This window comes from Mesocricetus auratus, unplaced genomic scaffold, assembly GCF_017639785.1.
Source record: "Mesocricetus auratus isolate SY011 unplaced genomic scaffold, BCM_Maur_2.0 Super-Scaffold_100001, whole genome shotgun sequence".
NCBI classification, from domain to species: domain Eukaryota; kingdom Metazoa; phylum Chordata; class Mammalia; order Rodentia; family Cricetidae; genus Mesocricetus; species Mesocricetus auratus.
The window spans coordinates 9186047-9258135 of record NW_024429187.1 but is presented as its reverse complement, the minus strand read 5'-3'; the positions used below and the strand labels follow the sequence as shown (position 1 = coordinate 9258135).

Sequence of the window (72089 nt, the reverse complement as noted above, 5' to 3'; positions counted from 1 at the left end):
CCTAAGAGGTGAGGGCTTGAGGAGCGGGGGGGGATAAAACTTCTCACTAGAGTGACGTGACTGTTCTCCTCCGTTGTGAGCAGACAAGCCTGAGAGACAAAGGCTTTGCTCTGCCTCGTGATTTGAGGGCTGTGGTCCGTCTCGGTGGGGAAGGCTCGGCAGCAGAAGCCTCGTGGCAGCTGCTCACACGCCTCCCACAGTCAGGAAGTAAAGAGCAGACACTGAGGGAAGGAGGGCTAGGATGTCACACACCCACTTCCTCTAGCAAGGCTCCGCCTCAAGCAAAAAGTCTCTTCAGGTTGTCGATGATGGGGACATGTGTAGCCTAATCGACCAGCCTATAACAAAGAAGCCCATGTTAGCGAACACAGGGCACGGAGGAAACCAACAAAATCAGAACCTTGAGGAAGCGTCCTCCCCAAAATTCCATCACGAGATTTTGTGTCTTCAGAACCCACTTGATGAAGCTGGATGACTAGAGCAGAAAGTGTCTCCAGTCTGAGAAAAGTGGCCCAAAGACTCGGGTTCTCCTGGAAACTTAATTTGCAAGTTGTAATATGAAGACTGGAGACAGCCGTGATGTTCTTGCAGCGTTAGGGACGGGTGCAAGCCCCTAGCAGTGGTGGTGCCTGGCAAAGCCAAGCCCAGAAACTAGCTTACACTGCACCTAAAGTTTAAAACATTTCCGTGGTATTAAAATATGCCAGATGTGAGACATGAAATACGGAAATGCTGTAAAAAAAAATGCTTTCAGGTCTGGGAATGCAGCTCTTGTGGTAGAGGCCTTGGTCTAGCATGCATTAAGCCTTGGGTTGGATCTCCATAACAACATAAACCCAGTGTAGGGGTGTGCTTCTGCTATCTCAGCACCCTGGGTATGGACGCAGGAAGATCAAGGGTTCAATGCCATCCTCGGCTACACAGGGAGTTTGAAGCAAGCCTGGCTACGTGAGACCCTGCCTCAAAAACAAAAATGCTGCTTTCACAAAGTTTAGTCACTTAAATGAACCTAAAAATGCGAATCAAGGAGCTGTATGCCTTCGGGGTCTCATTATCAGTTAATGAAGCAGAGACCTAAATGATAACCTGTGCCCAGTGTGCTTTATTACGAGCCAGACTGAAATCATGACGGGATCTGGGTTCTTTCTTTCGTAAAGCAAGCTTCCACCCCATCTGCGCAATGTACCATCCGGCCCCGTGTGAGCCACTAATGACTCCCACTGCTTTGCTTGCTGGCTGCATTTATTATTTGTGAGAGAGTGTGCCTGTGAGAGAGAGGGACAGGGACATGCCACCGTGCATGTATAAAGGTCAAAGAGCAACGTTCAGGAGGCAGGTCTCTCCTTCCACTGTTTTTAATCCAGGGTCTCTCTCGTCTCTGCCACTCCTGATGGCAGGCTAGCAGACTTCTGGGCGCCTGCCTCTGTCTCCCATATCATTTGATAGGAATGCTAAGGTTGCAGATGCACACCGATGCATCCAGAGTTTCTGTGTGGGCTCCACGGGTCACACTGAGGTCATCCGGCCTATGCAGCAAGCACTGTCACCCACAGAGTAGCAGCCCTCATTTCTTCTAGGTGGAAAACCCTAGCTGTCTCCCATCGTATCCAGCACTATCACTCAAATCACTGCAAAAACAACATGAGGAGGGTAAACGGAACCGCCAACCAACGTGGTCCTAGAAGGAGAGAATTCAGGAGCAGTGGGTAAAATCCCTCAATGGGAAAACGGCAAAGGAGAAGTTTTCACTCAGAAACATAGTGCAGCCTGAAAGAGCAGCAAGTGTTCTTTACCGCTGAAGCACTTCTCCAGCCGAAACTTTTTTCTTTAATTTTAAAATCGTGTGTGTGTGTGTGTGTGTGTGTGTGTGTGTGTGTGTGTGTGTGTGTGTGCTCTAGCTCGTGTGTGATAGTCACAGGTCACAGGGCAATTTTACAGGAATCAGCTGTCTTCCCTCCCCCGTGTGTGTCCAGGGATCAAACTGAGGTCCTCAGGCTTGGTGGTTTATGCTCTGAGCCATCTCCCCAGCCCCGGGCTGTGTTTCCGTCAGTTACTGAAATCTGCAGGCTAAGCAATCCCAGGAGTTCCATCTCTAGTCTATCCCCTCCAGGTTCTCCTTACCCCCTCCTCCACTCCAGCCCCTCTTCAATGCTTACTGGTCACAGCTCCCTCTTCAATAGGTGGCTGTCGAGGTCATCTCAACGTGGTTTCTATGGTATCAATATAGTGACCCCCGCCTAAAATCCCAGCACTCAGGAGACTCAGACCAAAGGAGTAGGGCGAGTTCAAGGCCAGCCTGGACTATGTGGTGAGGCCCTGAGTCCAACAGCAGCAACAAAAAATAACGCAGAGTTGAGACTGAGTTAATAATGGAAAGTCCTGAAATGACAAATTTTCAAATTATGCTTAATTGCAAAACCTGTCATCTGGTCCCATGTGAGCTACTAACAACTTTCACCATCTTATTTATTCTGGGTTTCTTTGTTTGTTGCTCAAGAAATAAAAGACCCTGAGACTGATATTGGGATTCAGGCTTCAAGCTGAAGATCAGAGAAGCAAAGCAGCTGCCACTAGCTCTCATCTCTAGCTTAGGCTAAAAGGGCTGATCACTAGCTCTCCTCAGTGTGGCTGGAGAATTCTGAGACTTCAATGTCCTCCTAATCCTCAGTGTGGCTGGAGAATGAATGCCTGATACTGAGACCCTGCTCCGTGTTATATACCTCCCCAGTGCTGGGATTAAAGGCGTGTGATCCCAGGGGCTGAGGTCATCTTCGTGTAAGCTGTTTCTCTTTAGGACTGGATCACTCTTGTGTAGATCTGGGTGGCTTTGAACTCACGGAGATCCATCTATCTCTTAATCCCGAGTCCTAGGATTAAAGGTGTGCACCACCACCTCCCAGCTTCTGGCTGCTGGGATTAAAGGTGTGTGCCCGGCTTCTACGGCTTGTGGCTAACTTTGCTTTCTGAATCCTCAGGTAAGCTTTAATAAGTCATAAATGACATCTCGCCACACTGTTCTGTTTATTATTTGTGTGAGAGAGAGAGGGAAAAGAAAGAAACAGGCAGAGAGCGGACACTAGTGCCGCGGTGCATGCATAAAGGCTAGGAACAGCTTCCAGGAGGCAGGTCTCCTTATCTTGTTTCTTAATCTCTAGACTAACTCATTTTAATGTTTGAGTTTTAATGAGAGAAAGTGTGTATGTGTGTGTGTGTACCACACATGTGTTAATGCTGTGTACTTGCAGGTCAGAAGATGGCCCAGGATCCCCTGAAGCTATAGTTACAGGCATGTGTGGTAGGAATCAAACTCAGGTCCTCTGGAAGAGCAGGAAATGTAGTGGGAATTCCTTTCCGCCAATAGTGTAGGAGCCTTAGGGCTTGGCTTCATAAGGAAGAGGAGAGGTCGTGTGCTCTCTCGGGATGATGGGCTGAGACCTTACCATCAGCCTCCATCACAGCATCCCCCGCCTCCAAGGGCAGAAGACCACATTGGCGCTTTACCTTCAGCCCGTGAGTGTTCCCAAAAAAAAAAAAAGCTATTCTTTCACTCAGGCATTCCTTAATCTGCCCTTGAAGGAAGTGCTCCTAATGCTAAGCCACCTCTCTAGCCCTAGACTAAGTCACTCAATTTTCACAATGCTGCATGTCAAGGTAGAGTTGTCATGGTTCTATAGATGCTGGAAGTAAGTCACTGGAGGGTCAAGAAGGAAGACTTTGTTTTGTGTTTATTGCATTCACTATCCACTCAGGGGAGGCACGCGTGAGCCATGGTGTTCTTACGGATATCCGAGGGCAAGGCGGAGTAACCCATTCTTCCTTCCACCACCAGGAAGGAGGGCCCCAGAGATCAAACTCAGTCACCAGGCTCAGGAGCAAGTGCCTTTACCTGCTGAGGCATCTTGTAGGTTTATTTATTTATTTATTTATTTATTTTTAGGGTTTATTTTGTGTGTTTGCCTGCATGTATGTGTTCAATGTGCGTGGCTGGTACCCACAGAAGTCAGAAGACAGAATCCGTTCCCCTGGAACTGGAGTTATAGGTGTGACTGTGAGCCGCCATTGGGGTGCTGGGAACCAAGCCAGGGTCCCCTGAGAAAGCAACAAATGCCTGTCTGCCGAGCCATCTCTGCAGCCCCTCTGGGTTTATTTTTTGAGATAAAGTCACATGTAGCTCAAGATGACTTTGAACCCCTGACCCTCCTGCCCCCACCTCCCAACCGCTTGGACTTGAGGTATGTGCCATCACACCCAGTTTTCTGTGGTGCTACAGAATGAATCCAGGGCTAGGCAGGCATGCTACCAACTGAGTCACATCTCCAGCCCCAACTGAGATTTGAGACTAAGCCGTCTTATTCCAGACCTGTACTCTTTTTTTTTTTTTTTTTTTTTTTTGGTTTTTTCAAGACAGGGTTTCTCTGTGGCTTTGGAGGCTGTCCTGGAACTCGCTTGGTAGTCCAGGCTGGTCTCGAACTCACAGAGATCCACCTGCCTCTGCCTCTGGAGTGCTGGGATTAAAGGCGTGCGCCACCAACGCCCGGCTCAGACCTGTACTCTTTAAACCTCTGTCCTAGACTGTGTTCCCCAAACAAGAAAACAAAACTTGAAAGATGCTAAGTGGTTTCTCTCCCTCCCTTTCTCCTTCCCTCCCTCCCTCTCTCTCCCCCTCTCTCTGTCTCTGTGTGTCTTTGTCTCTCTCTATCTCTGTGTGTTTTCGTTTCTATCTTTCTCTCTCTCTCACACACACATACACACACACACAGGAACACCACACACACACACACACACACACACACACACAGGAACACCACACACACACACACACACACACAGGAACACCACACACACACACACACACACACACACACACACACACAATTTGTTTTTTGAAACACGGTCTCTCTATGTCACCCAGGCTGTCCTTGAACTCCTGATCCTTGGTCTTCATTTGCTGGGATTTCAGCCTGGGCTACACCCAACACTGAGTGCTCGATTCATACCCCGTTCCTACTTGTCCCAGTTATTTGGGGCTGTTTCCAATCCTTCCAGTTTTGTTTCCCACTTGCTGGAGAAGAGGTAAGATAGGAGATGGGCAGAAACAAACCTTTCCCATGGAAACAGATGAGAAGGGTCTGTCCCACGAATGTAGGGTGTGGCCCCGGGACTCTGCTCTTCTGGCTCAGCCATCTGCCCACGTTCCTCACTTGAAGCCAGAGGCTCGCTTCCCTTTGCTGTCTTTGCCCCCCCCACAGGTTGTCTGCAGGCTTCTATCTATCTTTAGCCCCTGGTGGGAAGTACCTGGAGGTTAAGTCAGCATTCACCTTGTTCCTGAGCCCCCTCACTGGTCCATCCGGTCTTGGAGTCTGAGTTGCCCACACTTGGGGAAAAATGCTTTGACTTTTTCTGACTTTTGGTGAAGTATTTAGGCAAACCAAAAGATGTCAGCCTCAGAAACGAGAGTGGCTGCATCAGCGAGAGCCCTGTGAACTCCGCGCCATCTGCTGCTTCCATCTCAAATCCCCCACTACCCTGAACTTGGCACACAGAGACGGGAGACATCCAACAGGAGTCAAGAGCAGTACACATCACTACGTGCCTTTAGACTTCATAGAAATGATGTCACGTTGTGCAATTCTATGCTTGCAGCTACTGACACAGGCTGACAAAAGGAGAGTGGCTGTTACCATGGCATCCAGGAGCCCTGATCTGCATCCCAGACCCCTTACCCCCAGAGGTAATGATGTCCCCTGACTAGCCTGGACACTTGCCTCCCTCCTCCATTGTTTCAGAGTTGCTGGGTCTCCCCAAATATGGGCTCTCATCTTTACACACTCTTTTGTATAACAATGTGTGTATGTACAAGGTCACTTCTCCCGTGTAGAGTCTTGAAAAATCTTCCTACAATGGTAAATGCAGCAGCATTTGCTGAGTTTGCTGGGTAATGTATGGTAACACCACACAGTGTCAACTTTTCCATTGGAACTATTGAATTTCATTGTTTATACCCACATTCTCTGTTTCTCCTTTTTTTTTCTGAGATAGAATCTTGCCATGTAGCCCAGGCTGGCCTTTTTCTCTCATTACCAGTGAGGCTACTGTCAATGCCTGTGGCCTTTGGGCCTATGGTCTCTATGCACAACAACTAGTGCTTAATCTTTCTTTTGCTGTGCAATTCTGTTACTGAGGGAATAGCCGTTGTATGTTCTTAATTTAAATTTCCACCCAACCCCTCCAGGATTTGCTTTCTGCTCCTTCTGCTCCAGGATGAGCAATGAAAGGAGGCAGTTTTACGCAGAATCGGGAGCTTAGTGAGGAAGGGTTTCAGGTTCCCTGTACGCCACCTGGGTGTCCATTCCATCTCAGCTTTGGGGGTTTCTTTTAGTTTGGGTTTTGGGTGTTCTCCTTGGCAGCAGTGGCTTACATCTTACAGCTCCCTCTTAGCCTTTTCTGACCTCCATCAAGAGAGAAGGAAACCTTCCAGGCACCTGCACACCATTCTTGCTGATGAACCAGTAAAAATACAGCCTCAGTCTGGCTCTTCTGGACAAAGGGACTTGTCTATCTGTCTGTTGGGATGGGGGTCTCAGAAGGTAGCCCACGCTGCACTTAAATTCAGTGTCCTCCCACAGCAGGGGTCAGGCATGCACTATCACCGCCAACCCAAAGGGGACTCTTCCGTCCCCTCCAATTTCACGGACAAGAGAGGCAGAGATTATTCCTGGTTACACAGACCACAGGGGAAATAAACAACACACATAAAGCCTGCTATTTCGGTGAAATTAAGTCTATTTGATGGTCTGAATTACACAAATTCCTGCAATTAGTTAGTAGGAAATCCCATGATTGAACGTGCAAGGTAACCCTGGGGAAATCCTGGCCAATATATCAGCCACTAGACACGTGGAGATTTGTGTTTAAAATATAACCAGTTAAAATAAGCCATTCAGGCAGGTGGGTCTCAGTGTGTTCAAGGCCAGGCAGGACAGACAAACCCTGTATCAGAAAAGAGGAGGAGGAAGAGGAAGAAGAGAAGAAAGATGATATGAAGTTAAAGGTTCTGTGCAGCAGGGACCTTCACACCTTACACTCTGGTCAGAACAGGCAAGGCAAAGGCAGAGAGACCGCAGCAGTCCCTACCCCCTGGTTTGGCAGTGAAGAAGCTGAAATGAACCAGACCTCTGCATTTGACTATTAAAACCAAGAAAAGAAAAGGGAAGAGGGGAGGGGAGGGGAAAAACGATGTTCTTGGGTCAATGAGCCGGCTCAGCAGGTAAACACATGATGACCATGTGACAGCCTGATGACTTTCATTCAGTCCCCAAGACCCATGTGGAGAACCAATGCCGAGAAGTTGCCCTCTGACTTCTAAGCACTATGGCAACCTCATGCCTGCTTATATGTATGTATGTATGTATGTATGTATGTATGTATGTATGTATATATGTGTGTGTGTGTGTGTATGTATGTGTGTTTGTACACTAAGTAAGTAAAATGTTTTAAGGTTTCTTTTGGGGGAAGGAGTAAGACAAGATCTTACTGTGTACTCCTGGATGTCCTGACATTTGCTATATGACCAGGCTGGCCTTGAATTCACACAGATCTGCCTGCCTCTGCCTTCCCAGTGCTAAAATTAAAAGCGTGGGCCACAAAGCCCAGTCCCCCTACAAAAAAAATGTCTAACGAACTGTTCCTGCCTATAATCCCAGGCCTTGGGGATGGAGGCAGGAGGACAAGCACAAAGTTATCAGTGACTACACAGTATGTTTAAGATCAGTCTGCGATACGGAGAGCCCTTGTCTCCAACGCAAAATTGAAAAGTAAAATAGCTAAGAGCTTTATGCTACTCTTGGTTGTTTGGTCTGCATTTGCACGACTCCCTGAGTTGGTGGATTGGGGACCAGATTGGGGGGGGGGGTAATGAAAGGAGATGAAGACATAAAGATGGAACCTAGTGGACCAACCCTCCCAGGCCACCTTCACCAGCATCTCCAGCCACACGTATCTAGTGACAGCACTAGCTCACACCGCCCAGGCTGGCCACCACTTCATCTCCTTAGAGTGACCCTGACCTCAGGCTAGAGTGATGCCCGGCAGTCACAGCCAGTATGGGGCTTGGCTCACGATCTCCTGTGACTCCCCACAAGCAGTTCCAATACCTGCATGAAACTTGGTGTCTGAGCTCTCAGCTGGTGGTGAACCAGCTCCGTGTATGTGTGCTTGCTGGGGTGGCCAGGCAGATGTGTCTTCCTAGGCTCCTGTAAAGTGTGCCCTGCAAGTTCCCAAGACTAAAACCCTTCCTCTAAACTACACGTACACACAGTGGCCTATGCTGCATTCAGCTGAGATTATTTTTAAAATGCTATCTCTGAGAAGAAATGCTCAAACAGCTACCAATGCAGCCCACCATGCTAAACAGTGGTCCCCTGGGGTATGAAACGATTCTGGTCCCATCCTATATTGTGCCTTGACCCAGGTGTGAATGGATTTGCCCAAAAGGATATTTTTTGTCTGACTGGTCTCTGCAGAATGGTTACATTTGGAAATTTATTCATTGAAAAAGAAATCTGAGGCCGGGCGTTGGTGGCGCACGCCTTTAATCCCAGCACTCGGGAGGCAGAGGCAGGCGCATCTCTGTGAGTTCGAGGCCAGCCTGGTCTACAGAGTGAGTTCCAGGACAGCCTCCAAAACAATACAGAGAAACCCTGTCTCGAAAAACCAAAAAAAAAAAAAGAAAGAAAGAAAGAAAGAAAGAAAAAGAAATCTGTTTGTGGGGTTGAAGATACGGCTCAGCAGTTAAACAACACTTACTGCTCTTGAGGACTCGGGTTGGATTCCCAACATTCACATTGTGACTCATAGCCATCCATAACTCCAGTTCCATGGGATCCAACAGGCACACACAATGACCACACAGGTACACAGGAAAAGCATTCATAACACATAGTCTAATATAAATCTAAAACAAAGTTTTAGTGACTAATTTTTTAAATATCTCTTTCTACAGTGCACAAAAAACCTTTAATGCCAGGAGTGATCCATGCCTTCTACTTCTCTCTCTGTCTGTCTGTCTCTCTCTCTCTGTCTCTCTCTCTCTCTCTCTCTGTCTCTCTCTCTCTCTCCCTCTCTCTCTCTCTCTTTCTCTCTCTCTCTCACACACACACACACACACACACACACTACTATGAATCTGAAATCATTTAGTTGTGCACAATTCTGCGGCATTCATTTCCTAGGCACAATATTGTATCACTTAATGTCAGGGTTAAGCTATGAGAAATGCAATTAGACAGCCACATCACTGTTTTGAATATAATAGCCAACATTCACAGAAACTATGATGGGTTCATGTCATCATACAATATGATCTTTATGTCTGCAGTGCTGGGGATGGAATCAGAGCCTTAGACTGGCTGGGCAAACTTGACCACTGGATCATGTAAATGCCTGGCCAGCAGCCCTGGAGAGGAGGCCTTTTCCATCAGAGGGTCCCTGGGGCCCTCCAGTCTAATCCTCTTTACACTGTAGATACAATGCCCGTAGCTTCTGACACACACACTTCGTGCTCAAATGTGCTGACAGAATGAAGACGGGGAGCAGTTGAGATTTACCGAGCACTTTCCCAAGTACTGTGACATTTCATAGTCACAGGAGCACTGTGAAATGACCCAGGTTATTTCTCCAGCGACAGTTTAGACTTTGACCAAGTGTGTTGGTGTTGTGCATGTTTAATCGCACTCCTCAGGAAGCTGAGACAGGCAGGTTATTATAGTTTGAAGCCTGGACCTACACAGAGAGATCTCACATCAGAAAACCCGGAAGAAAGAAATAAAGAAGAGTGTAGGGCGGACAGGAACAGTGGGAGGAAGGGACAAGAGAAGAGTGTAGAATTTGACACAGGACCAAACCCTACTCAGCAATCTAAGGCTCCAACTTGGCCTCTTCTTATGCCACTACATTCCTGGAAGACTTTTAATGGCTTAGGAAAACGTCACCCTTTTTAGGGAGATAACTGTCAAAAGTCCTTTGCTCTGAGGAAACAATTAGATGAAGTCCTTCCTGCTAGTTATCTCAGGTGATGGAGACACTCACGCCACCAGAACTTTCCATGGCCCATGTGGAAACGGAGGTTCGTGTTCCTGTTCATCCCGCTTTGCTGAGCTTCCTTTACCAACTCTAAGACATATTTGCTATAAAATGCCTCTCATGGTTTTTTGTTTTTTATAGTATATGTGAACTCCAAGGCATTGTATCTAAGTTTCCGATGGCGGGTATTTTTAGCTACAAGGCAATGAACCCACTATTTCATAAAAGTTATTTTCTGGCTCTTCCATTGCCATCAGCTTCCAATGCTTATATTTCAAATGGAGACAGATGTGTTTTAATACATGTGCAGCCTCCTTCCCATAAATCCTCTGTCTTCCCTAGCAGGTAGATTCCCCAGCTAGGGAAATGTGGCTTTGCCTCTTGTTTGATTTGGCTCTTAAGTGGCTCATCTGTCTCTGCCTAACAGAGTGAACCGTGAGTCCACACACTGTGTGCGCCTCCAGTCAGGTTTACACACTTTTTAAATAAAGAAATAAGTGTGTGTGTGTATGTATGTGTGCGTGTGTGTGTGCGTGTGCGTGTGTGTGTGTGTGTGTGTGCGCGTGTGAGCATGCAGGTGCCATGATCATAGAGGATGACTTGCAGAAGTCGGTTCTCTCTTTACACCATGTGGGTCCCTGTCATCAAACACGGGACCTCAGGCTTGGCTACAAGCGCCTTAACTCACTGAACCACTCACCAGCCAGGACAGGGTTCTGCACCAACATTTCACACCAGGTCTGCTCTTATCTTGAAATAATTGTGCAGATGTAAGAAACAACCATCCCAAGCTCATGAAAATGGTAGTGACTTTCTTGTTCACACACACACACACTCACACACACACGCACACACACACACAGACACACACACGCGCACACACACACTCACACACACATACTCACACAGACATACACACACTCACACACACACAGACACACACAGACACACACACACTCACACACACACATGCACACACACGCGCAAACACGCGCGCACACACGCACACACATGCACACGCGCGCGCACACACACACACATACACACACACGCACACACACACACACTCACACACACAGAATATATGAATGAGCCACACTTTTTCTAAGTTTCTGCGCTCTTTGCCCCAACATCAAAAGGAAGCGTAACCCCCAGCCCCGTTTTAGATTTACCTCCTCCTTCGAGAGGTCTGCGACACATCTTTTAGTGGGTGGTTACAGACACTGCTGGGATTTATAACAAATCATTTCCTTTGCGTTGGTGAGAAAAAAAAACCCTCTTGCTTGCCAACTCATTAGGAGCAAAAGTTACGATTCTAATTTTGCTCTTCTCTTTTCTCATTCCAGTCTTTACCTTATGAGCCTTTCATCCCACTCTCCCCATCCCGAGGCTCAAGATCAATCTCCCCCCCCCCCCAGCTCCCCCAGGTCACCCTTTAAACCCGCACAAAATGGGAATGCAGCAACTTCAAACAGGCACAGTCAGCCCTCTCTCTGCTCTGCCTTCTGTCAGTCACTGAAACCGGGCAGGCGGGCGGGCGGGCGGGCCAATGCTTCCCCGGCTCCACTCTAGGCCGATCCTACAGATTTATGCAATCCTCGTCCACTCAGAGGATACAACACTTCACAATCGAGCCGATCAACTGTAGAATTAAAAAAAAAATCGCCCTTCCGATCACCAGAAAGATGAAAGAGTGGGAGAGAACTTGGAGGCCCCTGCAGCAACTGCAGAAAACACGATCCAAAGGGCGGTTGGGGAGAGGAGACGACGGACCGCACTTGGTCACCCTGAGCAGGGGCTCAGAGGTCGACAGCACTTACAGCCCCTGCAGAGGACGGGGTCCCTGCTTCTCGCACTCGGAGCCCCCGAGCAATGAACTGACAAGACTCGGTGACTAGAACTGAGGTCAAACAAGTTGGAGAAAATAACTCAATGTTGGGCTTTGATGGCTGGAAAATGCCCTTTACAGAGATAAGAAGATGGGGTGGAGAGATTGAGGTGGCTCTACAGCTTAAGATCTCTAAGCCTTGGTTTCTGTATTTTGTCAGCTGAAGAAGAGGCCATCAGAGACGTCTTCCGCACATGGCTCCCACGTGCCCGCACTCTGGATGCAGAATGAACAGTGCAGGCCATGAGTCAGGGTGCTTTAGACAGAGCATCCCGCTTAGGGAAGCTGTTCAAACATGCCTTCATGGGTACAGCCACTTAGAGATACATTCAATCTAGTCAATTCATTTTAGCCCTTAACTTTTTGCTCTTTATTGATTGATTTTGGGGAGGATTTGGGAGGTGGTTTTTGTTTTGTTTTGATTTTGGGGAGGATTTGGGAGGTGGTTTTTGTTTTGTTTTGATTTTGGGGAGGATTTGGGAGGTGGTTTTTGTTTTGTTTTGCTTTGTCTTGAGCAGCACAAGGATACCTGCTAGACTATGCTGGACCTTTGAGACCAGCCCCTAGGAAACTGCATTTCTAAAGAGAAAATGGGGGCGGGAGGGGGGCTGACCACACACTATTCTGCCACACCTAACACCTCCATTTCTGTGCACGTGCGAATACATAGAGTCACAACTCACTTGGCCACTGAGGTGCTTGCTGGGAAAGGCATTGTTAGGCCCTTCATCACTGTGACACCGTAAAGACATACTTACGGAACACAGAGCACATAGCTCTCTGTGTATGTGCATTGCTGTGGATAGGGCCACGGTATCAAGAAAAGTTTAGCCACAACTAGTATACTTTCCAGATTTTCTTGTAAACCAAAGCTGTGCAAGACAGATGAAATATTTTTCATTTCCAGTTCTAGCCAATTAAGCCACTGAGAAATAACATTCTCTCGAAGCACAGACAGAGCCTGCCAGGTGCTGGCCATGCCTAGCCTAACCCCCTTCCACGAGTTCACAGAGCATGCCCAGGCACGGAGCCAATCTCCCTTGTCCCCAGAGTGAAAAGGGAAATGAGACACTGCATCAATGTCACGCTCGGTGCCAGATCGGCTTTGAAGACAGGCCAAGATCCGGGCATGTTATTGGCCCTACGCAGTCCTGGCCAGCGTGGGAAGAAGCCAGGCCTCACGTACAGGCAAGAGAACGCTGGCTGTTTCCAGTCCTGAGCTCTGGGCTCCATTCCAGCAGCTTCCAAGCTTCTTGTCTTTCCATAAGATACGTATGGATAGGACTCTGGCACTAGAAACACGGTTTTTATTACTAGAAAATTTCCCTTCTCCGTGGGGATAAAAAAATCAATGCTCACACCCACATGTGTTTGTACTCTGTGCAGCCTCTGTGAGAAGAGAGTACAGCTCCCATCTTTGACAAATTCCTGTGACTCCTTCTGGAATCTTGACAGGTGGAGACACGTTCCAGACATCCAAGAGTTGGAAGTCAGAACACACTTTCCCACAGAAACGATCAGTAGCTTCCCAGTGGAGTTTATAAAATTCCATTTAACCCATGGCACTCTTGGAATACACCAGAAAAGTCCATGTAAGTCAGCTAGTATGTTCTCCCTTCTCCCCGTTGACTTTTTTTAATGCAGTAGAGCTCACTTTAATGCGTAAGAGCTCACTTTTCCACACTCTTCCCCTCTCTTCACTCACACCTACAAATTCTCACACGTGCAATCCACCGGACATGGAAAGCACGAGGCTCAACCGAGATGCTGGCTCCACATGGTCCTGCGGCTCGGTGTGGGTGTGGCCCAGAGTTCCTTCTCTTCCTTCAGCACTCAGGATCTTCATCTTTCATGGGAAGCTGCAGGGAGACTGGGGGCTCTCACCCTACCTGATGAGCCACCACAGATGGCTTCACCTGCATTTGGAAATGCCAGTGTTGAGAATGCTACTCCCCTCAGGGTAAAGCGAGATCTGAATCCGAAGACTCTCTCACAGAGGAGCTGATAGGCGTTGAAATACACGGGTTGGAAATGTTGCCAGAGCTTGGCATCTTAGTGTGTGGGCCGGTCAGACCTCACAGTGCTTGCTAGGGTCCTGAAGGGTGAGGAGAGGTCTCAAGCCTCGGCGTCTCCTTCCCTTCCTTCCACAGACTCATCAGCTTCCGGGAAACTCACTCTGGTCCCAGTGTTGACCTCAAGGCCTGCCCCTCCCTCCCCAAGAGGAGGACTGAGCACCCCCTTACTCTGAGCTTCTGAAGTAAGAGTTCTAACCGCCCTACCCCAGACACCCACCTTTAGTCTCCCCAAGGCAGCAGATGGAAGGACACTGTCATTTCTTCCCAAGGTATAACTTCTGCACTGATTCCTACAGCCTCCATCTCCTAGTGTGTGTGTGTGTGTGCATACTGGTTGGAAGAAGGGCAAAATATCATGCTTTCTCATATGCAGAATCTATAATCGGATTTTATGTGTGTGGGTGTTTTACCTGCATGTATGCCTGTGCACCATGTGCGTGCCTTGCCTGCGGAAACCAGAAGAGGATATCAGATCCTCTAAATCTGAAATTACAGACTACAGACTATAGTGAGACAGCCACCCCGCCCACACTTGTAGCACTGACCATGCCCATTTGGGTGCGGACATGACAGAGGGTAGGACTAGACCTGGGGTCCCGGACCCAGCACCCTCTCTTGCTTCCAGTCAGGCCACAGAGAACAGCCTGGGTGGATCCTGAGAGCTGAAACCTGTGGTGGTCACCCACCTCTTGTGTAAGTGACTACTCCCCAAAATAAATTATATTTAATATTTGAACCTAGTCCCGTGAATCATTATTAGTGACTCCACAACAGACAACTGTGAGCTGCCAAGTGGGCGATGGGAATTGAGTTTAGGTCTCCTACAAGAACAAATGCTCTTAGCCGCTGAGCCATCTCTCCAGCCCCTAGAACCTAGATTAAAGTACATACATATGTAAATAAATATACACACCAGATGGCTATGATGGCTGTGCAAACATGAGAACTTCGGTTCAAATCCCCAGTACCCATGTAAAGAAAAAATAAGTGTGGCAGCACATGCCTGTGACCCCAACACTGGAAGAGGCAGAAACAGGGGTCACCAGTGCAGTCAACACAGCCAATCAGTGAGCTCAAGATTTAGCAAAGGTCCCAACTTTCAAGGGATGGACACTTGAAATCCCAACACTGCAGATGCTGAGAAAGGAGACTCCCTACAAACTGCACACCAATCTGCTTTACACAGTGAGCCCCAGGTTAGCCTGAGCTAAGGGGCGAAACTTTGTCATAAACAAATTCATTGTTAAGTAGTTAAAAACAACACAAAGCTCTCTGTCGTGGGATGTCTGCACACTGAGAAGATTCACTGCCGTGATTGGTACAATAAAAAGCCGGATGGAACTAAGCAGCAGTGGGGAGGCCGCCTTAAAAGCCCTTCCCCGATAATGAGAATGATGACTACCCTATATGCCATCCTAGAGCCTTCATCCAGTGACTGACGGAAGCAGAGGCCGACACCCACAGCTAAACAGTGAACTGAGCTCCTGGAACCCAGTTGCAGAGAGGGAGGAGTGATGAGCAAAGGGGTCAAGACCAGGCTGGTGACACCCACAGAAACAGCTGACCTGAACAAGGGGAGCTCTTGGACCCCAGACTGATGGCTGAGAGGTTAGCATGGGACTGATCCAGACCCCCTGAACGTGGGTGTCAGTGAGGAGTCCTCGGCAATCTATGGGGCCTAGGGTAGTAGATCAGTATATATCCCTGGCATAAAAATGAACTTTGGGAGTCCATTCCACATGGAAGGATGCTCTCTCAGCCTGGACATATGGGGGAGGACCTAGGCCCTTCCCTGGATGAAATGATGGACTCTGGAGATCCCTGGGGAGTAAAGTGGGGGGCTGGGGAGGTTGAAGGGGGATGGGGGAGGAGGGGAAGGAGAGGAAGCTGGGATTGACATGTGAAACAAGCTAGTTTCTAATTTAAACTTAAAAATCTAAAAACAAAACAAAACAAAAACAAAAACAAAAAACAACAACAAGCCGAATGGCCAGTATCTAGGCAGGAGAGATAGGCGGGGTTTCCAGGGAGAGAAAGGAAGAGGAGGAAGAGTGTAGGCTCGCAGGAGTAGCCAATGGGAAGAACAAGTTGGACATACAGAACAGAGGAAAGGTAACCAAGCCACGTGATAGAATGTAGATTATAGAAACAGGTTAATTAAGTTATAAGACCTAGTTAGAAAAAGGCCTAAGCTAAGGCTGAGCTTTCATAACTAATAATAAGTCTCCCTGTGGTTATTTGTGGGCTGCTGGTCCCAATGGGGGAAAAAAAATACAGCTACAGCTCTCGGGAGGAGAAAGAACGGAGTTTCAAAGGAGGAAACAGCAGTGGTCACGTGAGCACCGTTCACTGGCGTCTTAGACCCTTCTCTTTTGCTGTGATAAAATACCCTCATGATAGGGAAGGTCACAGCAGCGGGAACTCAAGACAACCCGTCACATTACAGCCATAGTCAAGATACAGAGAGCAGTGACAGACAATTGTGTGGCTCCAGTCTTACACAGGAGCCCTCTGCCCAGGGAACGGCGACTGCATGTGACCCTGGTGCCTCCCAGTGCTGAGATTCTTAGTATTTGCCTCGAAGCATCCTTCTCTCTCCATCAGTCAAAGGATGGTTTTACAGGAGTCATCTTTCTGACTGTCATTTCTTTCAGATCGCTCAGGGCTATTTTAGTTTCTAGGGCTACTCAAGAAAGATCTGGTGCCATCTTGATGGGTTTGCCTTTGCAGGTGAGCTGTGCTTTCTAGTACTGTTTTATATGTTTGACACATTGACTGTAAACCACGGGGAGGCTCATCTATGCTCACACGTGTGTGGGGTTCTAAAAAGCTCCTTTGGAGGAGCTACCTAGTTCTGTATTTGGAGACTTTCCCGTTTCATGAACTGAGTTCTCTTTGTTGTTGTTGTTGTTGTTGTTTTGTTTTGTTTTTTTTCAAGACAGGGTTTCTCTGTGGCTTTGGAGGCTGTCCTGGGACTAGCTCTTGTAGACCAGGCTGGCCTCGAACTCACAGAGATCCCCCTGCCTCTGCCTCCCGAGTGCTGGGATTAAAGACGTGGGCCACCAACGCCTGGCGGGACATTTTATTATAGCCTACTTTACCCTAGAATTTTTACATCCTATGTAAAAAGCTAACCAGATACGGTTTCTTGTGTTTTGTAAACTCTGGGAGGCTGAAGCAGGATAGACACAACTTCAAGGACAGCATGGGAAACAGTTAATTTCCAGATGAGTCTGGACTAAAGTCAAGGAAGGGAGAAGGGAAGTGGGGGGAGGGGGAGAGGGGAGGTAACTAGGAAAAAGGGAAGAGAGAAAGTATCTTCCTATGGGGAGAGATTTCATGACTTCCCCAGTTTCCAAATATGATGTCAGGAAGCATTGCACGCTCAGAGCTCACTTTTTAAAAATTAATTTTTATTTAAATTAAAAACAACCTTATTTTACATACCAATCCCAGTTCCCTCTCCCTCCTGTCCTCCCATTTCCCCCATCAACCCCCCATCCCACCAGCCCCCCATCCACTCCTCAGGAAGAGTGAGGCCTCCCATGAGTGCTCATCAAAGTCTGTCACATCATTTGGGGCAGGACCTAGCCATCCCCCCCCATCTCGGCTGAGAGAGTACCCTTCATAGTGAATGGGCTCCTAAAGTCCATTCCTGCACTAGAGATAAATACTGGTTCCACTACCAGAGACCCTATAGACTGGCCAAACCCCAAAACTGACACCCACGTTCAGGGGGCCTGATTTGGTCTCATGCACTTCTTACACCTTGAAAAGCGGAGGGCAGGTCCCAGGCCTTAGAGGGTCACGGGACCCAAGTTCTGGGATGTCAGAACTGCCTGGCACTTGGTATTTGGTGTCTACTCCGTATTTCCACACAGTATGTTAATGGGACCAAACCCCATCCCTCCACAGGATTTGGGATGTTAACTGACAGTATGGCGCGCAGCAAGGCAAGGCAGTTTTGGTGAGTGACTTGGACCATAGATCGGTTGTTCTCTTATCATTTGGCACACCAGTTTCTGGGGCGAAGGAGCGAGAATATTAACAAGTTACACTGGGTGTGGTGGCACACATCTTTAAGCCTAGCGCTAGAGAGGCAGGGACCTTACCTCAAAACAAAAGAACAGAAACAAAACTGCGCTAGAGCACGGGTTGCACCCCACCTGCTCATTGGTTACTCGGGGGTCCAAAGTCCTTAGTCCCGCTTAAGCCCAGATCCACCCAGACTTCTACAGAGAGCAAACGTTAACTTTTGTCTTTAAGAAAGTGCAACAATTTACAGAGGTAAACAAGCAAGATGGAAAACATCAGTCTCATTCCCGGAATGCTCCCAACACTAGCCAGAGGTGATCTACCCAGCTTAAAGTGCCCTTGAGTCATGAAGACTCTAGCATTGGAGCAATTCCCAACAGCTGATTTCAAATGAATACCCAAAGGTAACCACTTTTTTTTTTTTTTTTTTGAGACAGGGTTTCTCTGTATTGCTTTGTTGCTTTGGAGGTTGTCCTGGAACTCGCTTGTAGACCAGGCTGACCTCGAACTCACAGAGATCCGCCTTGCCTCTGCCTCCCAAAGGCTGGATTAAGGCATGCGCCACCAAACGCCCGGCGGCAACCACTTCTTTAAGACGTGTTTATTCCATATTGTAGGCTTAATGACAAAACCATTTTCTTACCTCTATTCTAGTCAGGTTTTTAAAGATGTTCTTCTAATTGCACTTCATGATTCTGCCTTAGCCTTGTGTAATTTAATTCTTCAGTAGTTAGCATGATTGTATGTGGATGGGTGCTGCAATGTTTATGTATGATTATGTTTGTGGGGGGGGGGGTGGGAGGCTTGTGATCAAGTCTTCCTCAGTTCCACTCCAACTTAGTTACTCATGCAGGGTCTTCTCCCCAAACCTCTCACCAATTCGACTACACTGCAGGCCAGTAGAGTAGGCTACAGCCTCGAACACACACTGCCAAACACAGCGTTTATGTGCACTGAGTGCTGGGGTCTGAATTCAGGCCCTCATAGCTGAGCCCTCTTCCAACCTGTCCTTTAAAAAAACCCAGCCAGATCTTAACTTTCCGATTTTCAACAGATAGAGTCAGTCAAGATCCAAGAGGCTGACATCGTCCTTTTGTTTTTTGAAGTTTCATCATCTCTAATACCTAGAATTGTGTCCAACAGTATGAGAACCATGTGGAACTTAACAGTCTTGTCTAGTCTCTTAGGATCTATACTTGTTATGCTGTGTTGATAGTTCTTTTCTCCTAAATGTCTACATAAACTCTCCTTCATGGCTTTGCTCACAAGAGCTAAAACTGTTTAAATGTCCTATCACAAATTCACTCAACCCCAGGCCCATTTCTTATAAGCATTTGTATCCTATGACACACTATCACACTCATTTGCATAGACTGCCAACTCCCATCCACATGTGTCTAAAGACGGAGTTATTGGAGCCAGGTAAAGTGGCAACATACCTTTTATCCCAGCATTCAGGAGCTAAGGCAAAGAAGACCTAAGTTCAAGGCCAGCCTAGACTAACATGGGGTATCTCAATAAGGGTGTGGGGAGACATGCTGGGAATACAGCTCAGTGGTGTGCTGAGCCCAAATCCAATTGCCAGTATGGGAAGGGTAAGGGGCAGATAACTCACTACTAAACACCACTGAAAGGTTTTTCATGAAAGGGTTTCGTAGGGAAATTCATCCCAAATCACACAGAACCTAAAATGTGACAAGCCAGAGTGCTATTACAGTCAGAGGCAAGGGTTTGCACAACTTGAGCTACAGTGAACCTGTATAACAGAAAAGCAAGAGCTCTGGGTTTAGCTCAGCAGTAGTAGCAGCCTCAAATGCACAGGGCTCTAGGCTCCAGCAATGCACAAGTCATGAGACTAGCCAAACAAAGCCACCCAATTCATACCCCTTCTGCTAGCTTCTCTTTAATGCTCCAGATACCTACATCAACTACAAATGGTTCAGAGGGAGAGTTAGAAAGCCTAGTTTTCTCTATTGTCAACTTTTCTCTTTTTGGTAATTACACTTGAGTGTCAAAAACAAAAGTTGATGTTTAGAACATTTTTGGAAAGAAAATGAGACCTAAATCATGAAAGCAGAAGGCATGGAATGTGGGGGAGGAAAGAATCAGGGACGGCAAATGGAGGGTATGTGAATGAACAAGATGTCACAATGAAACCTGTTTCTCTGTATATTAAGCAGGACAGTCTTTTGTCTTTTTAAGACAACATTGGTTTCTGATGCCATTCTCTCAGTTCCAATTGTAGTTTTCACACTGGTTGCAGGTTAGTTTTCACTAATGATGAGCAACAGCATTTTTTTCCCGCATGTGTATTTATTTGTGTAGGTTAAGTTCAAGAGTCTGGGTGCTGTGCAGCTAAGCTACAGTCTCGGTGGCTATGAAGGACCGTAACAGGCACTGGGAACTGGCCTCAGGCCTCCTGCAAACCACTACACTCTTCAGACTGCCCACTCTCCAGCCATGTCACTTCATTTCACACCCACATGCTTTCAGCATTTCTGACTTACACTGTTGCGACTACACTGTTCTTTTTTTTTTTAACTCGGTTCAGAGGCATTTGCTAAGTGTGTGTATTCCTCCTAATTCCAATTTCAATCATCTCCTTTAGTTCCGAAGTCAGGTCACTGAGATGTCCCAGGAGAGGGCATATGCTGCCAGACAGCCAACTGAGAGACACATGGTAACACCTATGAGCTTGCACCAGTGGTCAGTGAGGCTTCCCCGCGTTTGAAGAAAATGCAATAGGATCCATAGTGCACAACATCCAATGGTGTTCCCAGCTAAACTGTCTGCACTGGGCCCAGCGACCAAGAGAAGACTCAGGGCTGCAGATCACTTCACTGGGAGACAGCTTTCCTAGCCACGTATAAAACACTGGTTCCACTCCAAGTGTACACGCACCAAGAGCACAAGCCCTCATGTTTTCTATTCTATTAGTATTCCCTAGCTATATAAATCCCCCAAAACTTGATTCTTTAAGACCCCCAAACGTAATCATCTTCAGCACACACAAGAACCACAGGCATCCAGATATCAATTTGTGAAATTTTCTTTACAAGAAACATAGGAATCATTATAAAGTTGTTAAATTTTAAAAACAAATTTTCTTTAGCCAAAGAATGTAAACAATAAAAGAAAAGAACATTACAACAGAGGACAGCAAGGCTCTGCAGCCATGACAATAGTCAGAGAAACTACAGGCCAGGCAGGTCCTCAGAACAGGGTCACAAGCGCCACTCAGCAATTTCACAAGGTCTTACTACTCTTAAAGGTTCTGCCAAAAACAAGGTTTTGTTTTTTGTTTCTTTAATGAGAGTAAGTGAGAATAATTACATTACAACTGAGTTTACGAAACGTAACATCAATAATCTGTCATACTGAGGATGTTTAGGTACCCAAGCACAGGCCCCTCTATTAAATTTGCATGTAAAGCAGAGGACACCAACCTAATCTCAACCCTAGAGCGTTTCTGCCCTGCAGTTCTCCAGAGCACCTTACTACAGCAAGCCTTCCTCTTTACACCTCATTAAATGACAAACACTTCTATTTGTGGTGAGTATAATCCTGGCACAGACTGTGGGACAAACACTGAGGACAACTTCACAGTGACATTAAACACGTATTTAGCATCATCTTGCTCACTCTGTGAGAAGCAATTTGCTATAGTGGAAAGAATACTGACCTAGAAAAAAATTTCCTTCTCTAAATTGCTAACATTTTTTTCCGGACTAACAAAGCCATGTGATACTGTACAAACTCAACTTGGGAAAGGGACCAGGCTAGGTTAAATTTGGTTTTAAAATCTTAACAATTAAAAAATCAGAATACAACATTTCATACCTGTACTTTAAGGCTGTTGAGGCTCAAAAGCCTCACCTTTTTAATTATAAAGAAAAACGCTGTAAATGGCATTTATATTAAAGCTGCAATGTTAGAACTGCAAAATGCCTTACACCAGGTCACAAGATTCAATAATTAAAGAAAAGTATTTATGCACAAAATTTTTTCAATTTTTTTATCCTTTTATGAAATAGAATAGAAAAATACCTTAAATTAAAACCCCACAAGTGCCACTGGTCTAAAAAATCCCTTCCAAATAATACTTTTTTTTTTGAGACATGTTTTGGAAGCTGTCCTGGAACTCGCTCTGTAGACCAGGCTGGCCTCGAACTCACAGAGATCCGCCTGCCTCTATCTCCCGAGTGCTGGGATTAAAGGCGTGGGCCACCAAAGCTCACCCAAATAATATGTTCTAGTTATTCTTTATAAATAATTTTCTCTTTATATATATATTATGTATATGTATTTCTGTAACCTGAGGCCTCATTAGACAAATCAACATGTCAGGCTTTGCTTACAAATCTACATAGGCTAAAATTTGGTTTACCTTTAGAATTCGCACAAGGCTGTTACTGTTACGAAAATTAAAAAGTTAAAGTGACTACATAGCCACTCAAGAGTATTTAAACTACTTCAACTGCGTTTCCCCATTCTGATGTTAGCTCAATATTAAATATTATCTCACATCTCTTGTTAGCCATGCATCAAGAAAACAACTCATAAAGGAAGCATGTTTTAAACTATGGCGAATTCTACCTTTCTGAGACTATTTGCATACGTAAAATATTATTAATGTGGGGGCAGGGCAATTTCAGAGTCAGTTCTGTCCTCCCACTGCCTGGGTCCCAGGGTTGGAACTCAGGCCATTAAGCCTTGTTAAGTCACCTTCAATGTCCCCTACTTTCCTAATATGTATGACATAGAGAAAAAACTCAAGAGTTATCAACACTTCTTCTTTTCTTTTTGGTTTGTTGGACTCAGGGTTCCACTCTGGCCTTGAACTCCTGGTAATCCTCCTACTTTGTCCTCCCAACTGCAGGCTTAGCCAATGAGTTAGACACATCTGAAAATACTGGAGGGTTAATTATTGTCCACCGTATTTCTCTTTCATCTGAAATGCAGAATTAATGTGTATGAGAAGGTTTACTAGAAAAACTCAAAACTTTAGAATTGTACACTATTTCAAGATTCTTTCAGATAAAACCAGGGTTACTTGTGGTTGAAACCCAGAGTCTGCCGTACACATTCTCATTTAATCCCCGTAAGACAAAAACACACTTGGGAAAATGGCGGGGTCCTCGACAGGGTTAAAACTCCAACAGGAAAGCTCCAGCCCAATGGCACATGCCTCAGGTGCCTAGGGAGCACCTACTTGAAAGTGTGTGCACGACCAACATCAACACTGCCCTACTGTGAGCTCTGTTTACTGCCCCACATTTTTATCAGCTATACAATGGAAGAACAAACATCTCTTTATAAAGCAGACACTAAATACCTCAGGCTTGCAAGCCCCTACTCCAATATGCCACTGCAGGGGAAAATCAAGTTAAGTATGAAAATGAATAATCTGCCTATGGGCTGCAGACTGTCTAATGCTGGACTAGACATGGATTTGGAAAAAGAAATATAATCCTAGGTCCACTTCAAAATATGTCATATTTGGGCACAGCAAGAGCAGAGCTGAGTAAGAAAACATTCACCAACATTACAGACTTAAATGTCCACACTGGCCAATCAGATTTGAATGTGTGTGTAAATATGTATACAAACAAGCTATAAAACTAGCTTGCTTCATATTCTTTTTGGTGTGCTAGTAATAGTGTCAAACCCAAGTCACATCGGAAGTAAAGAAACCAAGAATAACTGAGTACAATCAGAAATATGGTTTCGACATCTACATTTCCTATACATCAACAGTGATTAATTTGTTCTCTGTATACATAAAGAAAATGTTGGATGTGCATTTCCAGATATCATCTTTAAATTAAATTGAATTGTTACAATTTGAAGCTAAATGTGATTTGCTTTGTTTTATTAGAAAAAATACTCAAGCAAAGTCTACAATCATCGGTCAATTAAGAATGACTTACAAGAACATGAGACAGTAAAATAAAAATACAGGTACAAACTCTATGTTTGAAACACTTCTACTTGGCAATGTTATAACAAACCAAAATTTAAAAGGAACAAAGGAGATTGCGGGGGGGTGGTACTTCGCAGATATAGAATAAAACAAATGATGAAGTGCTAATAAGCAAAAGAAAAAATGGTAGTAAGAATACACTGCTTTTCTTCTTTTGAAAAGAGACTCCCGTTTGCTACAGAGCACATTAGACGACCATTCCAGAATGTCCTCACTGGCAGGGCTTTCACTAAGTCCCTCAGTGGCGATGACTCATCCATTCCACCTCTTTACCCCCTGCCCTGTTCAAGCCTAAAATACTTTCACTAACTTTTGTGTGTGTGGTTTGTCTTTTTTAAGCAAATGAGAAATGACCTATGCATCATGGAAGCTTTGCCATTTTGGAAGCAAAGGTTTAATTTTATATTTTTGTCTATCTTTCTTTAAAAAATTGAGTGTAAAAACTGCTGGTTTTCGTGTCCTTGTAGGAAGCGAGAACTGGTGAGTGAGGAGTGCTTTCTTTCTGCAGTCTGACTGCAAAGCACAGCACAGCACAGCTTTACCGTGCGCTCACACAGCGAGGAGCCACTACCTCAGTCACTGTTCGAGGTCTCGGGTCTAGGTCCTCCCTCAGAGAGGTTCTGGAAGGACGTCCAATGCTTTGTTCTCAGACATTAACAGTAGTACACAGTCCCTCAGTCTGCGAAGACATCTCTGGTTAAAGGTGCTTTGTTAGCAATCCCTCTGGCAGCACTAGTGAGTTACAATTCCCGTCAATATCATTTCTACCATAATATATACATTGACTTTCATGCCTCTAGAAAACATCTACAGTACATTTCATAATAGAAAAATATATTACAAATCTGCTGAATTATTTACAAGCAACGCTCTATTATCTCTATTCGACATTTGTTTGATACAGTACTGACAAGTTACACATATTTCCATTTCTGTAAAGTTAAAAAAATTCCATATGGCTTCTTGCGTGCCAAGCAAGAAAGTGATTTTATTTTCCTTTTCAAAACCAACTTTGGTGCATAAAAGATTCGGTTTGAAGATACTTTAAAAAAAATACAATTTTTTTTACATTAAAAAAAATTCAAAAACCAACACTTTCCTCAGGAAAATTAAGTCACAGGTTAAATGAAAATATGAAGACTATTCAAATATTTTGAAGTTGAGGTTTTTTTCAAAAACCATTGACAAGAGTAGTTACGTAGGTAAATATAACACACTGTACCCCATAAAAGACCCTACTCCTGAAAAGGGAGCCAACAGACATACGGCAACACTCTTTAACAGTAATTCTCAGACCTAATTCGATAGACGAATTTTTAGTTGATTGCAAATGTCGTTCACTGTTTGCTTAAATACAAATTGAACATTTTTCTTATCAGAGTTCTGCAAAAGAACACAAATGGCAACCAATCACATCTATTTATCATAAAATGAAAGGTTAATTATCTCTTGATAATTTCCACTGTCTAAATATGTTCTATTAGGACTTCAAATCAATACACACTGTCAAGATGATCTCACAGTGCTTTTGGTATTTTAAGGGCAATTGTTCGTCTTTCCAATAAAACTACTGCAATCACTAAGGGGAGGAAAAAGCAGCTTAAGCAGCGAGCATGCAAAGCCTTTGAGAAGCTGTTCAACTGAGTTGCCAGAGAGTGTCTGCGCAGTCTCCCACAGCGCCATTCCATGACATGTGGACTACAGTAATATATTAATATATTCCACAGAAGACCTACTTCATTCACAGAATGTCCACACTAAGCATAAATATTACTCTAAACACTGGACTTAAAAATAAAGGAGGACGGGGTTGACTCTAATGTGCAACTCTCCCTAAGCCCTTGTCAGTGACTAAGACTGCAGGTGGCCCCGCTTGCTTGGTTTTACGTATTTATATATGTTTTACCTCTTCAACCTCTTCTGCGGCATTGTTCTAGAAAGAGAAAAAGAAAAATTCTTTATTCAGTTGAATCACAAAACACTGAGTACTTCAAAAGAAGTATTACAAACACTTGTAGAATTGTACAGTGGCGGCAACAGGCTATCATAAAAAGGGATTTCCAAGTGCTACTACATGCCTTCAGTCCCCACTACTCAAGATTGGCGTCAGGGACTGATCCAGCCTGGGAGCTCATGGATATTAGGGGTAACACAGAAAAACCTGTCTCAGGAAACAAATATGTTTATTAAAAGGAAAATTATTCCTAAAAATCTCTGTAATCTGATAAATATTTCTATTTACCAAGAGTTCCAATCTAACATGCATTTTCAACTACTACTTTTAAATATTAAATTTCAAAGAAATGTTCTTTTTTGTCTCATTTGGAAGTGAAGTGTATATTTTCTATCAGAACAGTAATACTTTTCATTTTGACATATATATATTAGCAAGGAAACATTCCTCAAAAAGATGAGCGGAAATAATAGTTTTCCCAGTCCAAATCCAAACCCATCTCACACCAAGAACAATCAAGCCGTTATGACTGTACCGCACTGAAGTACCCTCAGCTCCAACTTCAGAAGAGAAGCAGCAACAAAAACAAAACCCAATGGTAAGGGTTTTCTTGGGGGCAGGGTTGGGGATAATTTCATTTTTTGCTGGTTGTTTTAACAGTTAGTACACAAGCCAGATGTGAAAAGTCCTATAAACGAAGTACTTCAGAGACTGAGGCAGGAGATGTGGAATTTCAGGACAGTGTGGGCTACACAAAGGCACCTTAAGTTCTTAAGACCATCCTCATTTCCCAAGAAACTTCTAGCAAAAAACAGAAGAATCACAAATCTTAAGCCAGTCAACCTGGTTTCTATCAGTACTTCTGAACATAAATACTAAGTATGAAGACTATTTTAAATCATTTTCCCTAAGCTATCTAAAGTGCTTCCTACACAGCACAACAGAACAAAAACAAGCTGATTTGTGAGAAAAGAGAGGGAGAAGGAGGACAGCAGCAGGGAGACTCATCCCAGCTGTCAGCTTTGAAGTGTCCATAATCAGCACTGAAGCAGCCGAGCTCCACTGAATGCTGCGCTCCTAGGTGCCAGGCTCCCCTCTCCCGGATCAGCTAAGTTAGGTGCCAGCAAGTAACCCCCATCAGCTTCCCTCTAAAGCGTGACTTGCCCATATTCTTGGGGTGATTTCCTCAATCTCTCCCCCCCTTTACAATTTATCCCATTTTTCAAAGACTATGCTTCATTGCACCTTCCACAAAGGAGATTTTATTTAAAAAGAAAAAAGGGGGCAGGCAGGGAAAACTCAAGAGTCCTAGCATTCTCTCATGACAAGCCCCGTGAAAGAATGTCAAAGAATGTCAAGTAAGAACCCTGACACATGGGATGACATGTGGGATGGCATCATGAATAGCAGTGTCACAGTAGGAGCAGAGCCCCTGAACTCATCTTAGTAATGACATGGATGCAAACCAGCGGGGAGGGTGCTGGACCCCTCAGTTTGATCCCCACTACCCTAATCTACCCCATTCCAAATCAGCTAATTTTATGACAGATATGCTGAGAGGTGGTGGCAGGAGTGGCTGCACACACCTTAACCCAGCACTCAGGATGCTGAGGCGGGTGGACCTCTGAATTCACAGACCAACCTGGTCTCCAGAGTGAGTTCTAGGACAAACAGGCCTTCAGAGGGAAACCCTTGTCTTTAATAACAAGCCAAAAAAGCCCACCAACCTGAGATTAAAAGAATAAAGTCAATTGCCTTTTTAATCACTGGTTTGGTCACCTAAGTAGTCTGTGTTATTTGGATAGAGCGGCATGTGTAACCTTGGGCAGATGAAATGGACTTCCTACTCCAGTTTCCAGCTTATGCACAGAAAGACACGGACCCTGGAGAGGCTGCTATGGTATGTATGAAGCAATTACAAAAGTGACTTCTCACCTAAGGAAAACTCCTGGAAGCTTCGCTTCCTAGCACCACCGTATAGAACAGTCAGGTCAGCCAAGTTTAGAAATAGGAGCCTCTGAAGAACTTAGTAAGCATACTGCTATTTAAACTGCTCCTTTGAAAAGTTTGGGGAGAAAGTACATGAAGTACACAGAATTTAGGACACATTCAGGTTACTTTCAGGCCCACAAGAGTCTGCTGTAAATACAGGTAATTGTGTCTCTTTAAGCTAAGATTTACGCTCACTAACGTATACGTGCGATAGCGAGTGAGCAGCACTGTGCACTGGTGCCCACAAAGCCAGGAGGTGTCAGGTCCCCTAGAGCTGGAGTTACAAGTTGATGAGGTTGCTTAGAACTAACTCAGGTCGTCTGCAAAAGCAGCAAGTACTCTTAACTCCTGAGCCATTTTTCCAGCCTCAGATACCATTTGAAAAAGAATTTCAAAGTATTTGTGCATCATAATTTAAACCCTTAGCTCTTTGTGATATCACTGATGCAGTATGTCCTTCTGTACATATGTTTTTCTTATCGGTTAATGAATAAAACACTGATTGGCCAGGCAGGAAGCATAGGCAGGGCTAGGAGATGAGAATTCTGGGAACCGGTAGGCAGAGTGTGGGAAGAGAGGGAACACAAGGCATTCTCCAGTAAGCCAAGCCTAAGCCACCAGCCAACAGTTTTATAATTAATATAGCATCTGTGTGTTTATCTGGGGCTCAAGGGTCGCAGGAGCAGCCAGGACAAAGAACCTCACATTGCACATCACAGCTACACTTATTTACAAAGCACAGAACAACAATGTGCTATACTGCCCATTAGCTCTTTGTGGGTGGTGAGGCAGAAATGACTACAGAGCAAGTTTGAGCAGCTTCAACTACATAAGACCCTGTTGCCCCACAAACCCTGCACTCCTCAAAACACAAAACTACAAAGTCTGCTAGACAGGGAAATCCAGTACAAGCTGAGCGAAGGTAGAATCACCAGCATGACTGTGAGCACTCTGATGAAGGATGTTCAACTAGTCAAGCCTAGGTAAAAACAAGCAAACCCAGCATCCCAACTTACCCAAAACTTAGAAAACTTCAAGATAGCAATTCAGAATGGAAAGCATACTGTCATGGAGTAAATTACCTGTAAATGTTTGGGTCCAACAGCAAGGCAGTATCTTTGGGTAGCTTTGATAAATGAACTACTTTAGTTTTTAACTGATGTCGTTCACTTTCATTCACCCATACATCTGGCAGACTATAAATTAAAGAAAAGAAAAACCAGTAATTTACAGTTATCGTAGACTTATCATTCTGGTGTTTTCACACTCCCCAGCCTTTTCCGCTGCTCTGACAGATGTGTCAGGCTATCTAGTCAGGACCAGACACAGACTACAGCACATAGTCAATGGACAGCATTTGGGGAGCAGGGTACACTAGGAATTTGTATAGCCTGACTTCTAACAAAGTAAAGTTAATGAAAATCTCACTGTTTCTTCACTAACAAAGGAAAACTCCATCAATACACGAGCTCAGTAGTACAGCAAATACCAAGAGGCCTCTCTTTAGACTGAGCCCACATGAAATGAAAAGAAAATGCATGTAATGTGACCAAATTCTGAATCTGAAGACATTCAATCCTACAAAACATTCAAAGTACTTAGATATCTGTATTGTTCAATTTCTGTAACAGGACTTGTAAAGGCATTTAAATTTGATATTTTTTTAAAGATCTGTTTTTATTTTGTAAGTGTTCTATCTGCGTGTATATCTGTGCCTGGTGCCTAAGAGGCCAAAAGAGGATGTCTGGAGATATGAACAGCATGTGGCACCGTGCAGGTGCTGGGAATAAAACCTGGCTCCTCAAAAATCAGCATCAAAAAGAATAAACTTAAAAATATATCTTTTTCAAAGTCCGTATCAAGCATGGCATGGTAGTACAAGCCTTGAAACAGAAAACCAAAGAGTCAGAAACTCAAAACCTGCCTGGGCTCCATGCAACCTGGTCTCAAAATCCCTATCTTATCCTACCCTACCCTATCCTATTTTTATTAAAAAAATAAAAAAATAGTATAAGACAGACATAGTAGCTCACAACTATAAACCCATCACTCAAAGAGGTGGAGGCAGGAGATCATGATCATGAGTCATGTGAAGAGTCCTAATAGCTGCATGAGTGTTGTCCAGGTAGCAGCTTTCTCAATGAACTTGAGACCACTCCACAAAGACAATTATCCTGGCTTCGTAACCTGGCCAAGCAACCACGCAGGAGAGGTCAAAAGTTCCAAGCGAGAATCTACTGCTGCCCCTAAGGTTACCACACTGACTAGTGTTCCTCTCAGTCCTCATCAGAATCTTCCTTGAGGTGGTGGCAGTTAACTAAAAAGTATAAAAAACTCCTCAAATGTTCAGTTGACCTACTTGACAACCTCAAAGCGCAGTACAATCCAATTTCTCTTAAGAGTTCTATTTTAATAAGCTAAATAATTTTTACACTCAAGATTTTGAGACAGGGTTTCTCTGTATAACAGCCCTGGCTGTCCTGGAACTCTGTAGATCAGGCTGGCCTCGGACTCACAGAGATCCCTCTGCCTCCTAAGTACTGAGACTCTGCCTCCCAAGCGCTGAGATTAAAGGTATGTGCCACTACTACCTGGCAAAAAAAATTTCTTAGTTTTTCAAATACTTACATGTCTTCAGGCATCCAATGAAGCAAAAGCTTTATCTTTCCAGATTCCTCTTTTCTCTTAGCTATTACCTAGTAACATTGCAAAAAGAATGGTAAGAAAACGATCAAACACCATCTTTCTAGACTACTAAAAAAGAAGAGCTTGGAAGTGGCCATGCCCTACGAGGGAAAGGCACTGGCACCACAAACCCCTATCATTCCTGCTTTGCACATTCCAGCCTCTTCCCACAATGTGAACACACTGAAACATACACTCAAAATTTAAAATAAATATATATAACCAAATGTTAAAGCAATTAATGGCTGCCACGATGGGTCAGCAGTTAAAAGCACTTTCTACAAGGCTGAATTTTTACCCTTGATCTACATGGGAGAAAGAGAACCAACTCCCAAGTGTCTTCTGATCTGTACATGGGTAGATGGATAGAACAAAGAACAATCAAAACAGTAAGTAAAGCCTGACACTAGATTTGATGGTGCACACCTATAATCCCAGGCAGGAGGGCCAAGGAATTCAGGGCTATACTTGGCTACGTGGTTAGCTCCTAAATAACCTGGGCTTCTGGAGATCGAAAACTGCTGCTAAGAAAAAGATCTACTTTACAAGGAGACATCTGTGCCTGGGTTTTTACTACTGTACTTGGACGACCAATTCATCTTTAGGTTTACCCCTTAGTAAACTTACCTACCTATCTAGACAGCATATCAAACCAGTGTCATGATAGCAGTCTAAAAGCCAAGGTGACACCTGGTGTTGACAGCTCTCCATCGTCTACTGGTGCCTTAGTGTGCTCTGTCAATCTCTATAGCATGTACCAAATTCAAGTTACAAATACCCAAATAAATACTATAATGTTATTCTGAAAATATACTGCAACTAAAAAACAGAACTTTAAACAAAAACCAGCTAACTCCTCCATTATACAAACATCTGTAGTTGAATGCCTTAATTTTAGACTTGGCACTTAATGGAAAAACCCAGAAGTAGATTTGGAGGTAAAAAGGCAGAACCCTACAATGAGAGAACAATGTAGCCAGGGGAGCACAGTATCCAACTGGAAACTGGGGATCTGGTGACCTCTTCTGGAGAACACTTCAACTAAGACATGCATTAGCACATATATAAGCAGTTAAACTCTAAGCACTGAGGCTGCTTCCTATAACAGTTACTAACAAGGAAACTTATATTTAAGCATTTCTGCCTAAAGTAGATGTTTAAGAAATGTTTTAAGATAGTATCTCACTATGTAGAGCTGGCAGACATAGAACTCCAGAGATTCACTTGCCTCTGTCTCCCTAATGCAGGATTAAATTAAATGTGTGTTTCACTAAGTCTAGCGTCCTTAATTCCTACATTCTTAACCTTATTTCTTTTCTTTTGGAGAAGGAGGATCCCTATTTTCTTCCACAGTGAGCCTAAGTGCTATAATCAAAAGCACATGGATATTTAATTTAATTGGGATTATTAACACACACAATAAACAAAATAAATAAAAAAAAGATGGGGCACGCATGTATTCAACCCACCCCCAATATAAAGTTTCTTCCTAATTGCTTACTATATTATTTTAAGGCCAGGCTTGGTGAAGCAAACTTTTTGTTGTTGTTGTAACTGCTGCTGCTGTTGTATTGTTTTGGAGACAGGGTTTCTCTATTAGTCATGGCTGTTTTAGAACTTACTTTGTGGACCCCGCTGCCCTTGAGCTTACCGCCTCTGCCTCCCAAGTGCTGGGATTAAAGGTGTGCACCACCACCCAGCTCTAAACATGCCTTAGGCACTGGCTTTATTCATTTAATGATTTTTTTGCCTACGTTTGCACACAGAGGACAGCTCAGTGTACAACATGTAGGTCCCACGGACCCAACTCAGCTTGTTGGGCCCAGCAGCAAGAGCTCTCATTCAGTAAGCCATCTTTCCACTTTTAGTTTTTGTTATTGGGTTGTTTTTGTTGGGCGCCCCATCCCATATTTTTTGAGATAGGGAATTTGGCCTGGAATAACTCACTGGTAGACTGGCTGGTCTGTGAGCTCCAGGGGTTTCCCTGTCTCACTTGCCAACACTGGGGTTGCACACAGCTGAGGCTTGACCAAGCCTTGAAACCACCTTTTATTTCAAGCTTGACAGGACAGGACTAAGCCTTCTGTCAGTGTTTTGTCAAAACACTCCCACTGCAACACAAAATGTGTATTCCTAGTCTCACATGTCACAGCACACATACGGGGGCCAGGGAAGTTTGTAAACATCCATTCTCTGCTTTCACCAAATAGGGATCAAACTCAGGTTAGCAAGCTTGGTGGCAAGCATCTTTAGTCAGTGAACCATCTTACTGTCCCCAAGTTCCTTTTTCCCTTACAATCCTGTCAGCACAGAAACCAAAGTTATACACACACACAAACACATTCTCTCTCTCTCTCTCTCTCTCTCTCTCTCTCTCTCTCTCTCTCTCTCTCTCTCTCTCTCTCTCTCTCTCTCTCTCTCTCTCTCTCTCTCTCTCACACACACACACACACACACACACACACACACACACACACACACACACACACACACAGAGTAATCCGTGCAGTGGTGGCACACTGAGGAGACAGAGGCAGGCAGATCTGTGAGTGAGACCAGCCTGGTCTACAGACAAGTCCCAGGACAGCCAGGACTACACAGAGAAACCCTGTCTCAAAAAACACACACACAAACAAACAAAAAAAAAAAAAACCCAGTAAGTTCCATAGGATGGGCACAGAAGCACAGGTGAGTTAGGAAGGTGACGATGGCATGTTCTGGAGACTGAGTAGTTACATCATTTGGTGACTACTCAACCTTTACTGACTTTCCCACTTGCTTCTCATGTATCTGCAACTTCATTCCCTCCAATTATGCTCACTACCTGTTTTTTTCCAAGCATAGTCAAACCTGAAATAATATAAACAATTCAAAAAGTGTTTTCCTTAACTTCTCTTAACCTCTCTAGCTATGATGTCCATACCCAAAAAACTGATTGCAAGAAATCTCATTATACGATTAAAGTAAGATGCCAATAAGCAAAGGGGTCAAGACCAGGCTGGTGAAACCCACAGAAACAGCTGACCCCAGACTGATAGCTGAGAGGCCAGCATGGGACTGATCCAGACCCCCTGAATATGGGTGTCAATGAGGAGGTCTTGGGCAATAGATAAGTATTTATCCCTGGCATCCAAATGGAGTTTGGGAGCCCATACCACATTGAGGGATGCTCTCTCAGCCAGGAAACATGGGAGAGGGCCTAGGCCCTGCCCCGGGATGATATGACAGACTGTGGAGATCCCATGAAGGACCTCACTCTCCCTGGAGAGTGGAGTTGGGATTGGGTGGGGGGTGATCAGAGCTGGGGAGGAGGGGAGGGACTGGGAGCTGGGATTGTCATGTGAAGCAAGCTTGTTCTAATTTAAACAACAAAAAATGAAACAATATAGATGCCAATCTATGATCAATTCTAACAATACTTCAAACTTCCATTCTGTTGAAATAGAAAGCACCCACTTCCAGCATATGTCATAGTGAAAACTAGGCTAGGGAAATGATAGTTGCTAAAGACGCTGCACAAGCCTGGAGATCCCTAGAAACCACACGAGGATGGAGGAAAGAACTAGCCCAAAGCATTCACACACATAACACATATGTCATGACTCTGCACAATCAAAACTTTTATCTGTCTCCGAGTATTACGGGGGGTGGGGAGGATGAAAATATCTGCAAACCACGAGATGGTTTTGGTTCCATGGAGCTGGGAGCTTCAGGTGCCTATGCGCCACCTGACACGGTGCCAGGCCTCCACAGGAGCAGCAAACACTTCTAACCTCTGAGCATCTCTCCAGCCCCATAAAAATCATAAAAGCCAAAATTACACACTTATTTTCTTCAAGAATTCAAAATGCCAGACGTCGTATCCAATTTAACCCCCACCCCCCGAAAGGGACTAGGAAGTTTCTTTGGCTACTGGCTCAGAGGTCAAGAGTATTTGCTGCCCTTGAAGGGAACCTCCTGAGTTCAGATACCAGTAACCATGTGGCAGTTCACAACTGTTTGTAAATTCAAGTTCAAGACATCTGACCTCAAACACTAGACACACGTGGTGCATAAATGTACATGCAGTAGGCAGAGGCAGGCGGATCTCTGTAAGTTCGAGACCAGCCTGGACTACCAAGCGAGTTCCAGGATAGCCTCCAAAGCCACAGAGAAACCCTGTCTCGGAAAAAAAAAAAAAAAAAAAAAAAAAAAGTACACGCAGTGATGGGGAAGTCCTGTGTATGTCAATAAAGCACTGTTGGCCAATAGGGAAGCAAGATAGGTAGGACTGGGAGTCGAGGAGGACTCTGGGAAGGAGAAAGAAGGAAAAACACAGGGAGTCACCATGTAGCGACCATGGGGGTAAGAAGTCTGGACCTTTCTCCGGTAAGAGAAATACTTAAGATTAACAATTATGGAATAAATACTTAAGTCAGAGCTAGCCAGTAAGAAACAAGCAAGGCCAACAGCTTCATAATTAATACAGCGTCTTGTGTGTTATTTGGGGACTACAACACGGCAGAGCCCAGGCGACTGGTGGGGAAAAACCAAAGCGGCTGGCAAGGAAAAGGCTTCACTCAATAATGCAGGCACACACATACACGTAAAATTAAATGCTGTTTCTAAAAAGAATGGACAAAATTAGCTCCTAGGCTAACCACAAACTAAACTGATCTTACAGCTTTGCTTTTCCCAAAATGGCATTCTGCTTGTTCTGAGTTGAAAACCTAGCTTCAAGAAATGGTGACTTTCTACAGTGTGCTGGACTCTACAGTGTGCTGGACTCTACAGTGTGCTGACTCTACAGTGTGCTGGACTCTACAGTGTGCTGGACTCTACAGTGTGCTGGACTCTACAGTGTGCTGGCCACCACAATTCTGGAAAACAGGGTTACACCTGTGAACAAAGCACAGTATCACATCTCTTCCTGCCTCATGATCTGAACCACCTCCATTACACCCCCACCCCCACCCTGCCCCGAGTCCTGCCTGGCTTTGGATTTTGGTACCGGGGCCTCATTCATGCATGCTAGGAAAGGTCCTGTCACTGAGCTACATCACCCTGCATCTTCTGACTAGCTCTGCTGCCTGGGCTGGCCTTATACTTACTCTGTAGCCCAGGCAGGCTTTCAACCTACAATCCTCCTGCTTCAGCCTGCACAGTATCGTAATCATAGGCATGTACCACTACATCCAACAAATTTTGAAGACCTCCTGTAACAAAATTTCCTAAATTTTAAGCAATTTAGAAATATAATCATGAAAACCAACTTTCACCCCCAATGTATAATTTGAAAAGGAAAGCAGGGTACTTACAGTACTGTGAAAGACAACACTGTGTCCCTTCCCTAAACTCTCTATGTGAGCCGAGAGGTTAAAGCATATGGCTCGATGTCTTATGGCATCCAGGGTTTGTGCATCGAAGAAATCATGTGGTCGTGCTAAAAGTCAACACAAACAAAACAAAAAAGTTAAAGACAGTTTAGAAAAAACGTCAACAGTCTGCTAAATGCTAAGGTATCTTCCAAACTTTAAGTGGAGGGATTAGCAAGCCTGCCCAGTGTGTTCAGGGGTAGAGCTCGGATATGGTAACAACAGGCAAAATCCCAAATGAACACAACAACTCCTTACCCTCACACTCCACCATTCCACACTCCAGCAGTTTTATTTTTTCATAAAAAATCCTCAAAACCACTTGGACGATCAGCAATGACCATCTCTACCTGGGCAACAAGGAGGTTTCAAACCTACAATGTGACTTCATGAACATTCCATTTTTATATGCTATCAAAAATCTTCCCAAATGTGAGAAAAAAGGCAATATTATTTCCAAGCTGTCAACCAGTGTTTTCTTGAATACAAATAAGTGTCCTAAGTAAGAACGTAAAATTGCACATAAAAATGATATGGCACCAATGTTGCCAGTCAAGTCTTGAACACTGGAGGGTGCAAATAATCCTTTCACCTCAGCCAGATAAGAGACTACAATCCTAGGGACTGAACCAGGGTCTCCCACATGTAAGGCAAGTACTCCAGTGCCATCAATACATTTCTTTTCTTTTTTGTTGTTTGTTTGTTTGCGAGACAGGGTTTCTCCATGGCTTTGGAGACTGTCCTGGAACTCGCTCTTGTAGACCAGGCTGGCCTCAAACTCAGATCTACCTGGCTCTCCAAGTGCTGGGATTAAAGGCATGTGCCACCACCGCCTGGCCCCATCAATACATTCCTAAATAACAGTAAGTTCAATGTCTCACTGTATGGCCCAGGCTGGCCTCAAACTCACAATCTCTTCCTTAGTATACCAAAATAAAATCACAGTTAGGTCAGGTTCTGCAGCTCACTCTAAGCTCTTGAGAAGAATGAGCATAGGGTCGAGTCCAGGGCCAGCCCAGGAAATGAAGCAAAATCCAATCTCACACACCCAGAAGGGGTGGTCTCCAAGCACTATCTAAGCATTGTGGGGGCTTAAAACCTATAACGAATGAAGTAAAATGACAGTGATGAATTATCAGAGTAAAATGCTTAACTAAGTGACTGCTCAGTATCCATGGGCAGAGAGGAAAAACAACTCAAACCACAGCACCGTCTGTCTCAACAACTCCCAAAAGTGCAAAGCGTTGCATGTTTTAAAGTTTCAAGAGCAACATACATCCATTCCCTACAAACAAACCAAACTATCCACACCCGTCCAGCACTCGCCCTTCTCTGCAGCTGGCCTTAACAGAAACTGCAGGTCAGAGCAGCATCTCCTCAAGTGGTACATATGCCAGTGCTGGGCACGACTGAGGGCTGAACCCCACCCACCTTCACTTTTTAAGAATTCTGAGCAGGCAGGAAGTGGAATCAGAAGATCAAGCGTTTGAGACCAGCCTGGGCTACGATGAGAGTGCCTTGAAAAAAAGCAAAAAGGGGGCCTGGATTGGTGGCACACACCTATAATTCCAGCACTGTGGATCTGTGAATTCCAAGCCAGCCTCCTTTACAGTGAGACCTTGTCTAAAAGACAGAAGCCAATTGTGTAAGCATTGCTAAGTAACGGGAACAGTGAATGGGTTTAAATGACGGCAGTGTAAAATGAGGGGCAAGCTCCCCTGGGTTTCCAGTGCAATATGAAGCAGTTTTCTTTTTCTGTTTTACATTCATGACAGAGGGAGGTACATGTCAGTGCCCTGGTGCATGTATGGAAGTCAGAGAGATGACTAATTAATTCTCTTCTTCCAGGGATCAAACTCCTGCCTCCAGTTACTGGCCTGACTCCCCTCACAGATAAACTGTACTGTGAAACTATAAGTGGAAATAAATTCTTCCAAGTTATTTATGGTTGAGGTGTTTAGAACTCAACTAAGACAGCAAGTAAAGATATTTCTACTTTAACATTAAATTTAGTAGAAACAAAATTTTCCTTTGAGATCAATTCATTTGTTCACTGTTATCTTTGCACTAACAGAAATATTTCAGTGTTTTCAAGGCCAGCTTCATGACCTGAGACCTGCATCTGCCTTCCTCCCCTCCCCAAGCAAATGGAGTGAGGAGAGACGCTTGCTCACCGTTTCACCCCTGTGGGACTGACTCCCTGGACAACAGTCCTCCTTCATTCCTCCCGCCACTCACCCAATGCGCTCCACTCACATCTCTCCATTCCAGATTTATTGACCAGTGTACTCAAAGAATTCGGCATGGTGCCCAAGAGTCTCCAAGTCTCAAGGTTAATTCCTACCCTCAGCACTGTATGCCTAGCATCTAATTATTCTAATCCTAAATACCAAAGGAATATTTTATAATCCAGTAACTACAAACATAACAAACATAACCTTCCTATGATCGTGTTGCAAACACACATTTCACACATATTCTACACTTTCGTTAATGGCTTACTTCTATTTGATTTTTAATTCTGACATGCTCAAAATTTTCTCAAGTATTTGTAGAAACAAACATTGCCATATTTTAAACTTTCCTAACTTTTAACAAATCAAAGTACCCCAAGTATCCAATTCTCTAAATATATATATATATAGTTTGGATTCTATGATCACAAACACTTGGTACTCCTTTCGCTTCCCAAACACTTCTCACTAGACTCTCACAATGACAGGCAGGTACCATATATTACTTCCCATAGACACCAACAGGCCAAACTCGGTACCAGTTAAACCAGGCTTGGTTCCTGCCCCTCATCTACAGGGCTCTAAGCGGACACTTACGTAATGAGCGCCGTCTTTTGTTCTTCAGTTTCCTCCTCTTGTTCATCCCAGCTTTAGAAGGAGATTCTTCTTTGGCCTTTGGCTGGCTAGAAACTTTTGAGGAGTTCTGCTGACTGAAGTGTGTGGGTACATGGCGAGCTAGCCCTCCCTGAGAAGCAAAGCTGGCATTGCAGCCACCAACTACACACTAAAAAAAGAAAGAGAAGGGCTGTCAGGGTTACCAGTGAGGCATGAGCACACCTTCAGGTCAAGGATGGTTGTCTTCCCCTCCCCCATCCCATCCCAAACTGCGCCACAACACTGGTCCTAGAAAAGACACAGGAAGCGCTTCTTTTACAAGGTCACTTTAAAAACAAACACGCTACTCAACAAGTACCACTTAGCAGTGGTACTTAGCAGTGGTTGGCTTCTTCCAAACTTGCTTTCACCGCCTCTCCACTGCGTCAAGACAAAACCTATGGGATCATCTTCGCAGGAGATGGTTTTGAATAAACTATGCTTCTAACCAGGACAGAAACTGACTCCCTAACGGTTACTCCAATTCCTAGATACTGTTTATTTATATTTAAAAAGGATCTCCCTATGAAGCCCTAGATAGCCTGGAACTTACTATTAGGCCAGGTTGGCCTCAGACTCAGAGATCCTCCTGCCTCTCCCCCACCTCAGAGGGGGGATTAAAGCCATGCCAACACCATCAAACTGTAAAATAACCAGCTGGTGTCAGTGGTGCACACCTTTAACTCCAGCACTTGGAAGGCACAGGAAGAAGGGTCTTCAGATGCCTCCCTGCTCCTCCATACTGTTTTAGAACAAGTAGGAAAGAAATTTAAAAAGAGTTTGAAAAGCTATGTATTTGTTAGACTTCTAGATCTAATCTCTGTTAGAGGACATTCTCCCAAATCCAATCTACTTAGTTTCTGACTTGGAAAATAAACTACAAATATATAATTAGTAAAGTTCAGCACTAAACATCCAAAATACCACCACACATGCCTCCAGGCGCTTCTATCCAAGACACTATCAATCTTAACTTTGGAAAACGTTCAGCAGTCTGCTATCAGTGAAAGTCCTAATTTCCTTTGCAAAGTACCAAAATGCATGCTCACTTGGGTCTGCCATGACACCTTCACTGTGCATAAACACACAATTCACTTTCAATATATCTTGGAAATATGAACACCCTTATACATATTTTAAGGCCAGAACACCTTGTGAGTCACAGATATGTCTGCATACAGTAATGGAAATCAAGAGCTGTGTGCTTACAAAGTTTCATAAAATTAAGGACAGTCCAAACAATCAACAAAGTACTTATGGTGCTGGTAAAATCATGAAAATGGCACCTGGCGCTGTTATTAAGACTCTATGTGCCGGGCGTTGGTGGCGCACGCCTTTAATCCCAGAACTCGGGAGGCAGAGGCAGGCGGATCTCTGTCAGTTCGAGACCAGCCTGGTCTACAAAGCCAGTTCCAGGACAGCCTCCAAAGCTACAGAGAAACCCTGTCTCGAAAACAAAGCAAAACAAAAAATGACCATGGGGTCTCATCTCTGGAAAGACCAAAATGTCAAGCTACAATGATGTAAGATTATTCAAACTTTTTAGCCAAAATCAAAATGCTGGTGCGTGTGTTAATCCAAAGGTGGGTGGACGATGTCCACAGACAGCTTAATTAACAGCAAGCAAAGATCAGAAGCAATCCACAGCCTATGAGAAACAGGGACAGACAGACAGAGCACTGTGGTTTAACCCTTCTGTGGAACCTCACGCAGCAATTTTATACACAGAAAAAAAAGCAGAGCTGAGGACTCGCACAACCAAGGCAATAAAGATAGCAGATATCAGATAGCGACTTATGACAAGGGACAAACAGCAGAACGGGAACAAAGAGTTTAGTGGTCAAGAGAATGGAATCCCGTTCTTGACATCTATGCTAGGTAGTTTGTGACAGCCTGTAGCTACAGCTGAGGAAATCCAACTCCTTCTGGTCCCCAAGGGCAACTTCACTCTGCACCCATTCAAGACACACATGCGCGCACGAGCACTCAGGGGTCGGGAGGGTATGGATGGTATGGTGAGGAGACAGAGGCAGTCAGATCTCTGAATTAAGAGGCAAACCTGGTATACATGGAGACTGTCTCATAAAACACAAAAATAATAGTAATAATAATAATGTTTTTAAAGGCCAATTTCCTGAAGGGGAAAATCTATTTTTCCTTAATCATCCTTCTTCACACTGCCTGGAATATGCACTATCTAGATAGCACTGTTTTACAGATTTACAAGATTCCTAAGGAGAGATCAGAAAAAGGGAACTGGATTTGATGAGTACATGCTATACACATGTGTGTAATTATCAAGCTGAACCCAGCCAGCAGAGAGAATGCATTATAATAGTGAAAATACACACCCCCAGCACCTTTAAAAATAGCACCTTTCCTATCTCCAGTGGCGGCTGGGCATGGTGGTTCATGCCTTTAATTCCAGCCCTTGTGAGGCAGACACAATAAGATCTCTTGTGAGTTCAAGGTCTACAATACAAGTTTCAAGCCAACAAGTTACATTAGTGGCATTTAAAAAAAATGCCACTAATAAATAATTAAACATTTCCCAACCAAAGACATATATTCACATAATGTAAGCTATTTATAGGATAAGCTTGTTACATTGTAAATTAGAACACTATTTAAAACAGTTAAGCAGAAGGGGTTGGTGGAGGGCGGAGGAGGGGGGACAGGGAGCTGGGATTGACATGTGAAGCAAGCTAGTTTCTAATTTAAATAAATAAAAAAAGAAAGAAAAAATAGTTGAGCAGAAATAAACACTATAGTTCATACTCAGTTTTCTGTAAGGCCAAGGAATGGGGCACATGCCTGTGATTGACACTCAGACTGAGACAGGCGTCCCGTGTGTGTCTTCCCCCCCCCCCCCCAGAGCAGCCTGGACTATACTGGAAGCTTCAGGTCAATGGAATATGCAGCAAGGCCCGCACACAAAAAGGAGAGGGAGAGGGAAGGGACTGCATTTATCTGTTGTTTTTAATTTTCTAAAGAGCTGGATTTGAGAAAGTAATGAAACAATATTGTAATTGCATATGCAGGGAGAAGACAGTCAGTAAGAGCAGAGTGCAGTGGGAGGGGTCTCACCGTGCTGCCCAGCTAGCTTCAAATGCCTAGGCTCACACAACCCTTCCACTTTCTCCTCCCAATTCCCCAGGCCTGTGGGCATGTGCCTCTGGCTCTAAATGTTTCTAGTACCTTCACTTGTTCATGGTTCTCTTTTTAAAAGAACTCAAGAATGACTACAGTCTGACAAAATCCAAAGGAAATTTCTTGCACAATACTCACTTTGGCTATGGTTTTAACAATTACTGAGCTTCTTTATAGTGATCCTTTAAATTCAGTGGCATATGCATGCCATAATTAGAAAACAAAGTATTTTCTTATATTTTAAAAGTCAAGAGTTCATCCAGAAACTTACTTTTTTTTTTAAAGATTTATTTATTTATTATGTATACGGTGTTCTGTCTGCCTGTATCCCTGAATGACAGAAGAGGGCACCAGATCTCATTACAGATGGTTGTGAGCCACCATGTGGTTGCTGGGAATTGAACTCAGGACCTCTGGAAGAGCAGAGCCATCTCTCCAGCCCCAGAAACTTTTAAAGATTTCCCAGAACATGCCAGGAAGTAGTGGTGCAAACCTTTAATCTCAAGACAGAGACAGGAGGGTGTTGGTTTGAGTTAAGAGGCCAGCGTGGTCTATAAAGTGAGTTCTAGGACAGCCAGGGTTATAGAGAAACCCTGTCTTGGGGTGAGGGGGGAATTTCTTAGAACACATCTATTAGACAATGGTTTTGTTTTGTTTTGGAGACAGGGTTTCTCTGTGTAGCTTTGGAGCCTGTCCTGGCGCTCGCTTTGTAGGCCAGGCTGGCCTCAAACTCACAGAGATCCGCCTGCCAATGCCTCCAGAGTGCTGGGATTAAAGGCGTGCTCCACCACCCGGCTAGACAATCAATGGTTTTCCATCTCAAAATTGAATAAAAAAATGAAATCCATTTATATTCTATAGTTTCTTTATTCTGTAATAGTATTATCAGCTAATAAGGCTTAACCCTCTGACAGTAAGCTAACAGGCCACAGGTGTAATTGGCTCCATGGTTTAACATTAGCTGGCCTTTGCTGTGTGAGAGGATCCTTACCTAACAGTGAATTTGCTGTTCTTCAAACTGAATCTTATTATTGTTATCTCCAGCTACTTTTGAAATCTAAGCATCAATAAAAAGGTTAAAACAAAGGGACAAGTCTGTGGGAAAATGTTTGCAGAGCCCTATGTTGCACCTCACCACTGAAAAGAAACGTTTAGAAGGGTCAAAGCCTGCTCGTTACACAGGTCTGTCGGGCACAGTGGCTCAGCCTGTAATCCCCAAAACCGGAGAGGCCAAGGGAGCAGAGTTGCCAACTTTGAAGCCAGCTTGGCCTACATTAGGAGTTCCAAGATCACATGAGCTAAGATTACAGAGTGAGACCTTACCTTTAAAAGGAAGATGAGCTCACAGTGACTTTAGAAAGCCTGCACATACATACCTTGAAAGGTTTGTCTCCACTGTGTGTCAGCATGTGCCGCTGCAACCAACTCTGACTTGTTGACGGGGTGTTATACACTTTACAACCTTTCCACAAGCAAACGAACACCTGTTCAAAGGAGAACAATGGTCACTTATCTCAATAAGACTCTCGTCATTCATAATTTCAAATGCGATGAAAATCAACTGATAAAAAGCGACTGACTGTGCAATAAATCAAAACAAACTTAACTCTAGTTTCCTAATCGGGAGGAGCCCTGTCCCATTCTCAATGCTGCATCTTTTTCCCTCAGTAAGAAACAAACAGGCCCCAAAGAAGATGACAATCTCTGCACACTAAGACAAGTTTACTTGTGCTTTTTTTTTTTAAACAAAGAATTTGCTACTTCTCACTACCAGGAAAAAATGAAAATGATCAATAAACATTTAACTAGCAGATACACTTTTAACATCAAAGAATGAGTCAAAATTACACATTATATAAGTCACATTCAAATTTTAAAAGAAATAAAAATTTTATTATCAATTTTTCTACTCATGGATTCCTATTCTCCCATTCCTATATTCTTGCGCTGTTCTTCCTGATAAGTACTTTCAGCTATCTTAATTCCAAAGTAAATATATAGAGGTAAGGACAACTGAACTACCACTGTGAAGAACGGCATTGGCAGTCTCAGGGAACCAAATCCGACTAAGTCTGGAAAGTTCCAGCCTAGTCTTCCCTCAGTGAGATTTCCTGAGTATTTGTGGGGGCCCATAAAAATGGCCCTGCTTCATCTTGGCTTAAGGTCAGAAAGTTCAAAACTATCCTTAATCTTCCAAGGTGAAAGTCATAAGACCTAATGGTCTAAGGCATGGCTACTGTGGGATGTTTGATCTTGGTCACGGGATATTTTATCTAAATAACAAAAGACGTGCTCTGAGGTGTGGTTGCTCTTGACCCTCAAGGCCCAGATATGGAGAAATTTATTCTAAGGCATGGTTACCAAATGTTTGGAGAATTAAGGAAGAAGGTCTGCTTCTTCCTTGTATCTTGAAAAGTCCTTTACCATGTTCCCCTTTTTAGTTGGAGTATTTAAGAATGGTGTCATCCAGTATTCACTGGATTGCTCTCCAGACTCTATTCTGTGTCTTTGTCTTTTTCTTAGCATCTTTACCTGCCCTTCCTGAATCCACACTCCCCATCAGGTAAGAACCGGACAAGTCAGCTGGATCCCCCAAAACCCCACAAAGTCGAGATACAAGTATTCCTAATACTGGCAACTGTCCCAACACAACAACAGTCCTGCCCTCAAAGAACTGGCACCTTGAGCCTCAAAACAGAAACAAAAACTGAGACCTTGCCTAAAAAACGCTACTTGAGTCTTCTACATAAGAACAACTATACATAGAACCATGTCACCAAAAATACATGCAGACTGAAGAAAATGCAATGCAGCTCTGCAGTAGAGAGCTTGCCTACCACGTACAAAGCCTGGGGCTGAATCCCCCCTAAAAACATAAAACACAGGGCTGGAGAGACAGCTCAGTGTCCAAGAGCACTGGCCACTCTTGCAGAGACCAGTGCTAAGTTCACAGCACTCACTTGGTAGCTCACAACAATCTGACCCCAGTTCCAGGGAATCTGGCTTTTTTCTTCTAGCCTCCTTGGGAACGAGGCACACGTTAACAACCAGTGTGCAGAAAACATCTCGATCTATGAAATAATGACAGAAGTCAGGTGGACTCTGGCTTTTGGTTTTCTCAGATGGAGCTGTGTCGATTCTAATTGCAAGCTGGACGTGGTGACACAGGTCTGACCCCTGCTCCTTAGCAGGCACTGCAAGTCTGGGGCTGCTGTCGGACCCCGCCCAAGGCTGCTAGAACACTTGCCTAGCATACACAAACCCTGGAGAAACCAGGTATGATGACCCATGCCAGTAACTGGGAGGTAGAAGCAAGAGGATCAGAAGTTCAAAGTCATCCTTAGCTACATAGCAAATCTGAGGCCAGCCTGGACTAAGTGAGACCTACTCTCAAAATAGAACCTATTCTAACAAGGTGACATCACTGTTGCCCTTCTAAATGCCCCAGCCCATGATACTGCACACAAACATGAGTTAGGCAGACACTGCATTTCAGAACACGTCCTCTTTCCCCTCACTGATTCCTGGCCCTCCTATATTCATCCTGTGAACAGTCCAAGTTTTAAAAGTTTGTCTAAACCATGCTGGCCGAGCAGGCCTGAATTGTAGCTGCTCAGCAGAATGAAGCATCAAGATGAGTGCAAAGCCTGCTTGGGCTATAAACAAAGTTCAGGGGGTAAAGCACAGGACTCATGTTCAATACACCCACCAGAAAAAAGTTTCCAAGATTACTTTTAGACCACTGAGGTGACTGACTCAGTTGGCACTTCCTTGCCAAGTCCGATAATCTAAGTTCAAACCCCAATTCTGGCAAACTACCCTCTGATCTCTACACCCTAACACACACACACACACACACACACACACACACACACACACACACACACACACACACACACAACCAGTGGATAAATGTAATACAAACATATTTAAACAAATACTTTAAAGGTTATTTAAAGAAACTAAATCTACTGGATATAGTGAGTAGCATGTCTTTAAACTCATCACTGAGGAGGCAGAAGCAGGTAGATCAATGAATTTAAGGCCAGCCTGGTCTACATAGTAAAACCCTAGATGGCTTGGTTTTCTGAGATAGGTACTCCCAATGTAGCCCAGGCTGACCCTCTATGATCCTCCTGACTCAACCTCTCATGTGCCAACATTTTATATATCTGCTCTATTAATCTGAAATCACAAGTGACTACTCTTTTTTGGGGGGGCGGTTTAAGACAGGGTTTCTCTGTACATTTGGAGGCTGTTCTGGAACTCTTTTGAAGGACCAGGCTAGCCTCAAACTCACAGAGATCCGCCTGCCTCTGCCTTCCCAGTGCTGGGATTAAAAGCGTGCACCACCACTGCCTGGCCATAAGTGACTACTCTTAATTAAAGGAAAGTAGGACTTTCAGAGGGACCTGTCTCAAAACAGAAGTTGAGGAAAGGGTAAGGCAGAGCCTAAGATTTTAGAAGCACAATTATAGCTGTTCATGTGTGGCCATGGTTTCCTCCATGTTGTTTTATTTAATACTCTTTTAAAATGCTCCTGTGTTTTATCTGAATCTAAGTCTGTGCCTCACAGACAGAGAAGGGAGCACCGGATGCCCTGGACCTGGAGTTACAGACAGGCGTTAGCCACCAAGTGAAGTGCTATGACCAAAGCTGGAGTCCTCCGGGAGAGCAGCCTATGCTCTTAATCACTGAACCACCTCTTGAGCCCCAGTTAGTTGGTTCTGAGTCTCACATGTGACCTCAGAACTCTCTAACTAGGCACCATCCTGCCTCAGCTCCCTAAGCAGGCAAGCGCCACCACTTCTGGCCTTGAGAACTATTTTGCTTTTGACTTCTAGAAACACTTCTAGTATAATTTTTCTGTTGTTCTGAGGCAGGGTCTCACTACCTAGCCTTGGCTGGAACTTGCTATGCACACAAGGCTAACCTCAAACTCACAAAGATCCAACTCTCACTGCCTCGCCAGTGCTGGGATTGAAGGTCTGCTTCACCATATGCAGCAATGGGTCCTAAGAATCAATTAAGGTTTAAATCCACAGTCCAGTCTCATGTGACATGGAGAAGCCTGTGTATTGTCAGGAAATGTTGGACAAAACAAACATGACAACAGGCTAGCCAGAATCCCCAGAATTCAGGAGACAGAGGGGAAGAAAGCACCACAAAGCCAAGGTCAGCATGATAATCCCAAAAAGTTCCAGGCCACTATCTCATAAAACAGCCATGCCACTATTGAGAACCCAAAGTATAGACACAATTTATTATGCTTAACACAAAAGCTTCATTATTACCCTTCTTTTTAATTATACAAAACATTTTCATGGTTTTTTATCATCCTTCTTCTTTGATACTAATCCAGGGTAGCCTAGATAGCCACCCCTACCTCAGCCTGAGTGCTAGGATTACATAACACCCAGGTTGTCTCATAATTTTCTAAAGTATATAAACTCATAACCGACTGCTTAAGTAATTAATCTCTAACATGCCCATCCACACTTACATATGAAAAAGACAGGAGGAAGTTAAGAGCACTTCTCTTCAAGGACCCGGGTTCGATCTGTGCACAGAATTCAAATGGCAGCTCACAGCTGTCTGTATCTCCAGTCTCTGCACCCACCAGGCATACATGCATGCAAATAAAACACCCATACACGTAAAAATAAATAAGGGGGTTGGAAAGATGGCTCAGCAGTTAAGAATACTTGCTATTCTTGCAGATGACCTGGGTTTAGTTCCCAGCACCCCCGTGGTGGCTCACGACCATCCATAGGCAGGTACAAAAATATAGATACACAAGCAGAACATCCATACAAATTTTTTTTTGGCTTTGTTTTGTTTTTGTAGACAGCGTTTCTCTGTGTAACAGCTCTGACTGTCCTGGAACTAGCTCTGTAGACCAGGCTGGCCTGGAATTCAGAGATTCCTCTGCCTCTGCTTCTCACATGCTGGTGTTAAAGGTGGGAGTCACCACTGCCTGGCTTTAAATAAATAAACCAAAAAACAAAAACCCCTTTTTAAAATTTTACTTAAAGAAAAAGCTACTGTTCAGTAGCCAACTAAAATTAAAGCTCACGTGGATGTGGCAGCACAGACAACTTGAAGCTGACAGAGGTGGAGATGTCTCTACACTATATTTTATTTCTCCGGGGTAAGCATTACAGAGGATGAGGGAAAAAAGAAAGAAAACCACAGAAGATAATATAGTATTTAAATCCTGCCAACTTACTGCTGCAGTAAAATTCATCTTTCTTTCTGTTTCGTGCTGACACTTTAACCTTCAGAGAAAAAAGAAATCTAAAAACATCGTTAGCCAATAGAAGTCAGCTATTCCCTACTCTATGAGGCACATAAAGGCTATGTCTAGACTCAAGTGTTAAGTTTGTCAAGCATGCTCAAGGACCTAGGTTCTAACTCCAGCACTAGAAGAAAACAAAGGCCTCACAGAAGATGTATAGACAACTTTAAAACAAAAAGTGGTCACCAAAACAGTTATCCACTGATAAGGGGATGAGCTTAAGGGGCCCAGATTTCACCTTGAGATAATAATGGAAAAGCCATAAAGACAGATATGAAAACTACACAATGGTATAAATTTACACTTAAAAACAGTTAAAACCGTCTTTTGAGGCTGAAGAGATGGTTCCCCAAACACTGGGAAAAAGCAGTTATGGCAGATGCCTATAATCCTAGCACTCTGGAGGCAGAAGCAAGTGGATCTCTGTGAGTTCCAGGTTAGCCTGGTCTACAGAATGAGTTCCAGGACAGCCCAGGGCTACACAGAGAAATCCTGTCTTTCTTTTCTTTTCTTTTTTTGTTTTTTTCGAGACAGGGTTTCTCTGTGGCTTTGGAGACTGTCCTGGAACTCGCTCTTGTAGACCAGGATGGTCTCAAACTCAGAGATCCGCCTGGCTCTGCCTCCTGAGTGCTGGGATTAGAAAAATCCTGTCTTTAAAAGAAAAACAAAATCTACCAAACAACCAAAGAACACTGGAACACTGAGGGCTCTTCCAGAGAACCTGGGTTGGATTCCTAGCACCCACGTGGTGGCTCACAACCGTCTGTATGTAAATCCAGAGTCCCGGGATTAGATGACATCTGGTCTCCACAGGACCCTGCACATGTGACTCACACACTTACATATAGTTAAAATACATACATAAACTAAATTAAGATTTAAAAAAAAGTTGCCGGGCGTTGGTGGCCCACGCCTTTAATCCCAGCGCTCGGGAGGCAGAGGCAGGCGCATCTCTTGTGAGTTTGAGACCAGCCTGGTCTCAAGACAACAGCCTCCAAAGCGATACAGAGAAACCCTGTCTCAAAAAAACAAAAACAAAAATTAAAAAGTTAAAATAATTTGTTACCCTTAAAGGTCACTGCAAAACACATTCTTATTTCAACCCACATTCATTCTTCAAGACACAAAACCCAATTTAAAAAGTTTAGTCAGATTCAGGAACTATAAAGGCTAAGAAGAAAGACTGCAAAGTGTATGAGACCAGCCGGGGCTTCATGGTGCCAGATAAAGACATTTGTGAAGGGTCAAGGAGGTACACACACACACACACACACACATACATACATACATACATACATACATACATACATACATACATACATACACACACATACACACACATACATGTATATTATTTTATTTATTCATGTTTTATGTATGTATGAGTGCTCTGCTTGTATACCTGCATGCCAGAGGAGGGCACCAGATCCTATTACATACAGATAGTTGTGAGTCTCTATGTGGTTCCTGGGAATTGAAATCAGGACCTATGGAAAAGCAACCAGTGCTCTTAACCCCTGAGCCATTTCTCCAGCCCCAAGATGTACAGCTCTAAAGGAGACTGGGGATGGATATTCACAGAATACTCCTGGTGAGCAAGAATAAATATATATTAAGACCCCATTTCTAAAGGAATGTCTCAAGAATCCCAAGCACCAAGCTCTTGTACTTTTTTATGACCCAGGGCTTAGGGAAGACCCTAGTGCTTGTATTTGTCTGACGTGCATCAGTCCCAGACTTTACTCTAGGATGACCCAACATAATTTCTTGAATTAAAAATAAAAGCTTATATACCAGTGACTGGCTTGCAAAACCATGGTGTACATTTCTACATTTCTTTGGTCTTTCATTTACCATAGCAGTTAGTAATTCCTCAAATATCAGTACCCTTTGATCAAAATAGTATCACTCCTTTTGTGGCAACAGGACAAAGGGTGGGGTGGGATGGTGCTGAGGGTAAACCTAGTGCCTCCCTCATCCTAGGAGGATTCTACATCGTAAAAACCATGGTAACACTCAATTGCTCTCAACAGTAGTAAAATGACAGTTATGACGTGGTAACAAAATAATTTTATGGTTATGGTTGGGGGTCACCACAACATGACGAATTGCATTAGTTGCAGCATTAGGAAGGTTAGAGCCAATGAGTTAGATGGTCTTATCTACAATAAAGTAATATACTGAGGTCAGGTTCATTTCACGAAGTTGTAGAAATTCCAAGGTTTCATGACAGACTCTGTAATGCCATTAAGATACCTGTACCAACAGTTACCAAATGACATATTGAGTAGCATAATTTACAAAGTTCTACCTAATGAGGGGGCTACCGAGAAGGCTCAAGAGGTAAGTGTTTGCTTTTTGCTCCTGCAGAGACCTGAATTCTGTTCTCGCCACCTCGACACATGGCTGGCGCACACACACACACACACACACACACACACACACACACACACACACACACACACACACACACAAACCCACTCATACATGTATAAAACAAAGTAATTCTTAAGAAACAAAGAGCTGGGTAGTAGTGGTGCAGACTATTAATCCTAGCACTTGAAAGGCAGAGGCAGGTGGGTCTCTATTAATAGTTTGAGGCCAATCTGGTCTATAGAGCAAGTTCCAGGACAGTCAAGGCTACACAGAGAAATATAATAATAAAAAAAATGCAACATCTTGAGTCACTAAAATTATGTATATGACTATTGCTAAGAAACTCAGGCTTTCTCCCTTCCCCTCCTTCTTGGGGAGCCCACACCCAAATAGTATGTACTTTCCCTCTCCTAAGGAACTCTATAGCTATTCCTGCTTTAAACCTCCCTCCCCCCCCCCCACATGAGCGTGCGTGTGTAATGTGCATTGAGTGTGGGCACACATGCCACAGCTAGTGCGAGGACCATCATTTTATGAACTCAGCCCTTCCACCTTTGCCTAAACCCTTTGGGTTTGTACACAGGCAGTTACACAGGATCATGACAGGCCACTACCTCTCCTCTTTACCGCATGTGCTTAAGTCTATACTAAATAAAACTGCTCTTTTAGGTGTATTTGTTTTATGTGTATGAGTGTTTTCTCTATGCATGTGTCTGTACCACTTGCATGTCTGGTTCTTGTAATCCGCTCTGAAACTGGAGTTACTGTTGAGTATGACACACCATGTGTGTCCTGGGAACCAAACTCAGGTCCACTGAAAGAGCAACAAATACTCTTAGCCACTAAGCCAACTCTCCAGACCAAAAACTTTTAATTATTATTGTTTATTTTTTTAGATTTTTTACTTTTCTTTTATTTGCTTCAATGTTTCATTCATGTACGCATCCCTGGTTCTCTTAGAGGACAGAAGCATTATGCATGGCTGTAGGACACCATGTGGGTGTTGGGAACCAAACTCAGGTCCACTGCAAGAGCAGCCGGTGTTCTTACCCACTGAGCTATCTCTCCAGCCCTGTGTAGATTACTGCTGTGTGGTGTGTGGGCTTTCGTGACACAACACTCATGTAGAGGACACAGGACAGCTTTACCCACTGAGCCATTTCACCATCACACAAAACTTTAATAATAAACTTCAACTTTGTTTCATAAAAACAAAACTTAGAGTAACTTCACTTTTTTCCACATGCCTTTAAATAGCTGAGAATATTCATTTAGGCTGTGTGCCAGCTTAATTCATAGGATACAAGATCCAATTCTCTCCTACCTACTACGAAATGCTGAGTGATCTCTATGTAAACAGCAATCCTAATCCTATATATTTAGTAGCTAAGCCAAGTGCCACGAAAGTTTGTGCCACAGTAGGAAGTAGAAAATAGCACATAGCATCAGGCATGGGCTCACAAAAGGCAGTATGGTGGTGCCTGACTGCAATTTGAGCATAAAGTTAAGGCAGCCTGTGTACACAATGAGACTCATGTCTCAAAGGGGACGTATCTGTAACAGGAAAGCAATATGGTTAAGATATGGTAAGATGATAATAATATATGTGCTGCACCGGGTGGGGGACTGGATTTCACTCCAGTAAAAGACACAAGATGAACAGAGTTCACCAGTAGACCAAGTGGAAGCAAGTCACACGACCGGTTACTCAGACATAGGAAACTTAAGACTATTTACTCCTCAGGTAAAGGAGGACTGCTGACACATTACATCACTACTAGAAGGACAATTTTTTTTCTGGTTTTTTGAGACAGGGGTTTCTCTGTGTTGTTTTGGAGACTGTCCTGGAACTTGCTCTGTAGACCAGGCTGGCCTCAAACTCACAGAGATCCGCCTGCGTCTGCCTCCCGAGTGCTGGGATTAAAGGCGTGCGCCACCAAAGGACAATTATTTTGATGGTGTGTTTTCTGTGTGTGTGTGTGTGTGTGTGTGTGTGTGTGTTTTCTGTGTGTGTGTGTGTGTGGTGTTTGTTTTGTTGTTTTGGGTTTTTTTTTTTCCTTTGAGATAGGGTCTCACTATGTAGTTTTGGCTGTCCTAGAAAACACTACGTAGACCAGGCTGCAAACTCAGATCAGTCTGCCCGTCTCCCAGGTGCTGGGATTAAAGGTATGCGCCACTGCACCTACCTTTAAAGGAAGGTTGCCTATTCTAGTCCCTGTGATTCAATACAAGATCTCCTGCATCCTACCAAGCATTCTCTCGGAGCTACATACTCCATCCCACTATTTTAAGTATCAATCTGACTGACTTTAACTGGCAATTTTAACCATATTAACATCAGTCTACCTCCACAATGAAGACAACATCAAGCTCTAGGCCAGCCAGGGCTACATAGTGAATGAAAAATGAAACCCTATCTCAAATAAACAAAAACAGTGAAGGCAGACTAATAGACACATGGCCTAGTATTATCTGCATTTACAAAGTAATATTAATTTCTGTGGTCAACTAACTAGATATAGTTGAACATAATTACTCAGGCAAGGCTATCCTAGGTTACAGAGTAAACCCCTACGTGAAAAGAAAATAAAAAAGTTGATGTACTTTGATCTAACTTGGTTGGCTCTGTATTCACTGCCACGTACTCTGGAAGGGTATAGGCTAACACTGACTAATCATACATCCCTCTTACATGGACACCTGACCTTAGGAAAGATGGCCAGTCACTGATCACTAAGGATGAGCTAATTCCCTTTGCATTACACGAGCTATACAACACGGACCAACCCTGGCCTCACCTCTCAGTAGCTGAGGCTTCTACAAGAGCTACAGGGCTGCTGCTCACCAGAACCTGGGGGCTCACTGCATCCATTTATATATTCCTAAGAACTACAGCTTCAAATGGGCTTATTTTTTTTTCCAAAACATTATCTAGGAGCAACCTGAAACCCCCCATATTACATATCCTACTTCACATAATCCTAGCAAGTAGATAGGAAAATAACAGAAAATGGGGTGGCGGCAGGAGGGGGAGGGTTCCCCAATTCCTTTCATGAGAGAAAACTAAAATTCTATTAGCAATTATAAATGAATACAACCAAAACAGAATGGAAAAAAAAATGGTAAAACCAACCCCTCCGCGCTGACCATCTACGTGTATGGAACGGATGTGGTCTGCCAGGTCTGGGCTACAGTTGAAGCACGCCTGGCACTGGTCCCAACAACAATTATAGGCAATGTGTTTGCTTGAAGAAGTAGTGCTCCCTTGTCCATTCATCATTGCTGGAGTTGAACGCCCACTGGAAATTGTGCTGTCTACGTCCATTAGAGTACTGCTTATGCTACAAGAGAAGAAAAAGGCTGTTACTCCTAGAAATTTACCAACATGAATATGATCTCACAAATATTTAATCACGTACATTCTGCTCTATACAAATAACGCATACTGACCAAGATTCTCCATTCAAATGGAATGCTTTGAAGTTAGCTACCAATGAAGTACAAGGTAAAAACACAAGAGGGCCTCAAAATCTAATACAAAGCTAGGTGCCGTGGGTACTGACTAGAGCCCTAGCAATTGGGAGGCTGAGGGAAGACTGCAAGAATTTGAAGACAGCTTTAGAGTGAGAATGAGCTCCACTGTGAATACATCTTACAGGAATGAACAGGGTCTGGATATATAGGTAATGGGAGGGTATTTATTTCTAAGCACAAGCTAGAACCAACCTATAAGTCAAACCAACACACACACACACACACACACACACACAGAGAGAGAGAGAGAGAGAGAGAGAGAGAGAGAGAGAGAGAGAGAGAGAGAGAGAGAGAGAGAGAGAGAGGGGAGAGAGAGGGAGAGAGAGGGAGAGAGAGAGAGAGAGAGAGAGAGAGAGAGAGAGAGAGAGAGAGAGAGAGAGAGAGAGAGAGAGAGAGGGAGAGAGAGGGAGAGAGAGAGAGAGAGAGAGAGAGAGAGAGAGAGAGAGAGAGAGAGAGAGAGAGAGAGAATCAGAAGTTATGAAAACCTAAGCCTTCCCTAGTCCTTGAGCGAACTAAGAAACTGAAAGTCAGGAGAGAAGGCCTTCAGCATGTCCTGGACCTCCCACATCTTAAATCCTCGGGGCCTTAAGACCTGGGAGGCGGGTGAGTTCGAGGCCAGCCTGGTCTACAGAGCGAGTTCCAGGACAACCTCCAAAGCCACAGAGAAACCCTGTCTCGAAAAACCAAAAAAAAAAAAAAAAAAGACCTGGGAGGCAGACACACTCCCAGATGGACATCCCACATTAAGACATGCAAGGTACTAACTAGCCAAACCTGACCAAAAGGAGAGGGAACTGAGGCTCTGTCCATCCACTGATAGAAGCTGGAAACAGAGCAGGAGCAAGAGCTGAGAATCTGTGTTGGCCAAGCCCACCAGCTCAGCACCCACTACTGACATTCAGAAGGCTGCCCAGGTCAGGCTCACTTCCATGAACTCCAAAGAGTCCTGGGACACCAAGCACTCACTGTGGACACGGCAGGGCAGCTTGCCACAACACTGGAGACCTTCCAGAGACTCACTCTCTGCTTTGACACCTGGGTACCAAGACAAGGAGCCCTAATGACTTCTGAATCTATAGGAGGGCATCCTCTACACCAGCAGGGTACATCCCAGGGGACCCAGCTCAGTCATTTCTGCCTGTCTACACTGACTGGCAAAACCAGATGGAGGTGGACGGTTACAATTTTGACCTTTTTCCTGGTCACCTGTAGACCAGGTTAGCTACCAAATCAATATGTACTACAGCATGACCTTAAAATTAAACTCTTCACCGGGCGGTGGTGGCGCACGCTTTTAATCCCAGCACTCGGGAAGCAGAGGCAGGCGGATCTCTGTGAGTTCGAGGCCGGGCTGGACCGATAGCCTCCAAAACAATACAGAGAAAGCCTGTCTCGTAAAAAACCAAAAATAAATAAAATAAATAAACTCTTCATGACCCTCTGGCCGGCACCACACTAGAGCTGGGTAACTAGCAATGCCTACCATGGGCATGCCCTTTTATCTTTTACATTTGTCTTTTTGAGACAGGGTCTCTCTATATAGTCCTGGATGCCCATGCAGACCATGCTGGCCTGATATGCTTGTCTCTGCTTAGTGTTTTGTTTGTTTGTTTTGCCTGTCTGTACACCACTTGGAGCCCAAGGACACTAGAGGAGAGTACTGGATTCCCCTGGAATGGGAGTTACAGGAGGTGGAGTCACCATGTGGGTGCTGAGAATTGAACCCAGGTCCTCTAAAAAGTACAAACCAATGTCCTTAACTGCTAAGCCATCTTTTCAGTCCTGTTTTAAATTTTGTTTTTGGTGAGGTGGCAGTGGTGCATGCCATTAATCCCAGCACTTGGGAGGCAGAAGCAAGTGGATATCTGAGTTAGAGGCCAGCTTAGTCTACAGAGCAAGTTCCAGGACAGCCAGGACTACACAGAGAAACCCTGACTTGGGAGGGAGGGAGGGAGGGAGGGAGGGAGGGAGGGAGGGAGGGAGGGAGGGAGGGAGGGAGGATTTTGTTTTTGTTTTCTGATACAAGGTCTCACTCTGCAGCCAAGCCAGTCTGGCCTGTAACTCGGAGCCCATCCTGTCTCAGTCTCCCTGGCTTTTGCCTCTGTAGATAGAGATTTCTTTACCACTCATTTTGTGTGTATAGCATGTTTTTTTGTTGTTATTGTTGTTGATTTTTTTTTTTTTTGTTTTTTAGGCTGAGTTTCATGCCTACAATTCCCAAATATTCTATGGCTTTTTAAGAGACTCCTTAGGGACTCCTTGAATTTTCAGGTCTCTGAATGGTAGACAATAAAATGAAGTTATTGATTAAAAACTGCATTTATTTATTTGGGGGAGACACAACTTGCAAGGGTTGTTTCTGTCTTTCCACCATGTAGATCCCAGTCCGAGCAGCTCAGATCACCAAGCTTGGCATCTGTACCTGCTGAGCCATCTCCATACCCACCCCCAATTGACACACTCTTGCCACACTGCCCAGGCTGGTGATGATTACACTTTTCATCTCTATCCAACAAAAGACTGAAATGTCCATCAACCGATTTTACTTTGTGAGATCTTGCTAGGTAGCACAAGCTCTTGTGTCTCAGAATCACAGGGTGCACTACCATACCCGCCAAGTCACAACTTTCAAGGTGTGTGTGTTTCAGTTTGTGGGTGGTGAGGGCTGGCTTGGGTGTTTTTTGTTTTGCTTTTGAGACAGTCTTGTCTGCCCAGGTCTTGAACTCATGCCCCTTCTCCAAGTGCTAGGGTTACAGTTACACCATCACACCTGGCTCCTCACATTTTTATTATGAAAAAGCTCAAAATGGGTTATGGAAGCCCTGGCCACCAAACCTGATGATCTGAGTTCAATCCCAGGACCCACATAGTGGAAGGAGAACCAACTCTAGCAAGCAAGCAAGCTGTGCCTGTGACCTTCCTCCACATTCCTGCCCACACACACAAGCAAGCTAGCACATATGCATGCATATGCAAACACATGGGTAAATGCACACACAGACTTGCACACTCACAAAATAAAACGTAACACTTTTTTAAGAAAAAGGGAGCAGAATGATGGTAGCGCATGCCTTAATCCCAGCACTCAAGGCAGAGGTAGGCAGCTCTCTGTGATTTCAAGGCCAGCCTGGTCTAAAGTAAGTTCAAGGGATGCTCCCCACCCAAAAAAACAAAAAAGATCTGGAGGCATCGCTCAGATGGTTTACCTAGCAAGCACAGAACTCCTGGGTTCAATCTCTAACACCACACACACCAGGCATGGTGGTATGCCTACAATCCCAGTCCCAGTCCTTGCTAGGTGAAGGCAGAAGGATATGAAATACAAGTTCACCCTCAGCTACAAATTAAAAAGAAACACTCAATTTGGAATTTTTCACACCTGTAATCCCAGCACTAAGAGATGGAAGACAGAATCACCAGTTCATGGCCAACCTGCGTTACTGATGAGGTTGAGCTCCTGCATATGTTTTTCTTATTGGTGAATAAATAAAGCATTGTCCGGCCAATGAGGCAGGAAGACAGGTGGAACTAGGAGACAAGGAGAATTCTGGGAAAGATATAGGCAGAGAGGGCCTGTCAGAACAGTTGACATGTGAGCCACCAAAAGATTTAGAGGTCCAGACCCTTCTCCATTAAGACAAGACCACGTGGAAATACTTAGAATAGAAATGGGTTAATAATTAAGACAAAGCTAGTCAACAAGATGCCCTAGTCATCAGCTAACAGTCTCATAACTAATATAGCACCTCTGTGTTCATTTGGGGCTAAATCTCAATTTGGGAGATTTGGGGGGAAATTTCAATCAACAGGTTACAATCTGAGACTGTCTTTTTTTTTTTTTTTGGTTTTTGGTGTTTCTCTGTGGCTTTGGAGGCTGTCCTGGAACTCGCTTGGTAGTCCAGGCTGGTCTCGAACTCACAGAGATCCGCCTGCCTCTGCCTCCCGAGTGCTGGGGAGACTGTCTTAAACACCAACAAAATTAACAATCTGAGGGATGCAGCTCAGTGAGGAGGCCCTTGGTCAGCATGCTCAAGACCTACCATGAGGTTGAGAACAGACTCCTGCAAGCTGTTCTGACCTCCACACCTATGCCCTGGCATGGGTGTCTTTACACATGCACATGCAGTAATTTAGAATGTAACAAACAATTTTCAAGACCTGCCTCCCCAATCAATTCTAATCTAATACCGTTTCAGTTTTTATGTGTTGGGGTTCCAGGTAAAATTTCATTTGAGGAAAACAATCTTAACCACTACTAGAAATTAATAATTTTTTTAAAATTTGATTGATAGATTACTGTACATACTTATGGGATAAAGTGATGTTTCAAACTATACAATGGATGGATGATGAGCAAAACAGGCTAATGAACATACCATAACTTTAAACATTTATCATCCTTTTCATTATACCAAAACTCTCTCCTAGCTACTCTGTTATTTACAATAATTGCACTGCTGGGCAGCAAAGAAAACCAGAATTTATTCTAACTACAGTACTGTACCCTGTAAATTGTTTTTAAATTTTACTTTCTCAACAACAGATATCAAAATGTCCACTATTGTGATAACAACACTTCTGCAGTAGGCTAGAAGCCACTGAGCTCTTAGCATGACAGCAAAGGGTTAGGGTACCACGAACTTAGAGAATGAATACTCCAAACCTTTCACAAAATGAAGGTTCTGACTGGAGGGCTTCCAGTAAGAACTCCCCCTTAATCTCTAACAGATCAGGCTTTTTTCCCCTTATTAATGAAGATTACAATCTTTAGGATGCCTTCAATTCACCTAATTATTACAAACTCCTAGTGGATGTAGGGAGCTAGGGACAGAACCTGGGAACTCATGCACGCAAGGTACATTCATAGCCTTTAAACAAGTATTCCAAAATTCCCATTTCTCAGGACCCACCATGAGCCACCTGGTGTGACATATAACCCTCAGGCGGTAGAGGAGGAGGCTCACCAGCAGCTCTGATCTAGCACGAAATGGTTGACCTCAAAATTCCAGGTGCATGGCTCACACCTGGAAACCCTGCGTTTCAGAGGGAGACAGGAAGACTATGTAGAGTCCAAGGGTTGTCTCCAAGTTAGTTTCTGTTTTCTACTGGCTACAACCTCAAGTTATCTGAGAAAATCTCAGTTGGGGACAAGTAACCTGAACAACAGTCTATTCCAGGCTGGTCTGGTCACACAACAAGAGACCCTGTGTCTCAAAATAGGAGGGGAAATAAACAGAATGAAAAACAAACATCCAATGGTCATACATATGGATGGAATGTGCTTAAAATGGAGGGGAAAATTATAAGTTTAAGTGAATTTAATAGGATCATAGTGGACAATATACATTTTTTTGTTGTATGTGTTGGGTTCTTTTTGACTCATGGCCTTACTATGTAGCCTAGGCTAGCTTTGAGATTACAAAAGGATGAGCCACGTCTAGAAACCCTTCAACTTTGTGAGAAATAAGGAGCAACCTATTTAGCAAACTGTAGATAACCTTAAGACCATACATAGCCGGGCGTTGGTGGCGAACGACTTTAATCCCAGCACTCGGGAGGCAGAGGCAGGCAGATCTCTATGAGTTCGAGGCCAGGCTGGACCGACAGCCTCCAAAACAGAGAAACCCTGTCTCCTAAAACCAAAAAAAAAAAAAAAAAGACCATACAAAAGAGCTGGGCATTGGTGGCGAACGACTTTAATCCCAACACTAGGCCAACACTAGGGAGGCAGAGGCAGGCGGATATCTTAAGAATTCCAGACCAGCCTGGTCTACAGAGTGAGTTCCAGAACAGGCTCCAAACCTACACAGAGAAACCCTGTGTCTTGAAAAACCAAAAATAAAATAAAATGAAATAAATCACACACACACACACACACAAAAGACCATACAAAAGATCTGGAATTAAACTGTTAACAAGGAAAACACCATGCTGGTAACAGGTGGTTCTCTTTCCACCTACAACACTGCCACCTACTAGAGGGATTGCTCTAGCTAGACACGGTGGTGCGGTCTTTTAATATCAGCACTTGGGAGACAGGAGCAGGCAGATGCCTGTGAGTTCCAAGCCAGCCAGAGATACGCAATGAGACCCTGTTTGAAAAATTATTAAAAACTCAGAATGGGGGTTGGAGGGACGGCTTAAGGTAGGTAAAATATATGGCTCTGTCACACTGAGCTGATCATAAAAAAATTAGAGGCACACTAAAAATCATTAACCAAAACCAAGACAGTATTACTATTATCACTCTAATTACAACCCATTATCACAGTAAACCAAACAGCCAAAATGGGCTTTTCTAATCAAAATTAAAAAAAAAAAAAAGATACTGTCTATCCCCACAATGACTTCTCTAGAGAAAGACAAAGGATTTTTCTCCCCAAGACCCAGCAGCCTTCACTAAATTGGTCAAAAGGGACTTTATGCAACAATGATGAAACGCAGGCTGAGGAAAACAAGCGAGCTGCTTTATTTACCCTGTGGCCACTCTCTCTCGCTCCACCCTTCACACGAGTGTTCAAGCACACAGCCCTTCCTTCAGCATCACTCCAACCAGCTCTCTTCCGGATGCAGACAGAAGCCATAGCAATCCTGTTCAGACTAGCAGTGGAAGCACCTAACTTTAGTACGATTATACAACACTGCGTGACCTTTTACATTGTTGGCTGGTTCACACTCAACTCTAAGGGATCTGATGTCCCTAGCCTCTCAGGCACCTGCAGCACACAGACCCAACACAGACACAAACACACCACAACAAAAACAAAGTATTTTTATAAATTCCAGAAAATAAATGTAATCCAAAATTGGCATTTAAAAAAAATTCTGAGGTAGATCTGTGAGTTTGAGGCCAACCTAGTCTACAAAGCTAGTTCCAGGGCTAGACAAACCCTATCTGAAAAAAACAGGAGGAAAAGCAACAGCCACCTGCCAGGCCAGTGAGCCAGCTCAGGGGTAAAGGCCCTTGCTGTCAAAGCCTAGGTACCTGATTATTTCTGTACCTGAGTTAAATCCCCCAAACCCACATCAAAGTTAAAGGAGAGAACTGACTCCTACAAAGTTGTCATCTGTTTTAGAAACAGAAACAGAAGGTCTTGGAGAAGCTGCAGATACTAGCTACTCTTTCATAGGATCTGGGTTGAATTCCCAAAACCACACGGTGGCTCAGAATCATCTACAACTCCAATCCCAGGGTTCCCAATGGCACCGAGCCCACACATGGTACAGAAATAATCTCAGACAATACACCCATACACAAACTAAATAAAACACTTATCAGAGGTTTATCTGGCTCAAAGGGCTCGGTGGCTTCCCCCACCTCCTTCCCAGACCAATCTAGGTAAAACCATCCTGTCCATACTGTCATACAAACGGCCCTATGGAAGGGTTGAAGCAACAAGTGAACTCATGAGCTAAGCTCCTGCCAAATGCATAAGTGGTCCATGCTGAAATGGCATTTATGATCCACCGCACTACTATCAAATTCTCCACTGTAACTTCAACCATAACAAATGTGACAGGCAAAGTACAAAACCTAACATTTTCCACTTTTGATTAATCAAGTTTGCTGAGCTAGGTGTGGCAGGGCTTGCTGTCACAGAAATGCCTCACCCTTTTAAAAGGACTTTTAAGCTATTATTATGTGTTTCCATCCATTACAACTCCCTTCCATGAAATCAACTAAGAATCCACAGACTGAAGCACTCCAAAGGGAAAAGAAACCAAGAATTCTGGATGCTAGGTGGCATGACAGCTCACCTGTAATCCCAACATTCAGGAGACTAAGGCTGAAGCAGGAAGACTCTCATGAGTTTGAGACAAATCTAGATTACACAGTGTGCCACCAGGCCAGTCTAAACCAGAGTCAGGCTCTGTCAAAAAACAAACTGGACCTTTTCCAAACTTGAAACAGCTCTGAAACATAAAATTCAAAGCCAACAGGAGGTATTTCAAAACCATCAAGGCTACAATCCAATTTCACAGGTGATAAAACTACTACCCTGAAATGATCACAACAGCTTTTTCAGATGCCAATGTTTAAAAGCATTCATTGCTGGGGGTGTGGTGGTGCACACCTTTAATTCCAGTACTCAGAAGGCGGATCTCTGTGAGTTCGAGACCAGCCTGGTTCCAGGATAGGCTCCAAAGTCACAGAAAAACACTGTCTCGAAAAAACATTTTTTAAAAAAGCATTCACTGGCCGGGCGTTGGTGGCGCACGCCTTTAATCCCAGCACTTGGGAGGCAGAGGCAGGCAGATCTCTGTGAGTTTGAGGCCAGCCTGGTCTACAAGAGCTAGTTCCAGAACAGCCTCCAAAGTCACAGAGAAACCCTGTCTCGAAAAACCAAAAAAAAAAAAAAAAAAAAAAAAAAAAGAAAGAAAGAAAGAAAGTAAAAATAGGTGGCTCAGGAGGTAAATGCATTTGCTGCAAAGCCAGGTGACCTGAGTTTGATTCCCACCGATCATCCAAGATGGAAGAGAACTAGCAAGTCCTCCTTCAGCTCCATGGTATGCAAGCATACATACACACACACCAATGCATAGATATCTTTTAAAAATTAAAGGAAAAGGGAAGCATGTTTGATTACTGTTTTAACCTTACCTGAACTTTTGTTATCAAGGTTATTCTTCAGAGTTATATCAAAACTGGACATTCAATACCAAATGAAACCAAATTACTGAACTGGTGCTTAACAAGAAATTCACTGTCTCCTGGAAGGAAGTAGTGGGGAAGGGGGCAGAGACCCTTATAAGACCCACTGCACTTGTTTAGGCCAGAGCTGTGAGCCCTCCAGCCACACCTCCCCGGCTCCCACAAACCATGGAGTGGACAGCTCCCTACGACATGTCAAAGATCTAGCTGCAGGAGACACCCAGTCCAGGTTTTTCTCCCAGCCAAATGCTGTCCAGTGGAAAGAGGCAGGAGAGAGAGGATCTCTCAGCTTGAGGCCGGCCTGATCTACATAAAGAGCTCCAAAACAGCCAGGACTACCTACACAGAGACCCAGCATGCTGCCATGTTATTCCCAGCCATGCTGGGTTGTACCACCCCCAGAACTATAAAGCAAAATAAACCCTTCTTTAAAAATTCACAGAAGTGAATTAATTATTATTCCAACTCTTGTGAGGGAGAAACAGGAGTTCCGAACCTTGTTTCACATCCACCTGCTAAATGTAAGTTAAAGTAAGCCCTCTCATGCATCATAAATGGGCAAACACGAATGTGCACATGTATGCACTAAGCAAACACAAGAGCCTGCAGTCAACAAAACACACACTGCCATGAGTATCAGCACACGCTTCATTGTGTAGTTTGAATCAACTAGTGTTTCCCAAGGCCAGACAAGTTTTTACTGGGGAGCAGCTTCCTGAAGCAGAGAGCAACTCCCAAAATAGGCTGTCCCACATGAACTTTTAATTTTTTTAACGTTACTATCTCCAACAACATCCCCCCAGTTCAGCAAGATTTTTCTAAGTTTTTCTAAGCAGCAGTCTGTTTTACACCCATTCAAGATCCATTTCGTGAGATCTATCTAAGGTGGCTTGCGCATCTGGGAGACTGAGGATTTCTGTGGATTCCAGACTAGCCTGGGCTACAGAGTAAAACCCTGTTGCAAAACATGCTGGAGGAGAGAGAACAATATTTACTTGCCTAGGTTTCAAAGTGTCAAAAAGAATTTTTGAGATTTTTTTCAGATTATGGTATCATTAGCTATAACACGTTCATCTAGCAAACAGAATTCCTGAAGACTTCAGAATGCTTAAACTTAAAATCAAAGCAAAATCCAGGCATGCTGGTGGGTGTGAACCCAGTATTTAGAGGTTAAGGTAGGTAGGAAAGATTGGCTTCTCAAATGTTACTAACCAGACAAGGACCCCCAAAAAGTACAACCCAAGGAGAGAAATCACTATTGGCTTATAACCTCCTCATTAAAACACTAGCAGACAGCCAAAGGTAACATAAGGAGCATGGTATTTCCTTAAAAACATATCACTTCGATTATGAAATTCTACAAAGCAATCAGAAAATTAAAGCAACGATTGAAGCATACTACATGTCTTTAATGTTCTGTCTAGAAAATGATAGTACATTGTTACTGCTAACAAGCTCTAGAAAAGAGCAAATTCCTCCAGACACCTCCCCCATCCGTGACTTAAAAAAAAAAATCACCAAGGGGGACGTGACTCCCACATCAAACTATCACTGTATAATGCCGTCTTAAAAGCCACATCCTAATTGTTCTAAACCTTCGTGGCTGCCTCTTGTGACTCGAATTTTTCCGATTCGGCAAAGACACCGTAAAGGACATCGACTCAAGCTGTTCCTTTCCACAATGGTCTTTCTGTGTCTCAAACTTTCGCCAAGATTTGAGGACCAACATTCAAATCCCCTTAGATATGATACAACTGACACACAGAAGGGATTAGGGGAGCAGGGATTGCATATAACAAACCAAGCGTCTTTTTAAAAGTAAAGAAAAGGCCGGGGTTGGGGGTCTCCTCCCTGCACAAGTTAGTTCTGTGAGATCCAGGAGACCAGCCATATTGGAAAACACTTGTCAGTCACAGTTCTGACGAGTGCTCCCGAACACCGATGCACGAAGCTAACCTTGTACATCAAGGGCCTCTGGAGCTCGGCTGGAGCGTCTGGGCCACTTTGGGGGGGGCTGTCTCCGGGATGGAGTCGTCCTTCGGTCCACAGGGGAGAGCCGCGGCGAGGGAAGGAGGGTGGGGAAAGGAGAGTTGAGGGGGGATGGTGAGGAGTTGGAAGCCGCTCGGTGGCGAGAGAGGGGCGCGGCGGCCGCCAGGGATTTCCGAGTTGAGATCGGAGGGGAGGGGCCGAGAATTCAGGGGGCGGGAGATCGCGGACGGAAAGTATTGCGGGTCTGGGGTCCCAGAATCGGGGGGCAGGGGAGAAGGCGGCCAAGGCGTCCCCGGGGCGAGCGGGCGGGGTCGGGAAGGAGGGGCCAGGGACGGGAAGGGCTGCGGCGAGAAAATCCCCCCCTGGACCCCCGGGCAGAGCCGGGATGGAGCGCGGGGAGCGCGGCGAGCAAGGGCCCCCGTGGCTGGGCCCCGGCTCCAGGAGGTGGGAGGGGATCGGACGAGGGAGCCGCCTCTACGGGGTCCAAGGGGTGTCCCCCGGGCGCCCTCGGCGGGGAGGAGGAGTGCCCTGGACGGGATCGGCGCAGAGTCCCCTCGGGAGACAGAGAGCAGTCAGGAAGGAGTCCCCCGAGTGCCCTCCAAGGGTCCGGGCGGAGTCCCTTGGGCGGCGGCGCACTGACCTGTCCTCCGAGTCCATGCGGCTCAGCGGCTCCCCGTCGGACGACATCTCCAGGCTGCCCCGCCGGCCCCCGGAGGTCGCGCTGCTCCCGCCTCCCCCGGTGCCGTAGCCCTCGTCGCCGCCGCTCGACACCACGCTACTGCTGCTACTGCCGCCGCCGCCGCCACCGCCGCCGCCGCCACTGCCCGGGCCGCCCGGGCCGCCCCGCGGTCCCTTGGGCTCCTCCTTCCCGTCCCCATCGCCGCTGCTGCTGCTCGCCGCGCCCGGGCTCAGCGAGCGCGTCTCGTCGCCGCTGCAGCCGCCGCTGCTGCTGCCCACCAGGCTCTCGGCGCTGCTCTCCTCCTCGGCGCCGCCGCTGCTGCTGCTGCCCTCGTCCTCGTCGTCGTCCTCCTCCTCCTCGTCGTCCTCGTCCCCGCCCGCCTGGCTGGCGCTCTCGGGGCTCGGCTCCGACATGGTCTCCGCCTCGCCGCCCCCCCGCGCCGCCGCCACCGCCGCCGCCTCCGCCGCCGCCCGCCCCGCCGTTCAGCAGCAGCGCGGCCACCGCCTCCGCCTCCGCCTCGTCGTCGTCATCCTCCTCCTCCTCCTCCGGCGGCTCGGCCCGGCCGCGCGCCGCGGGCCCGGGGCTGCCGGGGGGCAGCGGGCTGAGGCGGGAGAGCTCCTCCAGGTCGGCCATGTCGGTGAGCGCCGCGGCCATGGCGGCGCCTGCTGCTGCTGCTGCTGCTGCTCCTGCTGCTGCTGCTCCTCCGCCTCCTCTCGCGCGCGCGGCGCGCCGCCTCGCACGCCCCCCCCCTGCCCGCCCGCTCACTCGCTCGCTCGCCCGCCCGCCCGCTCGCACGCCCCGAACTCCTCTCGGCCGCCGCCGCCGCCGCAGAGCGGGAGGAGGGCCCGCGGGGCTGCGTCAGGCGGCACACGCGCTACGGAGCCCTCGCGGGGACACGCGCCGCGGCGCTCACGCGGAGGCGGCAGCGCGCCTGCGCGGCGGCCGGCGGCCACGCCCCCTGCCTGCCCGCCGGTCCGGCCTCCCGGAGTTGCTCGCGGCCTTCCCACGCCTTCCCGTGCCCCGACGCCCCAAGTCGCGGGGCGGGGGTGGCGGGGGTGGGGGGTTTTTCCGCGGCCCTGCGCTTCTCCAGGGGAGAGAACCATCCGCTCAGGGGCTCTGGGGACTGTGGGAGCCACAAGTGGGGCAAGCGTCCGGCCTCCCGAGCGCTGGCCGCACTCGGAGTCAGCCCACGAAAACGTGCGGAAAGGAGAATAAGCCGGCTTTCCTTTCTTTTCCTTCGTTTTCGAGGGATCGAGCCCGCGTCCACAACAGGGGGCCACGGGCCTCCCTCCCAGCCGGGCCTGCTTACCTGTCCCAGTGTCCCAAAGGTCCCAGGGAGGGTAGCTCGGACCAAGTGGGCAGGCGGGGTTTTTTTTTTTTCCTTTTTTGGCTCAAGACCCTCGGAGTTTTCTTAAGTTCAGGAGCCGCTGGTAAAGTTTTGGACTGAGGCTGTGACTTCTTGGGGGGCAGCTGTTAAGAGCCCTGGCCGCCCCTCCGGGAGACCCGGCACTGGGTTCCCAGCACCCGCCCGGCGGCTCACAACCGCCTGCAACTCCACTCCAGAAGGTCTGCCGCCCTTGCCTGGCCACGGCTGTCACCAGTCACGTGGGTGGGGCACGGGCGTGGCTGCGGGTCCTAAACAGCTCGAGGGTGGGAGAGGCAGGAAGGTCTCTTGAGGTCGTCGCGTGGCGGCCAGCCTGGTCTACAGAGTCAGTTCTGGCCTGGCCCGTGCTGTACAATGAAACCGTGTCTCCACAAGACAGAAGAAAGAAAGATTGTCCTGACTCAAACTAGTCGAAAAGCTCTTCTCCATCTTCCCCACGCTGGGGCAAGAGTGCCTTTCCTTAGTGCCACAGGGCTTTAAGGGATGCGCTGCACCTGTCTAGAATTTTCCGTAAGGAAAAGTGAGGCCTTTGTTTTGTAAAAATACAGATCAGGAGTTTATGAGGAAGGCTGGGTGAAGATCACACCCTGGCTGGAGGGCACATTTCCTGAGACACAGTCTCAAAGACCATGAGCACTTCGGTCTCACACACACACACACACACACATAGAGAGAGAGAGAGATCTCCCAGGTAGAGCACTTTCTCTTTTCTAGAATTCACTGCGCTAATTAAAAACAAACAAACCAGAAGTGGCATGCAACCTAACAAGATGTTCGCAGCAGTCAACAGTGAGGCAGGAGGATTACTGCAATTTTGAGACCAACTCGTGTGAGCCACAAGGTAACCGCCTTTATCACCACAAATACCTCAGAAGTGTGGCCACAGCCCTAACCTTTGGATACTATTAAATGTAGTGTATTAATGCCAAAAGTGTTCCCCCAGTGGAAGGAAACTTCCTCAAAAAAAAAGTTGCCTCAGCCGGGCTGTGGTGGCGCACGCCTTCAATCCCAGCACTCAGGAGGCAGAGGCAGGCAGATCTCTGTGAGTTTGAGGCCAGCCTGGTCTACTGAGCAAGCTCCGGGACAGTCAGTGCTACAAAGAGAAACCCTCTCTCGAAAAACAAAAAAATGTTGCCTCAAGAGAAAGCAAAAAATAAAATAATAGGAGACAACTATAGTGTATAAATGTTTCTACAGTGCAAGGTGCTAACCTTAAGCACTAGCCTTCAAAGTCGTTCTTCTGGATAAATCAGGAATGTGTTATCATCTTGGATTGTACACCAGGAACTTCCAGAACTGGACTGAAATGCCTTAGTCTGTGTATGCGTCCGTTGCTCTGTAGCACACTGGAGATCAGGATTCACTGTGGCTGACAAAGGAATATCAAATCTATCTCTCCTACCTTCTAAGAACTTTAATGCGGATATTTTAATCCTCCTCAATAAAACCAGCACTAGGAATTTGATGGCCTGCGGCAGAGATCCTTTTGTCCTTGGGAGTAGTGACCGCCTTTCTCAATTTCTTTTTTTTTTTTCCGAGACAGGGTTTCTCTGTATTGTTTTGGAGGCTGTCCTGGAACTCACTCTGTAGACCAGGCTGGCCTCGAACTCACAGAGATCCGCCTGCCTCTGCCTCCCGAGTGCTGGGATTAAAGGCATGCGCCACCAACGCCCGGCCTGCCTTTCTCAATTTCTAGTCAATTGAATAAGATCATGATGTCGGACCCCAGCCAACGGGGAAAGACTCAGTCCCCACCTGAGTTAGAATAAAAACCAGATGCATTTCTTGTCTATGTGTATTCAACCTCATGAGCACACCATCTTGATCAAAAATGGACTACCTGATCCAGTCCCTTTGGTTGCAAAGATGGTCTCTTTCCTTATGGTCCCAAATTTCTTTTTTAGTAACTTAGTTAACTTTATTTTATTTGCATTGGTATGAAGGTGTTAGATCCCCTGGAAACTGGAGTTATAGACAGTTGTGAGCTACCATGTAGGGCTGGGAATTGAACCAAGGTGCTCTGTAAGAACAGCCAGTGCTCTTAGATGCTGAGCCATCTCTCTGACCCCCATGACCCCAAGTTTCTAACATGTAAAATTACCAATTGCCCGATAGCGCACCACTTCGTAAGATGTGTTGGATTAGGCGCTGTATTCAAACACACCAACCACAGAACAAATGGAGTGCAGTTAGTGTCACTCGCTTGGGTCGCACTGGTTCTCCTGCCCCTCCCACCTAACTTAAGACACTGGGGTCCTTGGGGTGAAGGGTCTGGAAAGTACCCTAACACCCATCCCATTGCCTTCCCACACTTGACTGCTGTTCTAGGCGCCAAATATGTCTACCGGGATCTGAAAGACAGACCAAACAGGCAAAGCCAGGGTGAACTCTGAAGAAACGGAGACCACTGTCATGAGCAGGGCTGTTAGGGGGAACCTGGGGTGGACCGCTGCACCCAGTGTCCCAGGCTTCCTGTGAGACAGTGCTTTACGCCTTTGCTCTGAGTTCTGCTCCCTTTAGAGACCCAGAGAGGTTTTCATGGGCCTAGACTTGCGACAGGTTTGAGTCACAGCTACCCCAAGCTACGTTTATGACTCTCCAGCGAGTGACTAAGTCTTACTTACACAACTCCTCTTGTTCCTATCTAGGAAGCAGCCTCCGCCCCGTATCAGTCAGTTTGTCTCCTCTTGCCTCAGCAGGTCACCAGACAGGCCCGGGCGTGCTTGACACAGAGCGACAGACCCGCTTCAGCTATACACTGGGATTCCTGCCACACTGCAAATTAGACGCTTCTAAAATTTTGCTAAAATTGGCAGCCAGGCTACATTTTTGCACCTCAGTTTTATGTCCCCTTATTTAGTTTCTGTGTGTGGATACTACCCCAGTGAACAAGGTCAACAGTACCAGGATGACCTCATCCCCTGAGTGACTTGTCATTGGAAGGAAATATGCATGAAGAGGGACTGCACCTTACATACAAAGCTAGAAGCGACGACAGGAATCCCATGCCATCTTTCACACGATTACAGGTTTGCAGTTGAAGTCCATCAGTGTAACCTGATTACCACTGAGACCACATCCACCAGAAACCCATTAGGAGGCCATAGTAAGCCGGGCTGTGGTGGTGCATGCCTGGTCTACAAATCCATTGAGTTCCAGGACAGCCAGGACTGTCACACGGAGAAACCCTGTCTCAAAAAACAGTCTTATGGAAAGGTTATGTGTATGGTAGACATTTTGTATTGAGGGCAGTCTTGAACCTCTCCCTCTGTCTCCTCTATCTGCCTGCCTGTCTCTGTCTCACTATCTCACTATTTAGCACTGGCAAGCAGCCTGGAGATCGACATGCAGAGCAAGCTGACCTCCATTAAGGATGTATGCTGCATGCCCAGGTCTCTGCAAGCTGACCTCCATTAAGGATGTATGCTGCATGCCCAGGTCTCTGCAAGCTGACCTCCATTAAGGATGTATGCTGCATGCCCAGGTCGCTTAATTTCTGTTGTCTATGTTTTATTTTATGTGTCCTGCTATTTTGCCTGCATGTACATCTATGCATCAACATTTGTATACAGTATCCACAGTATCCAAGGAGGGTATCAGATCCCCTAGAGCTAGAGTTACAGGCAGTCGTCAGCATCCATGTGAGCGCCGGGAATCAAACCTGGGTTGCCTAGAAGTGCAGTCAACGCTCTTAAGCGCGGAGCCATTGCTCCATCCCTGCTTGTGGGGTTTTTGTTTATTCAGTTTTTTGGGGTTTTTTTTTTTGAAAGAGAGGCTTATGTGACCCAAAATGATCTTGAATTTGATATGTAGCTGAGAGAGAATGAATGACCTTCAATTCTTTTTTAAAGGTTTATTTAATTAATTTGAGTACCGGTGCCGGTAAGTCCCTAAGAGGGTATCGCATCGCCGGGCGGTGGTGGCCCACGCCTTTAATCACAGCACTCGGGAGGCAGAGGCAGGAGGATCTCTGTGAGTTTGAGGCCGGGCTGGACCAACAGCCTCCAGAGAAACTCTGTCTCGTGAGAAAAAAAAAAAAAAAGAGGGCATCGAATCCTCCAGGAGCTGGAGCTACAAGCGGTTGTAAGCCATCCAGTGTGGATGTTGGGAATTGAACTCAGGTCTTCTGAAAATGCAGTGTAGCATACCTTAACCACTGAGGCATCCCTATAGTCCTGACCTTAACCTTTGGTCCCCTCCCCCAGAAAGTGCTGATATTACAAGTTTGTCTCACTTCCTAGTCTAATTAGGTTTGCCTTGGCTTTTGTTTTGTTTGGGGTTTGTTTTGTTTTGTTTTCTGGTCTTGTTTGTTTGTTTTGAGACAGTGTTTCTCTGTGTAACCCTGACTGTCTTGAACCTTGCTCTGTGTACCAGGCTTGGCCTGGAACTCAGATGCACCTGCCTCTGCCTCCCCAGTATTGGGATTAATGATGTGGGACACCACTGCCCAACTAGCCCTGGTTGTTTGGTTTTTTATTTTTAGAATTCCTACAGCTCAAGTTTGCCTCAAGCTCCCTATGTAGCTAAAATGACCTTGAACTTCTGATCCTTGTAACTCAACTTTCCTCCCCATTCCGCCCTTTCCCCTAAAAGAACTTTACCCAAATTACCAAGTCATTACCAAACTTGTTCCTACTCCTCCTTGTTTTAGATAAGGCTTCTGTAGCCTGGGCTGGCCCGGAACACCCAGTGTAGCCAAAGGCAACCCTGGCTTCCTTTTCTTTCTCCTACACACAGCCTGGTTTTGGGCTATGGAAAGCACCACATAGACTTTTCAGGTTCTGGGGAATCTGCTTTCAACTGCCAAGTGTTCCTTGTCCCTATTTAACTTGTCAGTGGGACACAGGGCCTCCTTAAACTGTCCGATCTAGCTTTGCATCTGCTGTAGTCCATGTTAGCCTTGACTTTTCAAGCCTCCTGCCTCTGAGGAGCTGGTATAGCAAAAAGGCCTGTTCCCCCAGGCCCCTGCTCTCCCCACCGAGCTGGTAACAGTGGTAGATTACAACAACTAGAAAATTGTTTAAAAAACTCCAAATATCTGTTTTATTAACAATAATGTTTTGGCTTTTTGAGACAGGGTTTCTCTGTGGCT

At 45.2% G+C, this 72089-nt stretch overlaps 1 protein-coding gene across 1 annotated transcript; it reads right to left on the bottom strand.

The window, feature by feature from the left end:
* Window positions 1-23929: 23929 nt before the first annotated feature.
* On the bottom strand, window positions 23930-66349 carry Aebp2 (AE binding protein 2). Its single transcript, XM_005072909.4, is given in 10 exon segments — window positions 23930-25444; window positions 25968-25994; window positions 29090-29203; window positions 30636-30703; window positions 35990-36114; window positions 38878-39064; window positions 43461-43568; window positions 53892-54099; window positions 65575-66053; window positions 66055-66349. Coding segments are annotated over 10 exon segments (1575 nt in total). The 5' UTR covers window positions 66268-66349; the 3' UTR covers window positions 23930-25398.
* Between the last annotated feature and the right edge of the window lie 5740 nt (window positions 66350-72089).